The following is a 72,089-nucleotide window of genomic DNA, read 5'->3' as shown; positions in this document are numbered from 1 at the left end:
CATCTCATACAAGGGAGAATCTGGCCATCTCCCCTTGATGATCAGTAGTATGATTATTACCCCACTATCAACTTCCTTGGGATTACCATTTTGGACCAGGCACAAAAGTACTGTAGTTACAAGAACAGATGGTAATTCTCCAGTGGATTTCCAAAGCCTAGCCACCATTCATAAGGCATAAATCAGGAATGTGGTGGAATAAACTCCAATTTTCTGGATGTGCGTGAGGCTCCAACAACACTCATGAAGCTCAACACCATCCAGGAAAAAACAGTCCACTTAATTGGCACCCCACCACCACTGTGTACATCCATCATTCTCTTCACCACTGGAGAACAGTGGCAACAGTGTGGACTATGTACAAGGTGCACAGCAGGAGCTTGCCAAGGCTGTTTCAACAACACTTTCCAAATGTGCAAGCTTTGCCATTCGAAGGAATAAGGGCAGCAGGCACATGAGAACACCACTACCTTCAAGTCCCCCTTCCTAACAGCTCTGTGTATATACCCGCACCACATAGACTGCAGCAGTTCAAGAAGGTGGCAATTAGGGATGGGCAACAAATTCTGCCCTAGCCAGCGACAGTCACATGCCAAGAATGAAAAAGAAACACTGGCGGCCTGATTTATCACGATAGCTTAGACATTAGACAGCTTAAACTGATAGATTTTAGAATTTTTGATGGGAATAATTAGATCCCAAGACATGTAGGAGACTCAGAGTAAATGCGAAGTGATGCATTTTGGTAGAACTAACGTAGGGGGGAGCTATACGATAATTGGCAGAACCATAAAGGGTGTAGATACACAGAGGGACCTGGGTGTGCAAGTCCACAGATCCTTGAAGGTGATGTCACAGGTGGAGAAGGTAGTGAATAAGGCATATAGCATGCTTGCCTTTATAGGACAGGGCATAGAGTATAAAAGTTGGGGTCTGATGTTGCAGTTATATAGAACATTGGTTCGGCCGCATTTGGAATACTGCGTCCAGTTCTGGTCGCCACACTACCAGAAGGACATGGAGGCTTTAGAGAGAGTGCAGAAGAGGTTTACCAGGATGTTGCCTGGTATGGAAGGGCTTATTATGAGGAGAGATTGGGTAAACTGGGGTTGTTCTCAGTGGAAAGATGGAGGATGAGGGGTGACCTAATAGAGGTGTATAAAATTATGAAAGGCATAGATAGGGTGAACGGTGGGAAGCTTTTTCCCAGGTCGGTGGTGACGTTCACGAGGGGTCATAGGTTCAAGGTGAGGGGGGCGGGGGGGAGGTTTAACACGGATATCAGAAGGACGAATTTTACACAAAGGGTGGTGGATGCCTGGAATGCGCTGCCGGGCAAGATGGTGGAGGCGGACACACTGGGAACGTTTAAGACTTATCTAGATAGCCACATGAACGGAGTGGGAATGGAGGGATACAAAAGAATGGCCTAGTTTGGACCAGGGAGCGGCGCGGGCTTGGAGGGCCGAATGGCCTGTTCCTGTGCTGTATTGTTCTTTGTTCTTTGTTATTAATAACATTCACAAAAGAGATTTACATTATTGGAACCACATTATAAGCTGACATGAAGCTACATGCCTGCACTAAGTAACAATAACCAGAGTCAAAAGATTAAGACAACATTTGTTATAAAGCAAAGTTGATAAGTACTGGCATTATGCCTGGGAAAGGAATGTCATGTTCTCATTGCCAACATGGCCATGTTATTGAGAATTGACTACAGGCTCAGAAATGCTCTGATTATATTTCTTAATTCAAATTATAAGCACGAAATTCATTTTAAAAATGCACTCGTCAACACATTAAAAGACACATTTTATTTGAGTTTGACCTCTGAAATACTGCGAACAAAAGCTCCAGAAATGAAATACATGAGATATTTTCCTTCCTGCACCATGCAAGGCATTTTTAGGTGATGTGTTTTTCTTGTTAATTATTTATCAAATTAAACAGTCAATCTTTAAAATATGCTGCAGATGTCTGAACTGTTTGAAATTATCATAAAGGAACATAGCTGTGCTGCTATTTTCAACCTTCCCTCTGTGATCTCCCCTGTGTTATGTTTTAAAACTGGCTGATGACTGCAGGGAATGTTGGAAAACACTCTGAGTAAAATCTTTCTCACAGTGACAACACAGGTAACCGTTCCAATTTCATTTTAAATTTAGAAAGATGAACCTACATCACAAATGGAAACCAGTTCTGGAATTAGCAGCAAACATGATTTTTTGTCGAACTTACCTCAGTCAGAACTCTTCTGCCTTTCAAAATCTTCCCTGCAGCCCGTTGCTGGGGGTTAGAAGTTGCCACCCAAGTACTTCAAACAATAGCAGCTCTTCAGTCTCTCTCATCAAGTGATTTTCCTACATGTAAGTATTGATTATGGCTATCAGCCTGGTGCCCCATTGGAACCGCTCCATAAAACTCATGTAAAGATGTGGTTCTGTAAAAGGTATCTGCTAAAATGCTATGATTACAATGTGACATCTGGCTAGAGTGGGATAGTGGGGTGCATTCATAGGACAATTGATGACAAGGCGAAGCTTACTATTTTATTCTTGTACTTGACCTTGGTCAAGCTTCACTTCGACCAAAATTGAGCACAATATTCTATGAACATTGTGATGGGACTGTGCCTTTAAGAAATGTATTTTAATCATGTGTCTCTGCAGGATATTTTGTCGACACTGTGTTGTCTGTAGCCGGTGTCCTGCATTGTTACTGAGAGAGTATCATTGATATCATGTTGTTTTTAATCTGAATTAACACAGTGTTCTGTGGTTTTAATGGTGCTTTAGGATTGCTGAGTGGAACTTGTTTGAAGGTGATTGACAGGTCATGTCCTGTGGCTCGGGACAGCTATTTTTCACAGAGCATTCCAAGTTTTAGTTTTGCTTCTTAGTTGCTCCCAGGAGCTGGTGGAAGAAAGCAGTGACTCTGTCTCTCGCTCTCTCTCTCCAGAGGCTTTCTAAAGTTCCGAGACTGGGGAGCCTCAGAGATTTGATCCAACCTCCAAAGGACCAATTCTCGTCAGGTGTTACAAAGCTGAAGATCTGACATCACGTAAGCATACTTACTTTTTGTGCTAAGTCTGAAGAAGGGTGTATGTCTGTGAGATTTTGGCCTGGAACCTGGAACAGCAGAGATAGCCAGCTGTTAGGAGTTATACTATGTTGTGTTTAAGTCTTGTAATTGGTAAAGATTATGCTAAATCTTTTTGCAATAGTTTAACTGTATTCTTAAATAAACTTTGTTTGATAAAAGCTTCCTAGTGGGTCATTTGAATCATACCTGGAGTGAAACACCTTATGCCCTCCCATGCCAAAATCAAATGTAAAACTTAGGTTCCAGGCTAACTTCACAAAACACCTTAGAGTTTCTGGCCTGGGTCTTAACAATGTGGTGAATCATAGAATCCCTACAGTGCAGAAGAAGGCATTTGGCCCATTAAGCCTGCACCAACAAAAATCCCACCCAGGCCCTATCCCCCAAACCCCATGTATTTACCCTGCTAGTCCCCTGTCAAGAAGGGGCAAGGTAGCATGGCCAATCCACCCAAACTATACATCTTAGGACTGTGGGAAGAAGGCAGAGCACTCAGAGGAAACCCATGCAGACATGGGCCCTATTTTAACATTTTGATTCTAAATGCTGGACGGACTTGAAACTGGGGGTGTTTCAGATCCAACTTTTAGACCTGTTCTCAGGCACCCCTATACGCGCTCTGCCTGAAAAAAATATCAGCAATTCTGAATCGCGCTGCACAAGCCTGTGGGCGGGGCTTAAAGCGCCCAAAATCCTGCAGCTCCGATCGGCGCCTCTAACTGCGCATGTGCAGAAAAAAAATGATAGAATGTGGCTCCCCTGCCACATCACTCCTGGGTCGGATAATGCCTCCCCCTGCTCTCCACAGACATTGCCCCACACCCACACCATTACTGACCCCCTTATCCCCCCACCCCCTCCGCCACACAGACTGATCATGGACCCCTCCCCCTCTTCCCCCCCTCACCGATCTCAGGCAGAGTGGCATTGTCCCCCCCTTCCTCCTCACTGATCTCAGGCAGAGTGGCATGGACCCCCCTTCCCCCTCACTGATCTCAGGCAGAGTAGCAGTGCCCCCCCCCCCTTTCCCCTCATTGATCTCAGGCAGAGTGGCAGCGGAATCCCCTTCCCCCCACCTCACCGATCTCAAGCAGAGAGCCTTCAGATGCTCGGCACTTACCTCCTCACTAGCTGGAGCGCCCGAATCAGACTTTTGTGGAGCATGTCTGTTTCACGCCGAATCTGGATGGACGAACGTGGTGGTAAAGGGGGAAGTGTCGGTAAGGTTGGGTGTGCAGCCCATTAAGTCAATTTAAATGCATGCAAATACATTCAAATGGCTGTTGCGCCTGTTTCGGGCGTGGTCCTGATCGCAGCCAATTTCGGGCCTTGGTTAAGGGGGAACCAGCATGAAGGCAGGCGCGGATCGTGCTACTCACCTCACGCCCGACTTTACCAAGTTTGTGCGCCCGAAAACAGGCGCAACTTGATGGTAAAATCGGGCCTAGGGAGAACATGTAAACTCCACACAGACAGTCACTGAAAGCTGGTATTGAACCCCGGTCCCTGATGCTATGAGGCAGCAGTAATAACCACTGTTATCAGGAACTGAGAGACTGCTGTGTACTCTGTTTCACGGAGACATGGCTCACTCCTGCTTCACCGGACTCTACCCTTTAACCAGAGGAGTTCTTAATCCACCGAATGGACCATACAGTGGCCTCAGGCAAGGCTAGGGTAGGTGGGGTCTGCCTTCTAATCAACACCTCTTGGTACTGAGACGTAGGAACACTGGTGAATTTCTGCTCCCTAGACTTAGAATACCTGATGCTAAAATGCCTTCCCTTCTATCTTCTGCAGGAGTTCACCTCTGTTATCCTGACAGCAGTTTACATCCCACCCTATTCGGACGTGAGGACCATGCTGGAAGAAATATACACCACCACAAGTAGCCTTGAGGCGAAACATTCCGAGGCTTTGTTCATCGTGGCCGGGACTTCAATCAGATTAAGCTCAAGAGCGTCCTACCAAGATACCACCAACATATCTCCTGTTCCATCAGAAGCCCAAACATCCTAGAAGACTGCTACACAAATATTAAACATGTCCACCGCTCCATCACCTGCCCACACTTTGATAAATCAGACCACAAGGCTGTGTTCCTGCTCTGGGTTGACAAGCAAAAACCAAAGCGGGAGAATCCGTTAAAGAAGTGGTGCAATGTTGGTCTGAGGAATCGGATGATCTCCTTCAGGACAGCTTAGAGTCAATGAACTGGTCAATATTTGAAAACTCAGTGACCAACCTGAATGAGTACACCACTACAGTAACTGACTTCATTCCCCGATAAGGTCAACGCATTCTATGCCCATTTTGAGCAAGAGGTCAGCAAGAGCATGCCCTCTACCCCGGAAGTCTCGGACGAACCTGTATCCGAGGTCACCATCACAGATGTCAGAGCAGCCTTCTCAAAGCTCAACCCACAGAAAGCAACTGACCCGGATGGGGCACCCGGACATGCACTCAGATCCTGCATGGACCAGCTGGTGGGGGTATTTGCAGACCACAAGCTCTCTTTATACCAATCTGAAGTCCCTATCTGCTTCAAGACAACCATCATCCCGGTACCAAAGAAAAGGCAGGCAACGTGCCTTAACAACCATTATCTAGTGGCTCTGACATCCATCATTATGAAGTGCTTTGAAAGGTTAGTCATGGCACAAATCAATTCCAGCCTCCCTAATTGCCTGGACCTACTACAGTTCGCCTACTACTACAACAGATCCACAGCAGATGCCATCTCCCTGGCCTTACACTCAACCCTGGAACACTTAGACAACAAAGACACCAATGTCAGACTCCTATTTATTGACTACAGCTCAGCCTTCAACACCATTATTCCTACAAAACTCATCTTCAAACCCCATGGCCTGGGGCTCGGCTCCTCCCTCTGCAACTGGATGCTAGACTGGATTCTAACCCGCAGGCCACAATCCTCCACGATTATCCTCAACATCGGTGTCCTACAATGCTGTATCCTCAGCCCCTTACTATACTCCTTATACACCTCCGACCACCACACCTCCAATTCCCTGGCCACGAAACCTCTGACCTTCTCCCTCCCGGTCAGCCTCCAACCTATTCCTGGGATTGCAGTCCACCCAATTAACCTCCTGACTGAGCACCCCATTCTCCCCCTACCTTATTGGACAGACAGGCCTCTGGAATCAATCACTGACATTAGAGAGACACTATGAAGTTACTTGCCATGTGGGGGAATCCCAAATTGCCAGTTCCCATAGCTTTCTCCCTTGGGGGGATCAAGTAAGTAAAAATTCAGCCCAATACACCTGAAAGGTCCTGTCACTGGCATTAGCCCTGATAAAGGCCCAAAATATTTCACTTGTGCCATGTCATTCTGCATTTGATTATTTTATTACCCACTGCCTCCCACTCTATTGCAGAAGTCTGCATTCAACTTGTATTTAGATATTTTTCTCTGATGGTAAACTGCTCCACCTTTATGTAGTTTCAACCCGATACTTGATTAATGTGAGTCCACAATAGAAATTACATCACATAGAAACCTAGAAGATAGGAGCAGGAGGAGGCCATTCAGCCCTTCGAGCCTGCTCCGCCATTCATCACGATCATGGATGACTGTCCAACTCAATAGCCTAATCCTGCTTTCTCCCCATAACCTTTGATCCCATTCACCCCAAGTACTATATCCAGCCGCCTCTTGAATACATGCAATGTTTTAGCACCATTCAACAGAAATTGTCAATCTCACTCAAAATGCTGCAGGATGAATGGGTTGGAAACTGAAACATTCTTGCAGTATCCCCCAGCTAATAATAGGACAGAACATCCTTTGCGATTGCTGCATTCAGTTGCTGTTTGTACCTGTGCACCACCTTTTCATTACTTTGTGTAGCTGTAAGCTCAAATCTCTTTGACGAAAGTTGACGAAGGATGACGAAGGAAGGAACGGTTGACGAAGGAAGGGCCGTGGATGTCGTCTATATGGATTTCACTAAGGCATTTGACAAAGTCCTCATGGCAGGTTGGTTAAGAAGGTTAAGGCTCAAGGGATACAAGGAGAAGTGGCTAGATGGGTGGAGAACTGGCTTGGCCATAGGAGACAGAGGGTAGCGGTCGAAGGGTCTTTTTCCGGCTGGAGGTCTGTGACCAGTGGTGTTCCGCAGGGCTCTGTACTGGGACCTCTGCTATTTGTGATATATATAAATGATTTGGAAGAAGGTGTAACTAGTGTTATCAGCAAGTTTGCGGATGACACGAAGATGGCTGGACTTGTGGATAGCGATGAGCATTGTCGGACAATACAGCAGGATATAGATAGGCTGGAAAATTGGGCGGAGAAATGGCAGATGGAATTTAATCCAGATAAATGCGAAGTGATGCATTTTGGAAGAAATAATGTAGGGAGGAGTTATATAATAATTGGCAGAGCCATCAAGAGTATAGAAACACAGAGGGACCTAGGTGTGCAAGTCCACAAATCCTTGAAGATGGCAACACAGGTGGAGAAGGTGGTGAAGAAGGCATATGGTATGCTTGCCTTTATAGGACGGGGAATAGAGTATAAAAGCTGGAGTCTGATGATGCAGCTGTATAGAACGCTGGTTAGGCCACATTTGGAGTACTGCGTCCAGTTTTGGTCGCCGCACTACCAGAAGGACGTGGAGGCGTTAGAGAGAGTGCAGAGAAGGTTTACCAGGATGTTGCCTGGAATGGAGGGTCTTAGCTATGAGGAGAGATTGAGTAAACTGGGGTTGTTCTCCCTGGAAAGATGGAGAATGAGGGGAGATCTAATAGAGGTGTACAAAATTATGAAGGGGATAGATAGGGTGAACGGTGGGAAGCTTTTTCCCAGATCAGAAGTGACGATCACGAGGGGTCACGGGCTCAAGGTGAGAGGGGCGAAGTATAACTCAGATATTAGAGGGATGTTTTTTACACAGAGGGTGGTGGGGGCCTGGAATGCGCTGCCAAGTAGGGTGGTGGAGGCAGGCACGCTGACATCATTTAAGGCTTACCTGGATAGTCACATGAGCAGCCTGGGAATGGAGGGATACAAACAATTGGTCTAGTTGTACCAAGGAGCGGCACAGGCTTAGAGGGCCGAAGGGCCTGTTTTCCTGTGCTGTACTGTTCTTTGTTCTTTGCTCTTCTCCAGTCCCTTATCTGCTGTCATTGAAAAAATATTCTGATTTCTTCGATCCGAAGTCAATGATTTAGCATTGTATTCAATGGCCACAATATTAACGCAATATTGACACTTGGAGGCGATCTAAGTCCCAAGGGGAAACCTTGAGCCTGTACTAGCTTTTTGTGGGAATAGTGGCGGGGGCTGAAGATGCAGTGAAACTCGGAAGTCGCGGATCTTGCTGGCGACATCACGGCTTCCGATTTTCGCCACCCCTCGCCAGCACACAATGGATGTGAACCTGATTTCAAAACATTTGAATACATTAACTTGTTATTAAAGACTCCCTCGCACCATATATTGAGCCCGAGGTTTATGTTCAAACCTCACTGGCATGATGTTATGTTGGCGCGGTGTACAACAGGTTCACTGAGATGTAAAGCTGTCGTGACGTAAAGGTGAGTATAACCCCCCATTAGGGAGGGGAACATGGCCAGGCAGCAACCTGGCAATGTCCCTTGGCACTGTCTCCTGCACAGGTTGGCAGTAGCAGGTTGACACCTGGCAGTGCCAACCTGTGCTGGGGACAATGCTGGGGTGGACCCAATGCGAGCCTCATAGGGGTGGGAGGGGACGGGGTGGAGGGGAATCATTTATTTTTGGTGGTAGGGAGAGCGGACATGGGAGCTGGGGGTGGCGGAAATGGTTACTTGTGGGTGGGTTGGAGGAAAGGGGTCTGATGTTCGGGGAAAGCGGGGGCCAGCAGTGGCTGTTTGGGTGAGGGTTCGGGGGCAAGGGTCAGATATTCCGGGGTAATTGAGAGAGTGCCGGCATTGGCTATTTAGGTGGGTGGGGGGCCCTCATTGACTGTTTTGAGGGGGGAGAGATGCCAGCTCTGATGGCGGGAGGGAGGGACAGATGCTGGTTCTGATCACCAGGGCTAAATGCTGGCTCTGATCGCTGGGGTAGGGGGGTGTGGGGGTGCCCCTGAGGTTTCTGTCGTGGGGTAGGGGTTATTATTTTTTAGTCTGATTGGGGCACCCATTAAACATGGTGTCCCTATCTCAGTGCAGCTGGCCTTTGCTGGCATGTTTAGGCCCTGCCCCGCTACAGGATGGCATGAAACACACCCACCTATTTATCTTTGGCAGAGTGTCATAAAATCTGCATGGAAACATGTTGTTTTGCTTGCCAGAACCAATACTCAGCCATTATTTGGTAAGCTTTCACCCCAAGAGCGACATAACACTTCAGCTCCCTCGGATCTTGCGAACCATCCCTGCAAAGTAATCAAATTCCCCTGGTCATAACTGCAATCTGCTTCTTGTGTTTATGTGAAAAGGAAGTCCAAAATATGGGGTGTTAATTCATTATGAAGTGTGCAATCTTTGTTATTACATTGCAAAGGTTGATTGAATAACGCAATAATAAGACCCACTGTTAATGGCCATGCACTGAATCCCAACATGTCGAACAAGAAGATAACACTTCAAATTTTCCGCATGTTACCACGGTTATTTGTCTTTTCCCCAAGAAAACAATACTTTGGGTGAGTACACAAGGAAATGTGAATCACGTGATAATTAGATTCAAACTAGTATTTAAATCTCACTGTAAATCCCACCATTTTTATTGCTTGCTACTAAGACTGCACGAGCTTTAACCTTATAGATGTTGAACTTTGCATTTGCGGTCATTGTCTCCCAGTATCAGATTCAAAGATTTTGCAAATTTGCACAGTTGGGTTGGAACATATGTTGTAACTCAATCACTGCATTTAAATAATAAACTATGAAAAGATAACTCAAGCATGCTGTGAAAAATCACCTGGCTCCTCCAATTTGTCACAACATGATCTGACCCAGTTCTATGTTGAATAAATCCAGTCGTGCAGTCTTTCGCTGTCAAGCCTACAGCTGCGGTGGAGTTTGACATTGTTTGCGAATGTCGCAGTCTTTTGTCACAACTGCTGTTACTCTCTGTCATAAGGTCAAATGGCATTGAAAGTAACATGACATGGAATCAACAGCTAAGGTAACAGTTCTCAGGTATATTGCATTTTGAAAGGACATTATTTTTGCTGTTGTGATACACACAATCTATTATCAATCAAACATACCATTTGTCCTGCTTTTTCAATGAGATATGCTGTGTCACAAATGGTTCTTTTAAGAGCTGAGTGATCTCTGGGCGGCACGGTGGCACAGTGGTTACCACTGCTGCCTCACGGTGCTAGGGACCTGGGTTCAATTCCTGGCTTGGGTCACTGTCTGTGCAGAGTCTGCATGTTCTCCCCATGTCTGCATGGGTTTCCTCCCACAGTCTGAAAGATGTGCTGGTTAGGTGCATTGGCCATGTTAAATTCTCCCTCAGTGTACCCGAACAGGCACCGGAGTGTGGCTACTGGGGGATTTTCACAATAACTTCATTGCAGTGTTAATGTAAGCCTACTTGTAACACAAATAAATAGACTTTAAACTTCATCCAAGTACAGCTAGTGCAATATTATGTTGTAAATCTATTATTCCTGCAGGTGGTAAAGTAAAAACATCGTGACATTATTGTCATGATAGACCAGAGCCAAATACACTGGCTTCTTTCACAATTCACAATACAGACTTCCTTCAGTCGTAACATCCAGTAAATGGTGTTGAACAGAGATCAGACATTCGTACGCAGGACACATAGGTTAATGGGAAAAAAAACACAACAAAACTATGGGTGACTCAAGATTACACATTCTTGTAATCAGTTCAAGACAAGTTTTGACAGAGGCCCAAAAATACTCACACCAAGGAGAGGGAGTGGAAACTAATAAAACGCAAGAAAAAAGTTGAAATGTGGTAGGGGGATTACAATGCTGTTATAATATTTCAAGAAACAGTCAGTCAGCTGATGGGCAATACCTCGCCATCCTCCACCAGAATTTTTCTCTTTCTACTTATACTACCATTCCTCTGATCTTTCATCCCTCATCCAATAACATTGACATTTGCATTTGCATAGCATCTTTAACACAGTAAAATACCCCAAATTGCTGCACAGGTGGGTAATTATGAGATGCTATGGGCCAACAGCAGCAGTAGAATTGCACTCAATCTTTAACCTCATGGCCCAGCATATCCCCCACTCTACCATTACCACCAAGCCAGGGATCAACCCTGAAGAGTGGAGCAGGGTATGCCAGGAACAACGCCAGACATACCTAAAAATGAGGTGTCAACCTTGTAAAGCTACAACAAAAAACTACTTGTAAACAAAACAGTGGAAGTAGCAATAGAAAGAGATAGGTGATTGGCCAATCAACAGATCAAATCTAAGCCCCGCAGTTCTGCCACGCCCAGTTATAAATGGTGGTGGACAATTAAACAACTCACAGCAGGAGGAGATTCCATGAATATTTCCATCCTCAATGATGGAGAAGCCCAGCACATCAGTGCAAAAGATAAGGCCGAAGCATTCGCAACAATCTTCAGCCAGAAGTGCCAAGTGGATGTTCCACCTCGGCCTCCTCCAGTGGTCCCAGCATCACACTGGCCAGTCTTCAGCCAATTTGATTCACTCCAACCGAAGGCAAGAAACAGCTGAAAGCACTGGATATTGCAAAGACTATGGGACCTGACAACATTCGGGTGGGAGTAATAAAGACTTGCGCTCCAGAACTATCTGAGACCATAGCCAAACTGTCCCAGTATAATTATGACACTGACATCTAGCCGGCAATGTGGAAATTTGCCGTGATATATCCTGTACACAAGAAGCAAGACAAATCCAAGCTGGCCAATTACTGCCCTATCAGTCCACTCCTGATCATCAGCAAAGTGATGAAATGAGGCATCAACAGTGTTGTCAAGCAGCACTTGCTTAGCAATAACCTGCTGACTGACACTCCATTTAAATTCCTCCAGGGCCACTCAACTCCTGACCTCACTACAACCTCGGTCCAAACATGGACAAAAATGCTGAACTCAAGAGGTGAAGTGAGATGACAGTGCCCTTGACATCAAGGGTGCATTTGACCGAGTGTTGTATAAAAGAGCCCGAACAAAATTGGAGCCAATAGGAATCAGGGGGCAAACTCTTCACTGGTTGGAGTCATATTTAGTGCAAAGGAAGATGGTTATGGTTGTTGGAGGTCAATCATCTCAGCTCCAGGACATCACTGCAGGAGTTCCTCAGGGTGGTGTCCTGGGCTCAACTATCATAAGCTGCTTCATCAATGACCTTCCTTCCATCATAAGGTCAGAAGGGAGGATGATCACTGATGATTGCACAGCATTCAGTACCATTCATGACTCCTCAGACAACATTCAGGCTTGGGGCGATAAGTGGCAAGTAATTCATGCCATACAGGCGCTAGGCAAAGGCCATGTTCAACAAGAGAGAATCTAACCATCCCCTGTTGATAATTACTGACATTATCTTTACTGAATTCCCTACAATCAACATCCTGGGGGTTACCATTGATCAGAAGCTGAATTGGAAGTTCAAAGGGAATGGAGATTGAGATCCTGTTGGGAGGAGGCAAGAGTCCCAACACCATAAGGACTATTCAGGATTAATATGCTCCAATAGCTGGGATACTGCTGTTTTATTTGTCCGAAGGCCCTTAGCCAGCATCTTCCAAACCCATGACCACTTCCATCTGGAAGGACAAGAGGAGCAGATGCATGGGAACACCACCACCTGCAAGTTCCCCTTCAAGCCACTCGCCATCCTGACTTGGAAATATATCACCGTTCCTTCACAGTCGCTGGGTCAAAATCCTGGAATTCCCTCCCTAACAGCATTGTGGGTCAACCCACAGCACATGGACTGCAACGATTCAAGAAGGCAGCTCACCACCACCTTCTCAAGGGCAACTAGGGATGGGCAATAAATGCTGGCCAGCCAGCGACGCCCATGTCCCACAAATGAATTAATTTTAAAAATCTGGTAAAATGTCACAAGCCAGCAAAATCATCTGTCATTCCTCTGCCTGTCCTGTACCTGAAGCAATTTTCTCTTGGTGCATTAATTCTAACATTCAGAACCACAGAAGTAAGCAAATGTCAAATCTTGCATTGAAGAGGACATGAAATATAAGTTATAGTTCGTTTGAACTGCTGGCTGATCAAACAGCAGAGCAATTAGGCGCAGAAATATTCTCACTGTAATTGGAATCCCGTTTACACAGTCAGAAGGTAATCAAGGGCACAATCCAACTAAGTAAAATAAAGAACAATTCGCCTGGATTGACAAAACGATGATGTCTTTCAAATCTACCATTTGATTACTTGACACAAAACCACAGGCAAAGCATTTACGGGAATGGGTGTTGTACAAATGCCACAGTGCTGTAGTACTGAAAGCAATTAAGTACCTAAATACAAAGTTAGGCCAAAACCAGCACAGTGGTAGAAGCTGTAAAAACTAGGGAAAACATCAAGTGTTTTTTGTAAATTGGCTACCCACTGGTACCACCACTGCTTTGCTTCCTTCTTCAGCTGGGAAGACAGAACAACTTGGGCAGTACATTCCTTATATACACGCTCATCCTTTTCCACAATAAAAGCACTTTCTTTTCACAGATGAATGTTTTAGAGTTCCAAGCAATTTTCAATGTTAAACATTGCCTATTCTAGTCTCAATTGGACTATTTTCTTCAAAATCTGAAAGTAATTTAGAATGGTGCAATTACAGAACCTTAAGCACCCCTGGAAATCATAGATTCTACAGTGCAGAAGGAGGTCATTTGGCCCATCGGGTCTGCACCGACCACAATCCCACCCAGGCCCCATTCCTGTATTCCCTCATACTTACCCTGCTAATCCCTCTGACACTCGGGTTAATTTAGCATGGCCAATCAACCTAACCCACACATCTTTGGACCGTGGGAGGAAACCGGAGCACCCGGAGGAAACACGCGTAGACACGGGGAGAAGGTGCAAACTCCATACAGACAGTTGCCCAAATCTGGAATTGAACCCGGGTCCCTGGCACTGTGAGGTAGCAGTGCTGACCACTGTGCCACCGTGCCGTCCCTAAATAGTAGCCTATTCCTAAGGAAAGCAAGATATATTGGGCTACTGCACAGGGTAAATAACAGATCAACTGATAGACTACTGTGGATCAGAAAAATAACATTTTGGGTAGAATTTTCCTGTCCCCCCTGCCACGGGACTCGTAGCGGGCAGGATATGGACCTTGCAAAGGTCCGTTGACCTCAGGCGGGATTTTCCGGTTTTGGGCCGAGTGCGGCTGGAAAATCCCGCCCTTTGGGTTTAAATCACAGTCAAAACAGATACAAGCATTTCAACCACCATGAAATAAAAACTCAGCAGATCTGGCAGACTCTGTGAAGAGTGAAACAGTTAATGTTTCGAGTCCAATATGACTCTTCTTCAGAACTTCACTTCCCACAGATGCTGCCAGACCTGTTGAGTTTTAGCAGCATTTTCCGCTTTTATGACAGGTTTCCAGCATCTGCAGTATTTTGCCTCAATTTGCGAAAATCGACGTGAAACAAAGTTAGAACAGTCAAAGTTCATGAACAAACATTTCAGTAGTCAATTTCTTCCAGACACAGAAAGGTGCAAATTAATAAATACAACTTGCTGCTGTGCATGCAGAGAACAAATAACAGCAAACTGCACAACTGTACACTTTCTTATCAGTGAGAAGATGCAAAAGTGAAGCCAGGCTTGACGGACCAGCTGGTCTTTTCCTCCATTTTAATACCAAAATTTGAAGCAGCTTTAACTCCCTTGCACTTAGACCTCAACCATAGAGTCAGGAAGAGGTATTCTGAAACCAAAGCAAAACTGATACACCAGCACTACACTACATCCTCTAATATAATTGTAGCAGTGAGCCCCTTTAAGGGGCGAGGTTTTGGAAGGTAATGTCACTCATTCAGCCAATCAAGCTGAAGCGTGCAAATCCTGGGGCTGAGCGCGAGCTCTCCCAGGCAGTTTGGAGGTTAGAGTCGAAGTAATCGATAGTATCTTTCTCACTCTCTGCATGTAGTTATTCCTGTTAATAAACAGTTCTTTGTGAATGTGGGGCAATACTGTGGCACAGGGGCGGCACGGTGGCACAGTTGTTAGCACTGCTGCCTCACAGCACCAGGGACCTGGGTTCGATTCCGGCCTCGGGTCACTGTCTGTGTGGAGTTTGTACGTTCTCCCCGTGTCTGCGTGGGTTTCCACTGGATGCTCCGGTTTCCTCACACTGTCCAAAGATGTGCAGGTTAGGTTGATTGGCCATGCTAAATTGACCCTTAGAGTCAGAGGGATTAGCGGGATAAATATTGGGTTATGGGACTAAGGCCCAGGTAGGATTGTGGCCGGTGTAGGCTCAATGGGCCGAATGGCCTTCTCCTGCACAGTAGAGATTCTATGATTCTCTGATTTAGTTACTCCATTTAGTGGTTGCCACTCCTTCCAACATATTACAATAACAATGCTCACAGAACTTTCTTCAGCAGAAGAGTCATGTGAAAACATCACGTGACACAGGTTTTGCAATAAACGATATTAGTTTCCTTGACCCTAATGCAACATCACAACACAAATGTTGGCCGCAATTCTCCCCAAAATTTCTAAGTCCTGTGAAAACAGAAGTAATTCCCGCCGGGTTTTTTTAGGGTGATTTTCAGAATGAATTTCTGACACTCTGAGCACTGCAGAGTGCCCTAGTGTGATTCACTCTGAAAATCAGTGGGTGGAGCCTATTCCCGCCCGGGAAGCCGGCAGCATAGTGCTGAGCGGGCCACTGCACATGCGCCGATCTGTCAGAGCAGACATTGTCACATGCACAGTAACCCAGCATTGCTAGTGTCTCGATCACTAACCAGCATGATCACTGGCCAGTCCTCCAACCGCCCATCGCTGCCCTTCCAACTCCCCCCACCGCCCCTGTCAGTCCTGACTCCCCCCAGCCCCCAACCCAGATGGCCAGCCCAGATCACCTCCTCCCTCTCTCTGCCACTGATCCCTGTGCAAAGTGGCAGCAGGAGCCCCTCCACCCCACTGATCGCCCCCTGTAGGTTCCCCCCCCAATTGGTCCGCCCCCACTGGCCCTGCCCCCTTGGCCATGCCTGATGCTCAGTGGGCAGTGCTAAGGTGCCCCTTAGACATTGCTAGTTTACACTAGGGCAGAGCCAGGGGGCCAGGCTGACACTGCCAGGCTGGCACTACCCAAGGGGCACCCCTCCCCCTTACCCCCAACCTCCTGGGTGTCCTCAATGGCCTCTGTTTCCTCCAGCAGGGTCAGCCACCTGTTCCCCATTAGTGGGGAGCTGTAGTAAACCTAACTGAAGGGAACCACTCTTGGCCCGAGGCGGCGGGTGGTATGGGGTGCGGGGGGAACGGACAGGACATGCTAGTGGGTCCAGAGACTTCAGTCTTGGGCCTGCTAATTACATTCAAATCGTGATTTAAATATTGAAATCAGCTGTGCACTAATTTCCGACCCAGAGCTAATTACGCAAAAAAAACGTAGCCGTGGAGACCCGTGGAGGCCTGGGCAGCCAGTGGGAAGCCCGCGAAACAGCCTCCGCTGATGTCTCCCAGGCCATTCTGCTGCTAGAGCAGCATAGCAGGCTGGGAGAATCACCCCTGTTCTCTATTGTGTTCACTAGCTAACTCAGCTCCAAGCAGCAGACTGCAGTTTCAGGACCCCTGTCAAAAGAAAGAAGTTGCATTTGTATACACTTGTAATAACCTTAGGATGTCTTAAAGAACTCTATGGCTGATGAAATACTTTTGAAGGACAGTCCCCACTGTATCGTAGAAAACATGGCAGCCAATTTATCCAGGTCCCACAAAGAGCAAGGAAATAAACCCCAGATAGGGGTTGGTTAGTGACATTGCTTGAGGGATGAATATTGGCCAGGATTGCCTGGTAAGACTGATTTACTCTTCTTCAGAATAGTATCTTTTAATAGTAATAATTTACATCCACTTGAGAGGATGTTGATTTAACATCTCATCCAAAAAGACACTTGAGTGTCATTTTAGATATTTTGCTCCAACTGAGTCACAGTTGATACATATGTGTAAATGTGAATGTTTGTTTAGTTTGCAATCCAAGTCAAACAGTAATGGGCAGCATACTGATTATTGAGATAACCTGGGGAGAGATTAGATGCAATGGAAGTCTTATGGCTCAGTGGGTGGTGGCCCTGCCTCAAGCCAGAAGCTCCAGGTTCAAGTCTCGTGCTGGTCGTTTTGGCCATAGATAGATTGTTCATGATGTGTTTCAAACAAATTGATAATCAGCCTGACAATCCTACCAACACATTTATACCACAATTTGTATTGTTACAAGGTCTATTGTGATAACCCCCATGAGCTCCATGGGGAATTTCTAATAGATCACCATGTGGGGCTTGTTGAATACGAGTTCCCTTGGTAACAGGCAATGGTCTGCCCAGGTGGAACTCATCACCTGAGCCCTTTATAAGTAGGCACTGGGAAGGGCCTGCAGAACTATTGTCCTGGTTGACACTTTGTTATGTACGCCATGAGTCGTGGCTTTATTTTGTGTTTAACAATAAATACTATTTCTTTTCAGTCGGTCTTCCTGGGTTATTACAACTATGCTGCTTTATTTTTTAAAACATTATTTTTCAAATTTCAAATGATTGGAGGTTTTGCAATTTGAACTGAGATGGAGAAAACTACTTAAAAATTCTCGTGCACATTCCAAGATGAAGGTGAGAAAAAAATAAATGACTCCCGAGGGAGTGTGAAAAGAGAGAGACATTTTCTATAATCCAGAAACCCACTGAAACTCGTAACTGTTTCAGGAAGCGGCATTGAAAATGCAAAGTATTTTATATTGAAACAATGGCTGTCACAGACAGACACATCTAAAATGTCTTGGAAATACACAATGGGTGAAGTATTTCAAGGCAAGACTACCAGCCACTGGAAAGAGACACTAGCAGTGACAAGAAAGTCTTCCGCAGAGGAAATAAGCTGAGGTTGCTCTCTGTCCCTCTCTCTTTTTTGGGATAAGTGTGTGACCAAGTTTGAGAAATCAACTCTACCAAAAACCTACCACCATAACAAAATCTCATAATAACTGCAACATCATTTACATCTAACCCCATACAAGAAACCGGTTAATCCAAATCGGCCAGTGTTTAAAGTCTACACCTCAAAGACAATCAAAGGCCATTTACTTTTTTGTTATCCTCACAAAAAAGAAACTTAAACCTTTGTTGTGGCCAACTAAGGAGGTTGAATATTGCAGAGCCAGTTCACTCCTTCTGACTGATCATCACAGTGTAAAGCTGTGAAACAAAAGTTGCTTCAGTGATTGTGTAGGTTCAGCAGCACAGGCCAATTCTTCTTTCTCAGGGAGTCATGTCTAATATTTATCCCTAGCCAATGTTCCCGAAGAGATTACCAGGATGTTCTACTCATATAAAACATTCATAAAAATATCAAGTGAGGTTAAAGTTAAATGTGAAGCCTTGCAGCTGATTTTTAGGAGCAGAAATGGCTGAGGATGTTGAAGGATTGGACCCATTGTAGCTGTGGCACTGTGTTGCTCAGAAGGACAGAAAAAGGTCAAATGGTTTATCAGCACCTCTCTATGTAATGGTGGACCAGGGGAAGGTAATGTGAATTTAATGATGTTTAGTTAACTACATGCACTACGCAAAACATGTAGGATAAGCTTTAAAAATGTGAAACAACAGAAATAACAGGAGTGAAAATGTATTAACAAAGTCCATCAACAGCTAATAGATTCCAGTTGATTGATTGAAATTCCCAGCCCACATTTTCATCTCCTGGTGACTTTGCTTAATAGATAATGCAATTTGCAAGCACTCACGGAATTACATCATCCTTCCATGTTAAAAGCATTACGAAGGATCTCATCTCACAAGGGATGCTTTCAATGCCAAAGACAAAGATATGAGTTTCCAAATATGATATGACAAGAATTATTGTTAGCTATATATTACAAAGTGACAATGGGACCATTTGACTGCTGATACATGGTAAAGATTCTGTTCAATTATATTCCTCTTTTTTGAAGAATGAAGTAGATGTTTCATTCTGAAAGGGTTCTGCATCAAGGGTATGCAAGGTGAATTTGATTATTTTATTACCTACTGTTTCCCCCTCTGCTACGGAAGCCTGCATTCAACCTGTCTTTAGATATTGTTAAAGTCCAACAAATCACAGATGCATTTGTCTGTGGGACTGGGGTCTCAACACGACCTTTCTCTCCATTTTTTCTCTGATAATAAACCTTTCCGCCTTTGCGTAGCTTCAACCCGATACTTGATTAATGTGAGTCCACAATAGAAATTACGTCACCGTTCAACACAAATTGTCAATCTCACTCAAAATGTCGCAGGATGAATGGGTTGGAAACTGAAGCATTCTTGCAGTATCCCCCAGCTAATAACAAAGGACAGAACATCCTTTGCAATTGCTGCATTCAATTGCTGTTTGTATCTGTGCACCATCTTTTCATTACTTTGTGTAACTGGAAGCTCAAATCCCTTTGCTCTTCCACAGTCCCTTATCTCTCATCATTGAGAAAACATTCTGATCTCAACTTTTACGGATGCACCATAGAAAGCATTTTTTCCGGTTGCATCACAGCTTGGTATGTCTCCTGCTCTGCCCCAAGACCGCAAGAAACTATAAAGGGTCGTGAACGAAGCCCAGTCCCTCACACAAACCAGCCTCCCATCCATTGACTCTGTCTACATTTCCTGCTGCCTCAGGAGCAGAATCAAGGGATCCCAATATCACATCGGAAACCTGAAGGTAATTTCTGCACCTCTGTCACAGCCATTTCAACACAGCCAACTCATCGTCATTTTAGTTGTAGTTTTGGTGTGGATTGCACAGCAGAAAGTGTGATGAGAAGCACATGGCAGGATCTCAACTCCAGTATTTACAGAGCCAGTCCAAAGATGGAACTTGGAGGAATTTGGAAGGAAGAGAAGTAAGGTGTGAATCAATTCAGAATACTCAAAACCTGCTCTGCATTTTGAGGAGACTCTCATTTTTATTACAGCTGGGCTGTGTGAAACTGGAAAGATATTCTCTTCTGCATCTCTGGGGAAATGGAAACGTGCTGCTGCAACAGGGAAGGTTTGACTGGACCCATTGATGGGCTCTCCCATTGAGCTGCTTAACAGCCAATGAGACCTGTTGTCTGAGGTCAGCTGGGATTTTCCAACTGGCCTCCAGGTCCCCCCAGATGGTAGGGAACATTGGAGCTCACTGGAGGTTGCCTCCTGCTGGAAGTGGTGTGGTGGAGGGTTGGCCAGTGCTCCAAACAGACCTAGAGACCCTCCCTGCCCGGTAAGGTTCACCAGCCTTCATCTTTAATGTACTCAAACAGACCTTGAAATTCTAAACCAGTAGAGGTGTATGTGTCCCTTAACAAAACCCATGGGATCTTCCTGCCATCCATTTCAATGGAATGAAAGTCTGGTTGATACTGTTAGGGAGATGTGATCTTCCCTGTCAGACATTTGCCGGAATTATAACGTCCCGCCCACCATGGGAAACGGAATGGGAGAGAGGCAGACAATGGTAAGGTCCATTGACCTCGGGCAGGATGTTACAGTGTCGGGATGAGCGAGGCAGTAAAATCCCGTCCAATGTGCTGTTCAGGTGATGCTCGATGCCTAGGCTATAAAGTTGAAAGTCTATCTCAGGACTACAATACTGGGAGTATAAGGGTGTGTAATCACTCCTGATATTTAAGTCTACATTATAATTTAAACAAAACATGAAATTAGACTGAGCTTTAATGGAATCATTCACACATTAAAGACACAGATATCAATGATTGATTTAAATAATATAAATAATGGACTGCAGATATAATGTGCACATTCTCTCTCTACTATTTAGGTTCAGTAATTGAAACTTTGGACACTCCAAAATCATAATTGGAATTTATCCAAATGTTCAATATATCACATTATCACATTCCAGGAAATGGCTACAAGGCTCTAATTTAATGGGCTCTAATTCAATTCTCCTGTCTGAATGATGCTCAGTAACTTAGATGTGGGTCTCGTGGTTTAAAATATCGTCTAAACCTCTCAATTAAATGAAAGCCTGAAGATTCGTTCCTAATGATCCAGTATTGTGCCATTAAAGTCAGATTAGTTGGGCCTGGCTAAAATATTGTGACCCTCGTCTATTTATCATAAGGTTACAAGATTGTGACTGATGATCTTAATTTATCCATTTGAATTTATCCATCTAAAACAAAGCTATCACAATGCTTCCTCTTATGGAATATGGAGCAAGTGTCTTTTCTGTTTCCTGAATTTGTGTTCAATTGAAGGGATTGAACCAAAGAGGCAAAGAGGAAGTGAGCTCCCTCAGCTTTTTAGTCCTTTAACAATATTCCCCTGACCTGATTTGTGTTCACTTCTTTCACAAGATTGCGACAGCCACACTCCAAAGACTGAAGTCAATGTTGTTTGCAGTACATTTTGTGCAAGACCAAACATACCACTGGTGTGCTGAAAGAACTAATTACAAGTCTAGGTTTCATTCTTTGTTTGAACAGGCAGTCATGTGAGCTTAGCTCTGGGTCAATGATGCCGTTGGAAAGAGAGCATCGGTCCCCCGACAAGACCATTAAAAAAAATCAATGAGTTATTGATGGAAAAGAAGATTGTTTTGGGTTTTCAACAGATGGCAACTTCAAAGCTTTTATTTCCATTAATAAGCAGTTTTAATTATTGGTACTTTCTGCCTGTGCAACTGGTGTTTTCTGGCAACCGGCAATTGCCATACTTTTTATTTTATGTATTAGTGTCACAAGTAGGCTTACATTAACACTGCAATGAAGTTACTGTGAAAATCCCCTAATCACCGCACTCCAGTGCCTGTTTGGGTGCACTGAAGGAGAATTTAGCACGGCCAATGAAACCTAACCAGCACGTCTTTCGAACTGTGGGAGGAAACCGAAGCACCCGGAGGAAACCCACGCAGACACGGGGAGAACGTGCAGACTCCGCACTGAGAGTGACCCAAACTGGGAATCGAACCTGAGTCCCTGGTGCTATGAGGCAGCAGTGCTAACCACTGTGCCATATCACAGGCCTTAAAGAACTCCATCCAGCCACTGACTTAGCTTTACGACTTTAAATAAATAAATAATTAAATCCCCAGGAGGGGGGAAAGGTCATGAAACAGTCAGGATTGCTTGATATACTTTCATAAACATTGATTTAAAAAATCAGACACAGAAAAATGAAAAGCCCAGTGTGACACAGGAATCTAGATGTTAGATCTTCGCATACAATGTCCCGGGTGCTGATTAGGAAGTGCTGACATGAGCCTGGTGCGACCAACCAGGTTGTTGGGAAAATTAAAGCAGGGTTTTCCTAGGCATCTTCAACAAACTGGCTACAGACTAACATTCGCAAAAGCTTGGGAACAGACTGTCCTCTTTGGTTAGAAATGTACGTGGCTGGCAAGAGGAAATTGAGCAGAAACAATAAATTCATTAAAGTACAAATCAAATATGAGATGCCAATCACAGGTCACAGGGAAGTGGCTTCCATTTCACAACTACTGACGTTTTGTGGCTAGTTATTTTACTTGTAATGCTGACAGCTAACTTCTTCTATAATCTGGGTGAGCCCCACACAAAGTTATAGGTTCAAGCCCCACTTCAGAGACCTGAGCATATCATCTAAACTAGCACTTCAGTGCAGCATTTAAGAAATGCCATTCTTCAGATCATGAGGTTCTGTCTAACCTCTCATGAGGATGTAAAGGTTTGTAACATTATTTGAAGAAGAATATGATAGTTCCCCTGGTGTCTAAATTTGTCACTCAAGCAACGTTCCTAAAACTATTGGGCGGAATTTCCAGCCCTTTCCACCGCTGGCATCTTCTGGTTCCTCCGAAGGACCAGATATCCCCCCGTGATGGGTTCCCCAATATCATAATTAATCAGCGTGAAGGAACATTTATCTTTAGTAGTTCCAGAAATTATCCGGTTTCTTTTGGCTCCTTATTGTTACCTCCCCCAGGAGTCAGTGTAGTTGGAAAAGAGAGCATGGGTCTGCATTCTCTACAGGAAAGGGTGAATATTGATGGGCTGAATGGTCTATTCTTGCTTGCCGTGTATGTTTTGACCAAATTACTGAATGTGCGTGATTCTGTTTCTCCATCTGCAAATTTTTTAAATCCAAATAATTCAATTTAGATGAAATGGATGGGAAGAGAAGAATACCAGAGTAGCTTCGAATAAAACATGACAAATAACACTCAGATAGGAAAAAAAACATACTGACAACAGAAATGTCCTGCAGAAAATCTTATCTCAAGACTTTATGAATCAAAAAGGATTTGAACTTGATAGAATTTTTTAAGCATTGGTGCTAATATCATAGAAACCCTACATTACAGAAAGAGGCCATTCGGCCCATCGAGTCTGCACCGACCACAATCCCACCGAGGCCCTACCCCCATATATTTACCCACTAATCCCTCTAACCGACACATCTCAGGACACTAAGGGCAATTTTTAGCATGGCCAATCAACCTAACCCACATATCTTTGGACTGTGGGAGGAAACCGGAGCACCCGGAGGAAACCCACGCAGACACGAGGAGAATGTGCAAACTCCACACAGACAGTGACCCAAGCCGGGAATTGAACCCAGGTCCCTGGAGCTGTGAAGCAGCAGTGCTAATCACTGTGCTACCGTACCGCCGATAGGAAATATCTTAACATTAACTCTGTTTCTCTCTTCACAGTTGCTGCCAGACCTACTGCGTTTATCCATCATTTACTGTTTTTGTTATGGTACTAATATCTTGTCACGTACTAATAATCTTGCACCATGTCTGTATAGAAAGCATTCTTTCTGGTTGTATCACAGCTCTGTCCAAGACCAAAAGAAACTACAAAAGGTCGTTAACGAAGCTCAGTCCAACATTGAAACCAGCCTCCCATCCATTGACACTGTCTACACTTCCCTCAGAAAAGCAGCCAACATAATCAAAGACCCCATGCACCCTGGACATTCTCTCTGCCACCTTCTTCCATTGGAAAAAAGATACAAAAGTCTGAGGTCACGCAGCAATCGACTCAAGAACAGCTTCTTCCCTGCTGCCATCAGACTTTTGAATGGACCTACCTCGCAGGAAGTTGATCTTTCTCTCCACCCTAGCTATGACTGTAACACTACATTCTGCACCTTCTCCTTTCCTTCCCTATGTACGGTAAGGCTTTGTCTGTATAGCGTGCAAGAAACAATACCTTTCACTGTATATTAATACATGTGACAATAATAAATCAAATCATTTCAAAAAAGAATTGTATCCTAACTATCGTTCAATTGTTAAATGTTAAGCTAATTCATTTATTATCATTGAAATGTGTTGTTAAATAAAATTTGTTCTGAATAAAGCTTCCCAGTGTGTCAGTAGAATTGCGCCTGGAGTGAAACATCATATCCTTACATAAATACCAAAATAACAAATTATTGGGGCCTAGTCTGACTTTGTAACCTTTGTACCTTGGAGTTTCTGATATTGTAGCCTAACATAAGGAACAAGTCCGTTTCTATGGTAATGAGAATAATATATTTAAGATTCAATGATTTTGGAATATGTGACTTTCTTAAACAGAATAGTTACTTTAGAAATGTGTCCCTTACTGTGCCTTTCACAGTAAAATATGAAGTTTCTCAACATGATAAACTGAAATATGAAGTTTCTCAACATGATAAACTGAAAAGTGAAAAGTGAATCGTGTGGAGGACGGAGAAGATCTGCAGAGAGATTTGGACAGGTTGAGTGAGTGGGCGAGGATATGGCAAATGGAGTATAACGTTGATAAATGCGAGGTTATACACTTTGGAGGAAATAATAACAAATGGGATTACTATCTCAATGGAAACAAATTAAAACATGCTACCGTGCAAAGGGACCTGGGGGTCCTTGTGCATGAGACGCAAAAGCCCAGTCTGCAGGTACAACAGGTGATCAAGAAGGCAAATGGGATGTTGGCCTATATTGCGAGGGGGATAGAATATAAAAGCAGGGATGTCTTGATGCACCTGTACAGGGCATTGGTGAGGCCGCAGCTGGAATACTGTGTGCAGTATTGGTCCCCTTATATGAGGAAGGATATATTGGCATTGGAGGGAGTGCAGAGAAGGTTCACCAGGTTGATACCGGAGATGAGGGGTTTGGATTATGAGGAGAGGCTGAGGAGATTGGGTTTGTACTCGTTGGAGTTTAGAAGGATGAGGGGGGATCTTATGGAGACTTATAAGATAATGCGGGGGCTGGATAGGGTGGAGGCGGAGAGATTCATTCCACTTAGTAAGGAAGTTAAAACTAGAGGACACAGCCTCAAAATAAAGGGGGGTCGGTTTAAGACAGAGTTGAGGAGGAACTTCTTCTCCCAGAGGGTGGTGAATCTCTGGAATTCTCTGCCCACTGAGGTGGTGGAGGCTACCTCGCTGAATATGTTTAAAGCGCGGATGGATGGATTCCTGAGCGGTAAGGGAATTAAGGGTTATGGGGATCAGGCGGGTAAGTGGAACTGATCCACGTCAGATCAGCCATGATCTTATTGAATGGCGGGGCAGGCTCGAGGGGCTAGATGGCCTACTCCTGCTCCTATTTCTTATGTTCTTATGTTCTTATGAAAGATTTAGGGAAATAAAGGTCTCCCTGGGCCAGATTAATTTTATGTCATATATCGTTGGTGAGGGAAAAGAACAAAATAATAATTGGTAAAAAGAAGGTCACAGCACCAAGGATCTTTGTCTTGCACGCATCAGGACAAATGCAAGAAAGACAAATCTCCAACAATCACAGCAATTTATATTAAAGGAGAAAATGGTGCTGATCTTTTGTAACTTTTATTCCTTTTGTAACTTTTATTCCTTCTCATGTTCTAATGAAACATAATTAATTTTTATGTTCATCAGAATGTCTATTCATATTTCCTTTCACAGAATTGTTATGGAACAGAAGGAGGCCATTTGGCCCATTGTGTCTGCACCAGCTCTCTGAATGAGCGAAGAAACTAGTGCCATTCCCCCACCTTCTCCTCGTAACCTTGCACATTCTTCTCTTTCAGATAACAGTCTGATTCCATTTAGAATCATGAAGTTCAATCTGCCTCCACCACACTCGCAGGCAGCCTATTCTAGACCTTCACCACTCATAGAAACATAGAAACATAAAAAATAGGAACAGGAGGAGGCCATTCAGCCCTTTGAACCTGCTCCGCCATTCATCACGATCGTGGCTGATCATCCAACTCAATAGCCTAATCCTGCTTTTTCCCCATAACTTTTGATCCCATTTGCCTCAAGTGCTATATCTAATCACCTCTTGAATATATTCAATGTTTTGGCATCAACTACTTCCTGTGGTAATGAATTCCACAGGCTCACCCCTCTTTGGGTGAAGAAATGTCTCCTCATCTCCATCCTAAATGGTCTACCCTATATCCTCAGACTGTGACCCCTGGTTCTGGACACCCCCACCATCGGGAACATCCTTTCTGCATCTACCCTGTCTAGTCCTGTTAGAATTTTATAAGTCTCTATGAGAGCCCCCCTCATTAGTCAGAACTCCAGCTAAAACAATCCTAACCTATTCAATCTCTCCTCATACATCAGTCCCGCCATCCCTGGAATCAGCCTGGTAAACCTTCGCTGTACTTCCTCGAGAGCAAGAACTCGCTACATGAAAATATTTTTCCTCCTGTTGTTTTTGCTTCTCTTACCAATTACTTTAATTCTGTGCTCACTGGTTCTGGATCCTTTCAGGAGCGAGAACAATTTCTCTTTATCTAGTCTGTCCAGACTCCTCATGATTTTGAACACCTCTGTGTTATATATTTAAAAGGGTTGCAGGTTGCTTTAAGAACTGATCATATGATTTGATGGTGATGTCATTAGGGTATTGGTAGAGGGGGCTGTTTTACTCTCAGTTTGTGTACAGTACAGGCAAGACCTCCGAGAGTAAATATGTTGTTGTTAATTTGAATTTGTGTGTGCAAACCACAGCCTTTTATTTTTGTTAAAACTCATAACTCCTAACATAGTTGGGACGTTACAGAAAGAAAACTGGCGATGAGTTGGGATTTTGTTTCATTGAGAACGTTGAGAAAAGATCCGAAGCAAAAGAAAAAAATTGTGGATCCTCACACTTTGAATATTATAAGGCTGGGGAGCAGCAATGACAGGATTAAAGATTGAAGTGATAGTGCCAGGAAGACAAGTAAACAAAAGCTTTCTGTGTGAGTTTAAAAAAGGTTTTTTTTTCCAATTAGAGAGGGGCAGAGTGTGGCATATTTGAAAAGAGTGGATGCTTTCCTGTACAGCTGAGCTCATGCAAAGAAAAAAAAGTCAAGTCAATGGTCTCCAGAGTAAATAGAGGAGTATTGGGAAGACAATAAATAAAAAAATGTATACTGAGCAGTCTTGAGTTGCTTGTGTCTGCAAGAGAAATGGCGAGCTATTTAGGATCCATGGGGTCTCTCAATGATGAAAATGAATCATGCAGAGCATTTTCAGTACATTGTACAAGTGAATAAAATTACAAATGAGTGAGAATGGGTACCAGCCAGAGCTTTAGCAAAAACAGATCCCATTTCTTACACGGTTCAAACCGAAGATGAACTAGTTTGGCCACGTCATGTTGACCAATTGTCACCTTGAAATGATTTCTCAGAATCATCTCCAGAAATACCAACTTCTTTAGTCCCTGGTGTGGTCAATACTATTATGGAAGGCTTAATTGAATCTGAGTTGCCTGATGATTGTTATGATACTGAGTGAGAATGTTACCGAATTGGGGAAGAAGTGTCAACTGACGTCCCAAATCATACTTCTAGGGTCAAGGACAGCCAAATTCCAGAATGCCGTATACAACCAAAGAGGAATAGATAGAACATAGAACATTACAGCACAGTACAGGCCCTTCAGCCCTCGATGTTGCACCAACCAGTGAAACCAATCTAAAGCCCATCTAACCTACACTATTGCAATATCATCCATATGTTTATCCAATGACCATTTAAATGCCCTTAATGTTGGCGAGTCCACTACTGCTGCAGGCAGGGCATTCCACGCCCTTACCACTCTCTGAGTGAAGAATCTACCTCTGACATCTGTCCTATATCTATCACCCCTCAATTTAAAGCTATGTCCCCTCATGCTAGCTATCACCATTCGAGGAAAAAGGCTCTCACTATCCACCCTATCTAATTTTCTGATCATCTTGTATGCCTCTATTAAGTCACCTCTTAACCATCTTCTCTCTAACGAAAATAGCCTCAAGTCCCTCAGCCTTTCCTCATAAGACCTTCCCACCATACCAGGCAACATCCTAGTAAATCTCCTCTGCACTCTTTCCAATGCTTCCACATCCTTCCTATAATGCGGCGACCAGAACTGTACGCAATACTCCAAGTGCGGCTGCACCAGAGTTTTGTACAGCTGCAACATTGCCTGCTGGCTCCGAAACTCAATCCCTCTACCAATAAAAGCTAACACTCCATACGCCTTCTTAACAACTCTATCAACCTGAGTGCCAACTTTCAGGGATCTATGCACATGGACACCGAGAACTCTCTGCTCATCCACACTACCAAGTATCTTACCATTAACCCAGTACTCTGTAATCCTGTTACTCCTTCCAAAGTGAATCACCTCACACTTTTCTGCATTGAACTCCATTTGCCACCTCTCAGCCCAGCACTGCAGCTTATCTATGTCCCTCTGTAACCTACAACAACCTTCCGCACTGTCCACAACTCCACCGACTTTAGTGTCATCCGCAAATTTACTAACCCATCCTTCTACGCCCTCATCCAGGTCATTTATAAAAATGACAAACAGCAGTGGCCCCAAAACAGATACTTGCGGTACACCACTAGTAACTGAACTCCAGGATGAACATTTCCCATCAACCACCACCCTCTGTCTTCTTACAGCTAGCCAATTCCTGATCCAAACCGCTAAATCACCCTCAATCCCATGCCTCCGTATCTTCTGCAATAGCTTACCATGGGGAACCTTATCAAACGCTTTACTGAAATCCATATACACCACATCAACTGCTTTACCCTCATCCACCTCTTTGGTCACCTTCTCAAAGAACTCAATAAGGTTTGTGAGGCACGACCTACCCTTCACAAAACCGTGTTGACTATCCCTAATCAAATTATTCCTTTCTAGATGATTATAAATCCTATCTCTTATAATCCTTTCCAAAACTTTGCCCACAACAGAAGTAAGGCTCACTGGTCTATAATTACCAGGGTTGTCTCTACTCCCCTTCTTGAACAAGGGGATAACATTTGCTATCCTCCAGTCTTCTGGCACTATTCCTGTAGACAATGACGACATAAAGATCAAAGCCAAAGGCTCTGCAATCTCCTCCCTAGCCTCCCAGAGAATCCTGGGATAAATCCCATCCGGCCCAGGGGATTTATCTATTTTCACACTTTCCAGAATTGCTAACACCTCCTCCTTATTAACCTCAATCCTGTCTAGTCCAATAGCCTGTATCTCGGTATTCTCCTCAACAACATTGTCTTTTTCCTGTGTGAATACTGATGAAAAATATTCATTTAGCGCCTCTCCTATCTCTTCAGGCTCCACGCACAACTTCCCACTACTGTCCCACTACTGGGGCAGCACGGTAGCACAGTGGTTAGCACTGCTGCTTCACAGCTCCAGGGACCTGGTTTTGATTCCCGGCTTGGGTCACTGTCTGTGTGGAGTTTGCACATTCTCCTTGTGTCTGTGTGGGTTTCCTCCAGGTGCTCCAGTTTCCTCCCACAGTCTAAAGATGTGCGGGTTAGGTTGATTGGCCATGCTAAAATTGCCCCTTAGTGCCCTGAGATGCGTAGGTTAGAGGGATTAGTGGGTAAAAATGTGTAGGGATAAGGGGGTAGGGCCTGGGTGGGATTGTGGTCGGTGCAGACTCGATGGGCCAGATGGCCTCTTTCTGCACTGTAGGGCTTCTATGATTCTATGATTCTATGTCCTTGACTGGCCCTAACCTTACCCTAGTCATTCTTTTATTCCTGACATACCTATAGAAAGCTTTAGGGTTTTCCTTGATCCTACCTGCCAAAGACTTCTCATGTCCCCTCCTGGCTCTTCTTAACTCTCTCTTTAGGTCCTTCCTGGCTAACTTGTAACTCTCAAGCGCCCTAACTGAGCCTTCACATCTCATCTTTACATAAGTCTCCTTCTTCCTCTTCACAAGAGATTCAACTTCTTTAGTAAACCACAGTTCCCTCACTCGACCAGTTCCTCCCTGCCTGACAGGTACATACTTATTAAGGACACTCAGTAGCTGTTCCTTGAACAAGCTCCACATTTCAATTGTGCCCATCCCCTGCAGTTTCCTTCCCCAACCTATGCATCCTAAATCACGCCTAATCGCATCATAATTTCCTTTCCCCCAGCTATAAGACTTGCCCTTCTGTATATACCTATTCCTTTCCATCACTCAAGTAAACGTAACCGTATTGTGGTCACTATCACCAAAGTGCTCCCCTACCTCCAAACCTAACACCTGGTCTGGTTCATTACCCAGTACCAAATCCAATGTGGCCTCACCTCTTGTTGGCCTACCTACATACTGTGTCAGGAAACCCTCCTGCACACATTGGACAAAAACTGACCCATCTAAAGTACTCAAACTATAGCTTTTCCAGTCAATATTTGCAAAGTTAAAGTCCCCCATAACAACTACCCTATTACTTTCGCTCCTATCCAGAATCATCTTTGCAATCCTTTCTTCTACATCTCTGGAACTTTTCGGAGGCCTATAGAAAACTCCCAACAGGGTGACCTCTCCTTTCCTGTTTCTAACCTCAGCCCATACTACCTCAGTAGACGATTCCTCATCAAACGTCCTATCTGCCACCATAATACTGTCCTTGACTAACAATGCCACACCTCCACCTCTTTTACCACCTCCCCTGCTCTTACTGAAACATCTAAACCCCGGAACCTGCAACAACCATTCCTGTCCCTGCTCTATCCATGTCTCCGAAATGGCCACAACATCGAAGTCTCAGGTACCAACCCATGCTGCAAGTTCACTCACCTTATTCCGGATGCTCCTGGTGTTGAAGTAGACACACTTCAAACCACCTTCCTGCCTGCCAGTACACTCCTGCGACGCTGAAACCTTATCCATGACCTCACTACTCTCAACCTCCTGTACACTGGAGCTACAATTCAGGTTCCCATCCCCCTGCTGAATTAGTTTAAACCCTCCCAAAGAGCAAAAGCAAATTTCCCCCCCAGGAGACCACCCGGTTTGTAGAGGTCCCACCTACCCCAGAATGAGCCCCAATTGTCCAGGTATCTGAATCCCTCCCTCCTGCACCATCCCAGTAGCCACGTGTTCAATTGCTCTCTCTCCCTATTCCTCTCCTCACTATCACGTGGCACGGGTAACAAACCAGAGATAACAACTCTGTTTGTTCTAGCCCTAAGCTTCCACCCTAACTCCCTGAATTTCTGCCTTACATCCCCATCCCTTTTCCTCCCTATGTCTTGGGTGCCTATGTGAACCACAACTTGGGGCTGGTCCCCTCCCCCTTAAGGATCCTGAAAACACGATGCGAGGATTCATGGAACCTGGCACCAGGGAGGCAACACACCAACCGCGAGTCCCTCTCGTTCCCTCAGAATCTCCTATCTATCCCCCTAACTATGGAGTCCCCAATGACTAATGCTCTACTCCTCTCCCCCCTTCCCTTCTCAGCAACAAGGACAGACTCTGTGCCAGAGACCTGTACCCCATGGCTTACCCCTGTTAAGTCGTCCCCCCCCCCAACAGTATCCAAAATGGAATACTTGTTATACAGAGGAACAGGGGATCCGGGGATGTCTCCCTGATAGACTTGCTTATTGACTGTATGCAATGATTAATGATGCATAATACTGTGTCTAGAGTACTATTGATCTTATGTATAACATTGCAGTAATTTGTTATCTTGACCACAGGAGTAAAGTGGGAGGGATATTATATATTTAAAAGGGTTGCAAGAGCTGATCAGGTGATTTGATGGTGATGTCATTGGGGTGTTTGCAGAGACTGCTGTTTTGCTCTCAGTTTGTGGACAGTACAGGCAAAGACCTCCTGGAATAGATCTGTTGTTGCTAATTTCGATCTACATGTGCAAACCACAGCTTTTTTCTTTTCGTTAAGACCCAGAAGCCCGAACTCAGTTCGGACATGGCACTCTATCAAATCTTTTCGTGGCCTTCTTTAAGGAAAACTGTCCTTGTTTTGGGTGATATTTTAATACACAAACGTTATTGCTATTTTGTTTGGGCATTTTTCATTGTTCTCTTCTTTCATTCTAAAAATTATGGATCGATGTTTACCTTTCTCTCTGAAATGTGTCAGTTTTGTAACTTAAAATTGAATACAATTTACTGCACATGTGTGCCTTAAACCGTGCTTATTGATAAAGATCAAATGACTCACTTTTAATCATTTAAGTATAGGATTTTCATCTAATTTACTACTGCCTAGCTTAATTTGTTATTGGTTCTAAATAAGTGTGTGGGAGTGGAGAAACAGCACTGTATGACTCAGTGGTAAACAAATGTGACACATACTCATTACCTCTGAAAGTTGATCAGTAGGTTGCTTCCTTTGTTTTGATAATAGCTTTGTAAAATGAAGCTAACACAGTGCAACGCTAATTAGAATGAATGGTTAGCAAAAGTTGGACAATTCCAATGTTTGGCTGTTGGTGTAGTGGCAACATATGGCTGCTGTATTGGGCTCGGGGAGAGTGCTGTGGTTCTTCTACTTACAAAGGTAGAAGATTGATGCTCCCTTAGGTAAGTAATCCAACTTAACGTCATTTATCTGTCAAGAAATAATGGGGCGGCACAGTGGCAGAGTGGTTAGCGCTACTGCCTCACGTCGCCAGGGACCTGGGTTCGATTGCAGCCTTGGGGTGACTGTCTGTTTGGAGTTTGCACATTGTCCCCATGTCTGTGTGGGTTGATTGGCCATGCTAGGGTAAATACATGGGGTTAAATAGGGTAGTAGGGTAAATATGTGGGGTTACAGCTAACGGGCCTGGGTGGGATTGCTATCGATGCAGGCTCGATGGGCTGAGTAGCCTCCTTCTACACTGTATTGATTCTATGACTTTAAGAATTACAGATGGGCCACATTTTTACAGGTTGTCAGTGAGGTCCACTTGCCCTCTGCTAGATTCTTTCAATGGCCTGAGTCATGGGAAAGAGGTATCCAGAGTCTATGATCCAGGTCACCCTTCCTAAACCAACGACCCTTCTTCAGAAGAGCAAAGACACTGGGCTAGATTTTCTTCCTTGTGTCAGGGGAGCAGACTCAGGAGGTTTTCCAGCTCGACAAACACCCGACAATTAAAAATGTCCACCTGCAGCTCGCATTTTCATTTTGATTTGACTTGATTTATTATTGTCACATGTATTAATATACAGTGAAAGGTATTGTTCCTTGTGCGCTATACAGACAAAGCATACCGTTCATAGAGAAGGAAACGAAAGAGCGCAGAATGTACTGTTACAGTCATAGCTAGGGTGGAGAGAAAGATCAACTTAATTAAAGATAGGTCCATTCAAAAGTCTGACAGCAGCAGGGAAGAAGCTGTTCTTGAGACGGTTGGTAAGTGACCTCTGACTTTTGTATCTTTTTCCCGACGGAAGAAGGTGGAAGAGAGAATATCCAGAGTACGTGCGGTCCTTGATTATACTGGCTGCTTTGCCGAGACAGCGGGAAGTGTAGACAGAGTCAATGGATGGGAGGCTGGTTTGCGTGATGGATTGGGCTACATTCACAACCTTTTGTAATTCCTTGCAGTCTTGGGCAGAGCAGGAGCCATACCAAGCTGTGATACAACCAGAAAGAATGCTTTCAATGGTGCATCTGTAATAGTTGGTGAGAGTCGTAGCTGACATGCCAAATTTCCTTAATCTTCTGAGAAAGGGGAGGCGTTGGTGGTCTTTCTTAACTATAGTGTCAGCATGGGGGGACCAGGCCAGGTTGTTGGTGATCTGGACACCTTAAAACTTGAAAGTCTCGACCCTTTCTACTTCGTCCCCATTGATGTAGACAGGGGCATGTTCTCCTTTACGCTTCCTGAAGTCGATGACAATCTCCTTCATTTTGTTGACATTGAGGGAGAGATTATTGTCGCTGCACCAGTTCACCAGATTTTCAGGCAGTGGGTGGGGTACTGAAATAGGAGGAAGGGTAGGCGGTCCCGGAATGAGCGCAGAGACTGTCGGGTGCAGAGGTGTGCTGGGCGGAAGGCCTGCCTCTGCCCTCTGGCACTATGCTGATAACATTTTAAAAAAGAATAAAACAAGAAACAGCCTACCAGCACCCCCCTCCCCACCCCCCAGCCCGTCTATCCTTCACCATCCACCCCAACCACACCTGGACTTTAATGGCCAGTGGAACACTGTGTTAGACGGTGCAATTCACTGATGTACAATGTTTTCTTTGCCACGGAGGAAACCTGCGTAATCGGGAACTATAACAAGAAAACCTTGCATTTGGTGATAAAGTGGCAGACCAAATAAAAATAAATTGAAGTTATATAAAGCGACTCCTGGCATTCCTCAATTAATGCAACCATAAAGCAGGCAATAAAATGTTGGCAAAACATCCAGTTCCATGTACAAAATACACATCATTATGTTCAATTCCCGTAAAATGCTCACACACGTGTTCTCCGATCAAAAGAGGCAAAAGCATGCCAGCAATTCGTGGTAGCTGTTCCATTGCAGATAGGTTAACCCAAGTGATATCTTTCAAAAATGCTGAGTGAAACAGCTAATTTTGTTGCTATCTTCCTAAAGTATGACTGTGTCTGGTGTTGCTTCCCGCATTAGACACAACAGGAGTCATTGCCACCGGGAGAGACAGTTTATTTTAGGTTCCTTGACATTCCTGCAGGTATGAATGTCTTTAGCAAAGAGTCGTGCAAGAAGAACCAACTTAAACACTAGGATCTCTTTATTACAGGTGTGCACAGTCCACAGTCAAATCCTAGACGGAGTCTGCATGTTCTCCCCGTGTCTGCGTGGGTTTCCTCCGGGTGCTCCGGTTTCCTCCCACAGTCCGAACGACATGCTGGTCAGATGCGTTGGCCATGATAAATTCTCCCTCAGTGTACCCGAACAGGCGCCGGAATGTGGTGACTGGGGGATTTTCACAGTAACTTCATTGTAGCGTTAATGCAAGCCTTCTTATGACACTAATAAATAAACTAAACTCAAATCCAGGGATCACCTGACCCACACTCTTAAAGGGGCAGTATGCATCCCAAAACCCCAACATACATTATATACATATATCACAGCTGCTACATGTGCCTTGAGTCTGCATTACACCAGTCAATAAATTTCAAGAAATACTTCACTGATTGTAAGCTGCTTTGGGAGGTTTTGAGGTCATGAAATATGTAAGTACGTCCTTCCCCCTCCTCTATACTCAAACAGTTTATGATTGTAGGATACTTTCTAACTTTCTAATGTAAGAAAATGAATGGCAATGTCTGAAAAATTCTGCCATTCCCAATTATCCAACACAAGGACAGAAATGCGCACATTTTGCAGAACAGCAGTCATTGTGATAACAAAGTAAATCAGGCTAAACCTTTAATATGTATGCATGCGAGCATTTAGACAGGGAAATACAGAAATTACTATCAGAGATACCCAACTTCACAGGTTGTGCTGACACAGACCCTCGTGGTCAGACTCTGCACAGATATCTATGCAATAGTGGGAAGTTGAAATCGGTGAAATAGGTGTCAATAAAAAAACCTTCAAAAGTGGTCCAGATAGGTGGGACAGTAAGTTGCAATGAGGAAATAAGAACCCTACAAATGGATATAGATAGGTTCGGAGAGTGGGCCAAAAGATGGCAGATGGATAAGTGTGAGGTCATGCATTTTGGTCGGAAAAATGGGAAGGCGACTTATTATCTAAATGGGGAGAGATTTTGGGGGTGCTCCAGTGTACCCGAACACCCCGAGGGATCTGGATGTCCTCATTCATGAGTCACAGAAAACTAGCATGCAGGTACAGCAGATAATAAAGAAAGTGAATAGAATGTTGGCATTTATAGCTAAAGGAGTAGAATATAAAGGTAAGGAAGCACTGTTGGAACTATACAACCTGGTGTATTGTGCACAGTTTTGGTCCCCTTATTTGAAGTAAGATGTAGTGACATTGGAGGCAGTTCAGAGGAGGTTCACTAGATTGATTCCAGAGATGAGGGGTTTGTCGTATGAAGAGAGATTGAACAGTTTAGGTCTATACTCTCTGGAATTTAGAAGAATGAGAGGAGATCAAATTGAGGTATATAAGATGATAAAAGGTATGGATAAAGTAGATATGGAGTGGAAGCTTCCTCTTGTGAGGCATTTTAGGACGAGAGTTCATAGTCTTAGGATAACGGGTAGCAAATTTAAAACAGAATTGAGGAGAAACTACTTCTCCCAAAGGGTTGTGAATCTGTGGAATTCGCTACCCCAAAGTGTGGTGGATGCTGGGATAGTGAGTAAATTTAAGGAGGAGTTAGGCAGATTTTTAATTGGTAATGGATTGAAGGGTTATGGGGAGAAGGCAGGAAAATGGAGATGAGGAGCATATCAACCATGATCGAATGGCAGAGCAGACTCGATGGGCCGAATGGCCTAATTCTGCTCCTATATCTTATGAACTTATGACTTGTAAGATAAATCATTGCAAATTATTTATGACTAACAGAGAAAGAGCAAGGACTAGCTGGATTGCTCTTCAAGGAGCCAGCATCGACCTAATGTACCAAAAGCATCCGTCTGTGCTACTTTGTTCTGTGATTCTGTGATAATTGCCCTGCAGCTCACCACTACAGACAGCAGAAAACTTTAGGGATGGCGTATTCAGGAATAAATTATTTTTTAACAATGTGATAACTGATAATCATTCCCAAACAACTTCTCCGGCACTGCAAATTTAATTTTCCGAGCATAGAGTCTCATTTCTTCAGAAATTAATTAGTGATGGTGATGTTTTAGAAAACAAATCCCTTTTTGGATTCTCTCTTAATCCCATCTGCTTTCCAAATCTTTATTTTTGCACTGTGTATATTATTTAAATTTAAACTATCCTTCCTGTTTTGTACTTCTTGGTTTAGATTATGCATGATTCAGTGAGGATACTTCAATGTGATAAGGTGAAAGAACACAAGTGTTTCTTGCCTAGCTCATGCATGCCACTGATGTCCTGTGACATTGGACGAGGCGTAGGAGTGTGGAAGATTTCCGCTCAAAAACCCTCTTTATCTGTCAGCACTGTAAAACGTCCTTTGGCACTGACTGCAAAATATGAGCCAATTTCCTTTTCTGCATAGTCGAGAAACACAATAGACAATAACCACAAACCCAAAACTATGTCACGGGCAGAACTGATATCGGATGACAATAGGTTCAGAAACTACGCGAGTTTCTCCACTGAATCCTGACCATGTTTGATTAAATATTGATCCCCCTGAAAATACCTGGGGTCTGGTTTCACCAATATATGTTCAGTGGAGTAAATAATTCTCTCTAATGAAATCAGAGGAAGCTGACACAGTCAGAAATTTGACAATCAGAAAAAAAGTGCCATTAATCAAACTGCAAACTCCTGACAGATTTAACTTGCAATAATAAGTGCGATTTCTAAGAACTTTGGTCAAATTCTTGTATTCTTTGGCCTTTGTGTAACATTTTACTCAAACATTCCATGAGCTAAATAACTTTCTGGTGTCGAAGTTAAATTTCTTAATTTATAATATTTCTGTAAGACTAAATCGGGTATGTTTTTCTCAAAATATTATTATTATTTATTAGAATCACAAGTAGACTTACATTAGCACTGCAATGAAGTTACTGTGAAAATCCCCTAGTCGCTACACTCTGGCACCTGTTTGGGTACACTGAGGGAGAATTTAGCATGGCCAATGCACCTAACCAGCACGCCTTTCAGACTGTTGGGGGGGAAACAGGAGCACCCGGAGGAAACCCACGCAGACATGTGGAGAACATGCAGACTCTGTCTAGGATTTGTCTGTCAATCAGGCTTAGCCTCAAAATGGCAGAATTCAGCCCCCAGTTTTGATGTTTCGTGATTGATATTTTTATATTAATATTTATTGAGCTTGTGCATTAGACATGGATCACCACTGGCAATGAAATATTAGCAGATATCACTGCACTTGGAAGATGACCCTCTGTATATGGGTACCTTCTTACCACTGATTTACACATTTTACAGTTTTGGTACAACTTATCAAACAAATTGACCTCAAATGTGCATTCTATTCATATGACATCCATCTGCTTGTTCCATTGAATCCCTACAGTGCAGAAGGAGGCCATTCAGCCCATTGAGTCTGCACCGAAGAGCATCTTACCCAGGTCCAATTTCCATCCTATGGTAACCCTGCACATTTACCCCATTATTCTCCGAACCTACATATCTTTGGACAGTAAGTAGTCTCACAACACCAGGTTAATGTCCAACAGGTTTATTTGGTAGCACGAGCTTTCGGAGAGTTGCCCCTTCATCAGGCAACTCCACATCATACCTTTGGACACTAAAGGGCAATTTAGCATGGCTAATCCATCTAACTTACACAGCTTTGGAGTGTGGGAGGAAACCGGAGCACCCGGAGGAAGCCCACACAGATATGGGGAGAACGTGCAAAAATTCCACACAAACAATGACCCAAGTGTAGAATTGAACCCAGGTCCTTGGCACTATGAGGCAGCAGTGCTAACCACTGTGCCACCATGCTAACTCACATGCTGATTCTGAGCTAATGAAAAATCCAGCTTTTTTTGCAAGCCTTTTAAAAACAATTTTTAAACTTCATTAAATTTATTGAAGTTAGAGAGAGGCCTTTAGACCCAACCAGTACATGGTGATTGCCCCAAGCATCTGTCCCAATTCCCATGTGCTTGCTTTGCTCCCATGCCTCTTTGCTCCATTTTCCTTCAACCACATACTTACTCCATTCTTAAATGTTGGCACAGCCTCTGCTTCATTCACTAACTCGGGTACGGAATCATCACCTCTTACCAGATGAAGGAGGTCAGTTTCACTTTGAAATTGTCCCTTTACTCAATTACCCTGTTTACCTTTACTGGCACCATGGAGCAGCAACATGGAAACCAAGAGTAGATTGTTCAATATTTAAGATGTAATAAAGTTTACTTTGATCACATTGCTTGAAAAGCAACTTTTATAATCTTGGAGCCTTTGTAGTAATCACACCATCTGGAGCCAATGTAGTTCTCCGTCTTATACACTTCAGCTGCCGGAGCATTTCTTTAATGAATATCTTCTGCAGATTCTTTAGTAACCGGTTAGTCCAATTCATGAAAGGAATGTGCACAGCGGTGAAAGGTACTGTCACTCAGCAGGGTAAAAAGACAGGTTTTTTATCTCCCATATTTATCACATGATACACAGCCATGAGAATGTTAAAAGTCAGTCAAAAAATGTAGAAATGAGTAAAACAAGTTAGAGAGAAAACTTGAATAATCTTTCATCTCTAGATTTACAGATTTATTGAAATCTGTTTAAGTTACAACTGGGGTTGGAGCATGTGACATATTGAGGGGTTTAAATAATAGGATTAGAAACATAGAAACTAGAAGTAGGATTAAGCCATTCCGCCCTTCAAGCCTGCTCCGCCATTCATTTTGATCATGGCTGATCATTGAATTCAATATCCTGATCCCCCCTCCCCCCATATCCCTTGATCCCTTTAGAATCCCTGTATCGAATCATAGAATAGTTACAGCACTGTAGGAGGCCATTTGACCCATTGTGCCTGTGCTGGCTCTCAGAGAGTACCACACGTCTGCCTATCCCTGGAGCACTGCAAATTCTCTTTCTCAGATAATGATCCAACTCACTTTTGAATGCCGCATTGAAACTTGCCTCCAGCACAATCTGAGGCAGTGCATTCCGGATCCTAACCACTTTCTGAATGAAAAGATTTTTCCTCATATCACCATTGCCTCTTTGTCAATTACCTTAAATCGGTGTCCTCTGGTTCCCGATCCTCCTTTCCACCAATGGGAATAGTTTCTTCCTACCTACTCTGTCCAGACCTTCATCATTTTGAATATTTCTTACGAATCTCTTCTCAGCTTTCTCTGCTCCAAGGAAATCAATCCCACTTTCTCCAATCTATCTATGTAACTGAAGTTCCTCCTCCCTGGAGCTAGTCTCGTGAATTTTTTCTGCACTCTCTCGAAGGCCTTTACATCATTCCTAAAGCATGGTGCCTGGAACTGGACACAATATTCCAAATGAGGCCAAACCAGGTTTTCATGCAGGTTTAACATAACTTCCTTGCTTTTGTGCTCTATGTTCCTATTGATAAAGCTCAATGCACTGTATACTTTATTCACCACTCTCTCAAGCTGTCTCGCCACCCTCAATGATTTATGCACATACACACCTAAGTCCCTCTGCTTCTCTACCTCCTTTAGAATTGTCCCCTTTATTTTAAATTGGGCAGGATTTTCCACGGAACCTGCCGCAAAGGCCTTTGGCCAGCAGCCGGATCTTCTGGTCTCACCGTTGTCAACGAGATGTCCAGTTAAATGCACCCCATGTTGCTGGGAAACTCGCAGTGGGGGTGTAGCATTGGCAGGACCGGAAGGTTCCATCAGCTTAAATGGATGGAAAGTTCCGGCCATTGTTCCTTTCTTTTCTTCCAGCCAAATGAATCTTGTTGCACTTCTTTGCATTAAATTTCATCTGACATTTGTCTGCCAACATCTGTATGCCGTTTTGAAGCTTGATGCTATCCTCTGTATGGTTCATAATACTTCCAAGTTTGATTTGATCCACAAATTTTAAAAATGTGCCCTTTACAGCCAAGCTCCCAGTCATTAATATAAATCAGGAACAGCAGGGCTCCGAACACCGATCCCTGCTGAACTCCACAATAAACCTTCTCCAGTCTGAAAAGCAACCGTTCACCACTACACTTTGTTTCCTGTGACTCAGCCAATTTCTATTGAGAGAGAGACAGAAAGATACAGTCTTCTTCCACTAGCTCCTGGCAGCAGCTGAAACTAAAAACTTGGAATGCTCTGTACAAAAATAAAGCTGTCCCCAGGCATATCACCTGACCTGTCAATCTCCCCCAAATCAAGCTCCACTCAGTAATCCCCAAAGGACCATTAAAACACAGAACACAGCATTAGTCCAGATCAAAATCAGCATAATGTCCATTATATTGCTTCAATAACAATTAGAGGACACCGGCTGCAGACAACATGGTGCTGACAAAATCCTGCAAAGAAACATGATTAAAATACATTTCTTAAAGGCACAGTATCATCACAACATATTCATCTGGTATATCCTGCTGTTTCTACTCTGACCAGCATGTGGCACTGTTAGTAATCCTGAGCTAACTACCTTTGAGGTCCTACTTTACAACTTGCTTCCTAGCTCCCTATATTCTGCTTTTAGGACCTCATCCCTTTATTCTACCTATGTCGTTCATACCAATGCATACTATGACAACTGGCTGTTCACCCTCCCCCTTCAGACTGTCCTGCAGTCGCTCTGAGACATCCTTGACCTTCGCACCAGGGAGGCAACATACGATCCACAGAATTGTCTATCTGTATAGACATTTCCCCTGAGAATTGAATCCCTATGATTATCGCATTCCTATGTGTTTTGCTCCACCCCTGTGCAGCAGAGCCAACCATGATACTATGAATTTGGCTGCTGCTCCTATCCCCTGAGAGGCCATTTCCCACAACAGAATCCAAAACGGTACAATTGGCTGTTAATGCTTACATGCCTAGTTTGTCAAAGTGAGGCCATTATTTTTTCACACAGTTCGAGCAAATTAAGATTATATCTTAGATTTACAAGAAAATCAGGGCCGATCTTGTGTCATTTACATGCACTGACTGAAGGGTAGCAGGATCAATCCCACAGGCATGGAATAAGTGAACGAAGACTGGGAGATGGGAGTCCTTTTGAGAAAGTGCTATGCCAAGTGTTACTTTCAAAAGCACGACTCCAAAGTGTATGGAGACTTCTGAAAAGCACGTGATAACATTTCTCGTGAAAGGCTACCAGTTAAACACAAAGTAGTGAGCATTAAAGGTCAATGGAAATGGACAATAAGTGGGCTAAAGTATAGCAAACATAATGTGCTAGTAAGAGTTGTGGCAGGCTGCTGAGAGGTACTGAATGGGGTGACACAGAGGCCAGGGTTAAGACCTCTACTGTTTCTGATTTCTATTAGCTATTTGAAATCAGAAACCCAATGCAAACACATTCTTTTTATGGATAAGACCTCAGGAGGCAGTTCAGGAATTACACAAAGCACATAAATGGATGGAACAATGACATTGGATTTAATGTAATTGCTGCATTGGAAGAGAAAATAGACAACACACGCATCGCATAAATGGTGGCAAAACAGATTAGCATGAAGTCAAAAGCAATTGATTGGTTTTTGTAGATTTCCAACATTGGGGTATCAATAATTAACAAAGCAGATAGCAGCATACAATGAAACCAAATAAAGGGCACCCATTGCACTACACTTTCATGGTGCCCAATGGTACCCAGTTAGCCTTGTGGCCGGATCAAGTCAGATCACATGACCAGATCGCATAATCGCAGAGCCAGGCAGCGAACCAAGTACATTAAAAAAAATGGTGGCCTTTAATTTATTGCAGGGACATTTCTGATCACCAGACCTGGTGATAGATAATTATATTATCATTTTATTGTTATATTAACCTATTGTGCCAATTAATAATACAATACCTTGGACCTTGGTCTTAATCATAAATGACTGTGGCCTAACGTTTCAGACTACGTCTTGATTTAGTAAATTAATAAGGGAGAATAAGGTATTTCCACGCCTTAGTGCAGGGATATATACAAAAGATGCGGCAAAAAGAGGGATAAAAAAAACCCCATGCTTTAGCCTTCCAAGAACACACCACCTGGTAATGAAATGTTTCATCAATGAAATGTTCAGCTTAGCTCCAGTTAAATTAATTTGGACGTGTTTGAAAGCATGCCCCAAGGCGCTGCCTCCTGCTGCTGAGAACAATGCTGAGGGGAGGCCAGAGAATCTTGCCCGATGCTTCAAGTCACAATTTTTCATCAGAACTGGCAAGGTAAGTGGGGTGGTTTTGTCAGGGTCAGTGAGGTGAGGAGAGTAGGTGCGAGTGAGAAGCTGGAGGTGGGGGGAACAAATGGGGGCAGTTGAACAGTAGGAAACCCCTCACACTCAGTCATCCACCAGAGTTTACCCAGCTTGCCAGGTGGCTCGGGCACTCCTTCCGCTGCTGGTAAATTACCATCATCAGCAGGATTTTGCCTTTAAGAAGCCACCAATTAGACACTATAAGACCTCAACTGCCCCAAGGGCGGGCAAGATGTTCAACACCCACCCCACCACTGGTAAAACTGCAGCAGAGGCAACCAGGTGACCAGCACAACTCCCCATCTCCCAGCCTGTAAGAATCAGGAAAACTGCAGAGGGACCGACACTAATCCCTTCAGACATGGCACCTTACCCTACTGAGGCACCTCAAGAAGGATATAATAAGCTTACACCATTAGCAAAGTCTTGACATCTTTAAACAAAGATTCAGATGACTGGATTGAACTGCAGAAGTGCTGCAAGATAGGTTATCAAAGGTGTCTAAATTATGCTTGTTTGTTATATCTTAGTTGATTACACACTGTAAAGCGGGCTTGCATAAAGGTTACAAGAGAAGTCAGATAACAGTAATCAGATAAAGTGACCACTGACTAGGAGGCAAAGACACATCAGCACAATATGATGTGGAAAGTGTGCTGCATGTCTACTGTTCATCACATTAAATGGACCACAGAATAAATAGCTCATCGGCCAACAATGCAAAGTGCCCGGCAATATGAACATGCCATGCAGTTGGAAAGTACATGAGCTGATGACAGGGTGCGTCCAAGATGCAGCAACACAGTTCGGAAGCCGTTATGATCCAGTGCAAGACATTATTGCAAGAGAAAGAAAGATGAGAGCAGAAAACTATTTGAGTTGGAGCCAAAGAGCTGCTGCCTGAGAGCCAAGAGTTAGCCAGTCAGGTAACAAAAGTCTATTTGTTTCCCAAATGTGGAAAGACATGGGGCCAAGAAGATGGGTATGTTGGGTGACCAATGGCAGACATGAGGCAGGATGATTGGAGGTGGGGAGGAATGAGGTCATGCGCTGGAACATACAGGAACACGTTCCGAGTCAGTAACCCTGCTATTGGGTAAGGCCAACTTCCCATTAAACCTGCATGTGCAGTGGTGGGGAGAAAAGGTGCTGATACAAAACATGGGGACTGCGTTAGTGCCTTTTTGCATTTATTCTGATGTGATCACATTGTACAGAATATGTAATTAACCTGAGATCAGGCCTGCTTAAATACACTCATCATGAAGAGGACCTGGACATTTTATACTCAGACTGTTGACCTTGTGTTACAATTTTAGCCTTTTTTACGAGGCTGTAAAATTGCATCAAGAGCAGTAATAAATATAGCAAAACTTTCAGAGAGAAATGTAATAAGTAGGAAAATTCTGCCGCTGTCTCTGTGGTTATCACAATCTTATTGAAGAAAGCCTGCTGTTTTGGCCTCGATGTAATTTGTAGAATCAGATGACATCTTTCTTTAAACTATCTACACATCAATTTTCTTTCATCTAACCCTATGTTTAGAAAGCTTTTTCTTTCCATCACTGGCACTCGAATGTTGCTCTAGGTTTAGCCTAACTTTATGTGTGGGCTTCTCGCAAAAACAGTTTCAATGCATTAGTCAAAGCCCTGTGATTTCCGACAGGCTAATAATCACATTGCAGTTTAACCTGAGGACCTCTTGTCCTGTGGAAATAGATTAATGACAGTAATAAAGCAAAAACTCCAGCAGAGATCAAAACAGTCTCAGTCCGAGCTTCATAAATGCCATCTATACTTCCACAAAACATATTCAAGTATTATTATTGACTTTTACTGCATTGTAATAATAGTGAAATATCTGGCTGTATGTTCAATCTCAACATCACAGCAGCGATAACTTTTGGTGTATCACTCACCCTTCCTGACATTTGATTTTTAAAAATTCATTCATGGGACATGGCCGATGCTGGCTGGCCAGCATTTATTGCCCATTCTTAATTGCCCGAGGGCAGTTGAGAGTCAACCAGGATTCTATGCCTCTGGAGTCACATGTATGCCAAACCAGATAAGGAAGGCAAATTTCCTTCCTTAAAGGACGTCAGTGAACCAGATGGGTTTTTCTGACAATTGACAATGGTTTCGTGGTCATCAGTAGATTCTTAATTCCTGATATTATTTTATTGAATTCAAATTCCACCAGCTGCCGTGACGGGATGCAAACCGGGTCTCCATAACATTAGCTGAGTTTCTGAATTAATAGACTCGAGATAATACCACTAGGCCATTGCCTTCCCTATCATCTTAAGGACTTTATAAGGAGACTGGAAGGGTTGCAATAAAAATGCTTATGTGGCTGTGCTTGTTTGTATTCAGAAACCTAGGTAAACTCTGAGGCCACTCTGCACCTCAGGTTGTGCTGCCCCTGCCTAGAAGAGGTGCAGTTTGCCTGGATCATCTGCATGGCCTGGGAAGATTAGAATCTAGGTTGACCCTCTGTTGTGTTTTGGATCTTAAAACCAGGTGAATGTTATCAAGGATGAAAAGTTTCTGGCTACGGAGGGAGATCAATAGCCAAAGCAAGTGACTCAAATCTTCATGGAGAGAATTAATAATAAACCTGATTGTCTTCAGAATCTCTGAGGGCCTTCAATGGGGCTCTACAAGCCCCATTGGCTTGGAGCTCCGAAAGCTTGTGTGGCTTTTGCTACCAAATAAACCTGTTGGACTTTAACCTGGTGTTGTTAAACTTCTTACTGGCTCTACAACACGCCAAAGTTCCTACTTTTCCAAAGAATCTTTTATGCTGGGGTATCCAACAAACAAAGTTACAGCAACATGAGGTACAAGATGAAGAATGCCACTTTAATAAATATATATATTTACGGGAGCATTGCTGATGGGCCTACATTTATTGCTCGTCCCTAACTGCCCACCATTTCAAAGGAAATTTGAGAGACAACCACATTGCTATAGATCTGGAGTAACATGCAGGCCAGACCAGGTAAGGACAGAAGCTTTCCTTTCCTATAGGATATTAGTGAAGCAGTTGGGTTTTTACAATAATTGGCAATGGTTTCATGGTCATCATTAGACCATTAATTCCAGTTATTTATTGAAATCTAATTTAAGCATCCGCCATGTTGGGATACAAACCCAGGTCCTCAGACCTTGCCCTGGGTCTCTGGATTACTAGTTCAGTAATACCACTGTGCAACTAACTCCTCTTGCAGCCCATTTGCTTCTCGTGGCACAGAATGGGAGTGAAGAGCTGATTTAATGGCTGTCTTTATCCTATGCCCTGTAGCTGATGAATGCTGACTGCCTAGGCTCCAGAATATACATCCTTAAAATCAATAAATGGTGACTGGGTGACACAGAGCTTAATGTTTAAAAGCCTAAGGAAAGAAGGGGAAACTGAGGAAAGTAAAGAATTCTATGATAATGAGACTCTGGGAAACAGTGAATTAGTGTGGAAAACGATGCAATGTATGTTGGTTTGAACGAGGGAGGGAGGGAGTGGAGGGAGATTGAGTAGGAATAGTAATAGCAAGAGAGAACTATAGTAATAAAAACAGAAAATGCAGAATTGACTCAGCAGGTTTTAACAGCAACTGCAGAAGGAGGAACAGAATTAGTGTTACATGTTGGTGACTTCTCATTATAACTGGTAATGTAATAGGTTTGGGCAAGAGAAAGGGGTGTTAAGAATCCAGCTGGTGTTAAATGCTAAGGTATTCCAAATCCCAGAAGGGAAACTTGGAAAGCCGGTTCCTATTTTTTGCAGTTTGGTATAATGTGAGGGAAGGTGCGTATATTTGGGAAAAATGTTTGAGAATTGTTATTCTTCATGCTGACTGACATCCAGAAAATGCTGACAAAATGTTTCTTACAGCACTTCTGACTTGGATCGTTTTCGATGGTTGATAAATGATATTAAACTTCAAGGTCTGTCTGAGATGCTGAAAAGCTAATAGAATCTAATCCATTGCAGGGGAGTCCAGTCATAACCAAGACATGGAATTTAGCTTCAAATGTGAAACTGCCTCTGTTAATAGCAGGTACTTTCCCTTGCCAACTCTTCATGCACACAAGCAACTGCATTGAAAACTGACCAAATTCATTCACTTCGAACGCAGCCAGAAAGGAAGTTAGCCTTCTGTTCCATCAGTCCTGACTAAATCTGAACAGAAAGGCAATATTAAGTTTAGCCATCCTTTGATGTTCTCAAGTAATTAAGGTGGTCACGTGACTGCTCACTTGCTGGAGAATATCAAGATTCGGCCGCTAAGTCGCAACAGACAAGTCCCTCTGTTGAAAAGTTGAAAGCTGGAGGTGAAATTAGGAGTACATGTTTGTAACGGAAATAACTTATTTGGATAATTCAAATGCTTAACCACTTCAGTGGAGGACAGGAAACCAATGATGTTGCAGGCATTTAGGGATAAAATAAATGTAAGCTGCCTTTGGTAGACTATGTCAAGAATCATTCTCTTACATAATTTCAATGGGCAAATAAGTGGTTTTTTTCTGAAAGGCATTGCAGCAGAAATTGAAACATTGCTCAGATCCATCCCTGGCAATACAAGCTGAAATTTTAACAACATGTCTTATTTCTAACCCGAAGAAGCAATGATCTTTCTCCCTGCATTTTTTTGTGAATTCCTATGTTTTGAACAATCTGTTGCAACTGCAGGATGCAAATGTTTTTTTAGTTGCTTCTTCCTTATCATTATTTATGAAACAGCGATTTCCAGATACCCTGTAATCAGCACATTAATGAAAAGAAGCAAAGTATTTTAATAATATGTAGAAATGACACTAATTGTTAGGATAATAAAAAATGAATTTAATTAAAGTCAGATTACTCTCTTTATATCTCCTTCATGTCTCTATCTTTCCCCTTTCCTACTTCCATGGGCACCAGAGGATTAAGACCACAAGGCAATGAGTTTAACACTCGCTGGTTTGACAATATGGCTGCCTTTGTGGCACATCCTGAGATTAACTCTGATCTATGGATAGCCCTGTGATCTCAGCACCTGGACCAGAGGTGGACAGTGCGGCAGTGGCCATGGTGTCAGGTGGTACGGCTGGAGGTGCTGTTGCCATATTTAAATCAGCTTCCAGCACTCTCTGAAGATATCTGCTGTCTTGACTGGGGTCATGGCTTTGACTGGAGTTACAGCTTTGAACGGACTCACAGCTTTGACTGGAGTCACTGGGTGTGGCGTTATGGCCTTGCTCATCCCAAAACTGTAAAATCCCACCCGAGGTCAATGGACCTTTCCATGCTCTACCCCTCGCCCACTCCGATTCTCGTCACGGGTGGTAAGGTCAAATTCTGGCCACTATCTTGACTGGGGTCACTGCTTTGACTGGAGTCACGGGGGGATCTTACCAGAATTTGGCAATGTGTCGATTCCAGCGCGAGAAATTGAGTGAGTTGCGCCAATGGCTCTGGGGTAATTTCTGACTGAATCTTGAGGCTCATGGACAAAAGCTTTTATGGCCATGAAAATCATGCTGTGGTCTCCCTCTGAATCTCCCACCCTGACTCAACTTAACCACACAAATCACTGGGGAACTCCACATAAACAGCACCCTAACACTTGTTCAGGAGATACTCAGATGATGGCAGCCAGAAAGTCCACACCTCGTTTCTCAGAGGGAGTCCTGAGTAGACTGCTGGATGGAGTGCAACAGAGGTGGGATGCACTCTGCCCCCACTCTAGGAGAAGGCCTTCCACCAAAGTCACCACCTCCACCTGGGATGCAATGGCAGCTCTGGTGAGTGCAAGCAGTGCTGCACGAAGATGAATGATTTTCTTTGCTCAGCCAGGGTAAGTGAGTCTCATGCAGTCTTTTTCTCAACCCCCTCGCAGACCCCTCCCACCTTCAACTTCATCTTTCACACAACCACTTCGGCCTTTGCCAACACCTGTAAGGAGTCCATCCTCCCCCTCCCCCAAGCACCATGTCACCACCTACATACTGCCATGATCCTCACACTCCAGCTCCCACTCAAGTCCCATGCCTGCCACACCTCATAAATGTCAACATTTCCACCTTCACTCTCCCTATCTGTGTCATTGCAGGACAAACTCAACCACAACAAGTGTGAGCAAGCACACCCATCCGGAACCCTCAGAACCCTCAAGCAATTTGAGGAGAGAGCCATCAAGCTGGCCAGGTAGGAGGAAGAGCCCACCTTGCTGATAGTGAAGTGGGGGCAGCAGATAAATGTGAGAATCCTCAAGATACATAGTCATTCCTCACATCTCAAGTGAATAATCAATGTCACAAAAACAGAAAAGGCTGGAAAATCGTCTGACAAAGGATCATCCACAGTCAAAACATTAGCTCTATTCTCTCTCCGCAGTTGCTGTCAGGCCTGCTGAGATTTTCCAGCATTTTCCATTTTTGTTTCAGATTCCAGCATCTACAGTAATTTGTTTTTATTATAGAGTTATCAATGCTCCCTCCCTTATCTCCTAAATGCACTAATGCCATCTCCCATCTCTTGCAGCCAAAGCAGCAGAACAGCACCCCCTGGACCCACTGGTCACAGGCAGCTCTGAGGAAGACTTCTCAGACCCCATCACTGAAGATGCATCATAGCTGTCACTCACACCCAGCACAGATACTCACACCCCGGTGGGTTCACTCAGTCGACATCCCTGCTAAGTTGGTGAAGCCCATTTCCTTGTGCCTTGGCTCGCCCGGTCGCAGTCAAAGTTGATAAACATATCAGCCCTGGCATAAAGGGCATTTTTCGCCTCCCCTAATACATTTGTGAGCGGCAGACTGGGAGATGTCACAGATATCCCCTGTGCTGCCCTGGCACAAACTGCTAGCATAAAAGTTCAGGGCAGCTGTAAGTTTAGGGCCACAGGCATCAGGTGTGCTCCAGTTCCATGGGGTGCCAGCTAGTGCAGTGTGTGGCAGAGGTGGTCCACTGTCACTTGGGACAAACGCAGTCTTCTCCAGCACTAAAGCTCGTTCACCTGAAAGCAAAAACATCAACACCGGAAGATTCTTGGCTGCCACTGTGTCTGATGTTGCTCCTCTTTAGGGTGGCATGGTGGCACAGTGGTTAGTGCCAGGTACCCAGGTTCGATTCCCAGTTTGGGTCACTGTCTTTGCAGAGTCTGCACGTTCTCCCCATGACTGAGTTCCAGCATCCACAGTATTTTGCTTTTATGACATTGAACAGGTGAGTTGTGCCTGCTATCACTATCCTAACTTGCTTTGGGGTTCTCCACATCCTGAGCTGAGTACTGATCAGGCCTGAATTGAAAGATGCTTCTACTTTCTTGGGGCTTGGTGTTCCAAAGGGTTAACTTTGTCTCCAGATGCTGCAATTGGATCTAGCTCTGGATATTAAACTGACATGCTGGACTCCTCAAGGAATGGTCAGTTAGTCACTCTGGCAATAACATTCATCTTAATGAGACACAGTTTCATTGAACTGTGAACATTACAGTAGGATTATATTATAAAAATAAATCCTCTGTTTCTACCTGTGCTTGAGCTAAAAATATAATTTTGTTGAGGAGAATCGTTTCAATCCAAATTGAATACAATCCAACCCTAACCAATATCTGGAAGTGTATAAGGGGTTTGGGCCAGATCAAAGATATAAGAATTCTCCGACTGTTAACGTCCCACCGTCGCTGCCAGAGAGGACACAGAATTTGGCGTTCAGCCAAATCTCCATTCACTGCAGCAGGACCAGAGAATCCCGCTGGCATGAACGGCCGAAGAATCCCACCCTCACATACGTCATTTCTGAAAAAAAATTCCTGTTCGGAAAACAGATTCTGCTTTCAGATCACAAATCTCACCAAGTCAGAACTTGCTGTTCTTATATTTATCACCAAATATATTAAATTCAATAACTGAATATGTTAAATCAATCTCTTCAGGCAAAATCTTAGCTCTGGCTGATTCATTTTATTACTCCGATTAGTTTTGTTTCTCTATGGCTTAAACTGTTCTCTCTTGCCATGTTCCAATGTTTGACCCATAGACAGACGTCAGCAGAGTACAGGCAGCTTTTGCAATTTTAATAAAGCACACGTACCATTTTGCAGTTTTCCTACATCGGCTAATTACAGCTTGCATTTGAAAGGCAAAGGGGCTTTGCTAACAGGCTGAGTCGATAATTGTTGGAAGGATGCCGGCTTAATTTTAATCAGCAAGGACAGCATCTATGTAAGTTCAGCTAAATGATGGTGTAAATATTTATTAGCGAAGCCAGGGTAAAGTTCAGGGTTGAAAACAATCAAGTCAATCGGGCTAACCGCATACATAATACAATGGATGGCTGTTTGGATGTGTAGGCTTAGAATGAATATTGTGGCTTCTCGCCAAGGATAGCCAGATGGTGTCCTGTCTGAACATGTGTTGAAGAGTGTCCACTATTGATGCATGGGAAAAAGCACAATGATGAAAACTTCTGTTCAATTTTCTTTAACAGGTGGGGGTCTTAATCTTGCTTCTTTAGTGTTGTAAGTTTTCGAAGTGCACTTCGCCTTATCCCAGTGTATTGAGATGTCGTTCACAGCCTGCCTTTTCTCTCTGGAGCACTCACTTGTTTTGTCGGCAATCTGAGCAGACAACCGAGGGTCTGGAGGTTGCAAGTCATTGGACATCTGGAGATAATTCAGCAACTGGTCTCACTGAACTTGATGTTTGTATTTCATGTAAGTTGGGTGGGCAGTGGGAACAGCATCTGTTACACCCCTTCGTCTGTGCAGTTGGGGGAAGACCTGAGCCAGCTTTGTGATCAAGTTTCATTGACATAATTGGTAAGTTGCTGCTATAATTGTGCTGCCTACAGGCAGCTCGTCAGTTGGAAGGGTGGGAGATCAAGCTGGGCAGCTGCTGGTTAAAGGCAGATGCTGAAAGGGGAGGTACACTCTCCAATGGTGTCATGCAGAAAGAGATTTTCTGAAGAAGCAGTCGGCAAGACACTTATAGAGCAAATGGGCAGTAGGAAAGAGGCCCTCTTCCCCTTTAAGGGGAGGGACATGGCAAAGTGAGACCATGGCAAATGTGGTGGAGAAAGTCATTATTTCCAGAATCAAGCTGTAGCACTGTAAAGGTAAGGATCTCATTTGCACTCCTCTTATTCTCTGTACAACCCTACAATATCCTACAGTGGCCCCAGCACTATCAACACTCACCATGCCACTTCACCAATGACAAAGAGGCACTTTATTGCACCCCCTTCTGCTTACGTCCACACCGTCAAGCAATGCTATTACCCTCACAACTATTCCCCCCCACCCCACGTTGGCCACATTTGCTGCTTCTTCTTGTCATGCAGACTATGCGAAGTATTGCTTCAAACATCTTCAAGCCCTTCAAAGCAATGGACTAATCCACTTGCACTCTTCCTGCAGTAGAGGTTTGTATCCAAGATGTCAAAACATGAGGAAGTATTTTACCTGTATACATGCTCACACCAATGGATGAGGCAACCATCAACATTATAGGCAGAGGGAGATTAGGAGGCTGGAGATTGGTAGTGTTCGAGCACTGCCATTCTTTTTCTCTTTATATACAACTGGGCCAGTCTACTCTAACAGCTACTAAAATCAGGCTCCCTCAGATTTAATTTCCTCGAGGTTATGGACCATGAGCCTCTCAAGAGACTGAGCTACAATCTGCTTCCCACATTGAAGCCACTGGGATCAGAATGTAGCAGCAACAGGCTAACTCGGAGAACACTCCAGATAGGCTCTAGTGGGTCACAACATAGTGATAATTGGTTTGTTTGTTTATTAGTGTCACAAGTAGGCTTTCATTAACACTGCAATGAAGTTACTGTGAAAATCCCCTAGTCACCACACTCCGGCGCCTATTCGGGTTACACTGAGGGAGAATTTAGCATGGCCAATGCACCTAACCAGCACGTCTTTTGGACTGTGGGAGGAAACCAGAGTATCTGGAGGAAGCCCTCGCAGACACAGGGAGAATGTGCAGACTCCGCATAGACAGTGACCCAAGTCAGAAATCAAATCTGGGTCCCTGGTGCTGTGAGACAGCAGTGCTAACCACTGTGCCACCTTGATAGACATTTGCATAAAGGAAAGATTATACATTTTTGTTGAGTCGTTCATGCATTAAGAGCATCCCTCCCTTACCTGGTGACTCCACATTGTGAGTTGTTGTGGATGATTGTGATATTCGTGGGTAGATACAATTCATTTGCAGATGGAAAGACTGGGAGAAATGTTGGACATAACTGCTAACACAGAGGAATCAGTGCATTGAAAATTGGGTCAGTTCTACAATTACCTTGACCAGATCATAAGGTTAAAACGATCGAAGTGTTTCTCAAAAGATTGTATGATGCTCACTAATGGGGACTGTCTCTGCTGGGAAGAAAACAATTGGTGTAGAGAGCACAAAGTTGTCGGGACTCTGGCAATCATTTGGTGTTGACAAATTCAAATTCACACTTCTTCATTTAATGGGCGAATTCCTGATATGTCGCCTATTTATTTCCATTGCTCTTGTAGAAACATGTATGTTCCTTATATTTTGAAAGCATTAGAAGTTGGCAGAATTACATTTGTTTCTTGTCTATCATGTTGAGACATGAATCATTGTCATCCACTCTTTGAGTTTCTTCTTTCCTGCAACCTTAAAAGATGGCATGGCAGTTCCAAATCTCTCCAAATCAGATGCTGTCTTTATTGATACTTACATGTAGACATTGTTGGTAAGGCCAGCATTTATTGCCCTTCGGATGCAGTGACCCTCTACCTTGAATCACTAGTCTGTTTGGTGTAGGTCCATCACCTACAAATAGTGACAACAGTATTGACCTTCGACAAGATTCACTGCAGGAATTCATCAAGGTTCCTTAGGCAGCAAACCCACGACCATTATCATCCAGAAGGGCAAGGGCAGCTGATACCATGGAACACCACCACTTGGAAGTTCCCCTCCAAGTCACTCATCATCCTGACTTAGAAATGTATTGCCATTCCCTCACTGTTGCTGGGTCAAAATCCTAGGACTCCCTCCTCAATAGCACCATGGGTGTACCTACACCTCAGCTTCAAGAAGCCAGCTCACGACCAACTTCTCAAGGGCAAGTAGGAATGGGTTCTAAATGCTGGCCTAGCCAGTGACGTTCACATCCCTAAATGAATTTTAAAAAAACAATGCTGTGTGGGGGAAAGTCCCAGGGTTTTGATCCAAGGACAGTGAAAGAACAGTGATGTAGTCCAAGTCAGGATAGTGTGTGGCTTGGAGGGGAATTTGAGGGGATGGTGTTCCCATGAGTCTGCTGCCCTTGTTCTTCCAGATGGTAGAGGACATGGGTTTGGAAGATGTTGTTGAAGTTGGCGAGTTGTTGCAGTGCATATTGCAGATGGTACACACTACTGCCATTGTGCATTAGTAGTGGAAAGAAATGTTTAATGTAGTGCATGGGAAGTCAGTCAAGCAGTTACTTTATCCTGGCTGGTATTGAGCTCCTTAAATGTTGTTGGAACTGCAATCATCCAGGCAAGTGGGGAGTATTCCATCACACTCCTAACTTGTGTCTTGTAGATGGTGGACAGGCTTTAGGGAGTCAGGAAGTGAGTTACTCACCACAGAATTCACAGCTTCTGATTTGCTTTTACATTTATAAAGCTGGTCCAGTTAAATTTCTGATGAATAGTAACATTGAGGATGTTGATGGTAGGGGAGAATGTGGAGCAAAGGACTAACTCTAACAATAGCTACTGAGTATGTGCGCAAGGAGCTATGTCACTCACTGAGATTCGATGAATGAGAAGCACATAAGAGATTAGATGTTGCTAAGCCTGATGTTCTGGAACCTTCTATATAGTTACGTAAATAACAGAATTTTGAAGAAACGACTAATGCTTCCAGAAACTTCTCTTCCAGAGTAAGAAAACTAATATCTCCCAAGATAACGCAACAATAACAGATCATGGCATCAGATATTCACCCACAGAGAAACAGAACTAAACGGCAGGAAACTACCTGAAGAAGGTCCCAGCAGCAGCAGCAGAGAACAGTGGGTGATGGGCTCCAGGGTCAACACAGCAACCACACAAAATAAGGATTTGATTTGATTTATTATTGTCACATGTATCAGTTTATAGCGAAAAGTATTGTTTCCTGTGCCCCATACAGAAAAAGCATACTGTTCATAGAGAAGGCAACGAGAGGGTGCAGAATGTAGTGTTGCAGTTATAGCTAGGGCGTAGAGAAAGATCAGCTTAATATATGGTAGGTCCATTCAAAAGTCAGATGGCCACTGGGAAGAAACTGTTCTTGAGTTGGTTGGCACACTGGAAATCACAAAGGCCCAGTGACCAGCAATGCAAATAGCACAGGAAACCAACCTTGACCCAGGGTGAGCAATGACCCTTCTTCTCACAGAATCATTCCAAAACATAGAAGGTTCTAGACAGGCTGAGCAATGGCAAAACTGGAGAGGGCGTTTCACCTAGTATTGCAATGCTTCAAGTCTTGCAAACCTTCTGGGTTGGCCTCGAAGTCCCACAGTTATTGGGCAGGATTTTCCCATCCTTCCTGCTGGCAGGATCTCCAGGGAGTGGTGGCAGGTGGTGTGGGGGGGGGGGAGGGGGGTGATGAGGTGACAAGTTTCCCAATGACGGGATGGGCTAGCCACGTAAAATATGGTTTACATCGGTCTCCAGATACTTTTGCAGTATCCCACACTCTGCCTGATAACCTAAAAATTGAGGCTGGGTGAGAAAGGCCATTAAGTGGCCATTTAAGGGCCTTAATAGGATGGGCTTCCTCTTGGAGGCTGTGCTTGGCCAACCATAATATTGCGTCTGGGTTGGGGCGGGCAGGATCCTGGAAGGAATTCTGTCCGTGTTATTTTTCTGCTCCCCTGCTTCAGAACCCATCCAGAGGCAGGAAAGCATAAAACTCTGGCCATTAAATCCATAATTCTTAACTAAATCTGTATTATGCGCATCCAAAGGATAAATGTAATGGTTGTGATACGGGACATGGCTTATTGACATCTCTGTCACGCCACCTGTGAATTATTGTTCACAGAAAAATATCAGTAGCAATAAGAGAAAGAGATCTACAGATAGGAAGGTTAATATTTTAGACTCCCTGATAAAATATAAAACAAATCATCTGGCAATTCCTGCTTCCTCTGATGTCCAGTCTCTGTGAACTCATTCTCTGTGAACTCATTCCTGTCTCTTCCCATTTGATTGTTGTTACTGTGCTTATTTGAATGTCCTGGAACTGCATATGCAAAGTCTGCCATACCTTTTCCTTCTTTCTCTTCTCACCGAGTTGAAATCAACCCATGTTTCTTCTTTGGGAGAGGCCCCTCAGACTCTTAGCTGGCCAGCATTGGACAATCCCCATGATTTGAGATCCAGGTGGTGGAAAACCCACCCACCAAAATCAGAGGGGCAGCTGTCCATTGCCAGCAGCGCCACTGGGAGTGCTGGTTGCTGTAAATAATGCTCCAGGGCCTTCACCAGGTATTGTTGCTGGATCCTGGACACAGGTGAGTGAGGGCCAGATGGGGGCCAGGGGGAGGAGTTCATGGGCAGTAGGATTACAATCAGTGGCCCGTCCATGCTAGGCCACTGATAAACAATTTAATCCCTGAGCCACGTTAAATTACAGTGCTCTCCGAGATAATTGAGGCTAACTGACCCATTAATTAATCTAATTGATGTCCTGCCTTGGGAAGGCAAGTTTCCTGCTTGACCTCTTCCACTTCCCACTATTTGCAGGAGGTTTTCCAATTGCCTCTCCAGTGATTAAGTGGGCCTGGTCACCATGTTTCCCACTGCAATGGGCTGGATTAAATTTACCTCACAGGCCTACTATTTTACCTCATTGTTGATTGTATTCTTATCAACAGTGGTGACATCCTTCAAGAAAAGTCATAATCCTGGCTTTTAATAATAAAGTGACAACATATTGCAGTTTCATGCAAGTTTTATTGGCAATAAAATGAGAGAAACACTCATTCAGGTTCATGTTCTGAGTGGAAACCATACTGAGACTTCTAGAATAAGTCATGACTTGCAATAGGATATGATAATCATATCACTCCCAATTAAGCCTCACCTGTGGAGATTTTGATAGAACCAGACTGGTCTTCACATGTTTTTTTGGAATGTCTTTTAAATATGTAATTTAGAAATAATCAAATATGTAATTTTACAATAATCAGGAGTGCAGGCAGACATTAAGCTTTGTTTTTGAAGTACAAGTTTCATTGATTTCATTGAGATTCCTCCTTGAGAACTAAACAATGAAACTAGTGTTCTCCATTCAGTAACAAGCTAAGTGAACAAGCTAAGAGGTTTCACAACACCAGGTTAAAGTCCAACATGTTTATTTGGTATCATGAGCTTTCGGAGTGCGGCTCCTTCATCAGGACTCACCTGATGACGAAGCAGCTCGTGATACCAAATAAACCTGTTGGACTTTAACCTGGTGTTGTGAGACTTCTTACTGTGCCCACCCCAGTCCAATGCCGGCATCTCCACATCAAAGCTAAGTGAGGTGAGATACTGAAACTGGTGGCTCATGTTACTTAAAGAGAGCCCAGTCTTCTTAAAGTGGAAGTGCATTGTGGCTGCAAGATGTGATGAGTCATTTGAAAATTGAATCAGTGCTCTGCTACTTGGCTGAACATGTGAGACGGTGTACGCCAAGGCTTTCAGATACCACACTGGAGGTCTTGGTGGAAAAGGAGTGATACCCTGTATCCAGAGAGAGGCAGGAGTCACTCCAGACAGACGCTCAGGATGTAGTAGGAGCCAGGAATGGTGAAGTCAATTCCAGATTAGCTCCAAGATCATGAATACACTGCAGGAAGAATTTAACAACTAAACAAACAACTTAATTTTCAAATTACACATCTACACCAATAGCAATACCCAATTCCCTATACACCCAACACTCAACTACCGACTATTTCTATCAATCAGTGCTCCATTCTGTTATTCATACTCCTTACCCCACTTTCACACACTTAGCCCTATTGCAAGCCTCAGATGGACAACTCACAGCTTGCTGACACAGACAACTGACCAATTGAACCATATCAAGCAAACATATTGCATAACATTCACTGACACACTTTTTTACAGGTGAAGGTGATGCATAAAAACATGTTTGCATTGTTTAACACCAATAGGGGAGACAGTACTGCCATTATGGGAAGGATCATCACTGACTCCATGGCCACAGGCAGCACTGAAGCTATTGATGATGTGGGTATCACCATGCCATTTATATTAATGATTTGGATGAGAATTTAGGAGGTATGGTTAGTAAGTTTGCAGATGACACAAAGATTAATGGCATAGTGGACAGTGAAGAAAGTTATCTCGGATTGCAATGGGATCTTGATCAATTGGGCCAGTGGGCTGATGAATGGCAGATGGAGTTTAATGTAGATAAATGGGAGGTGGCGCATTTTGATAGATCGAACCAGGGCAGGACTTACTCAGTTAATGGTAGGGTGTTGGGAGAGTTATAGAACAAAAAGATTTAGGGGTACAAGTTCATAACTCCTTGAAAGTGGAGTCATAGGTGGACAGGGTGGTGAAGAAGATATTCGGCATGCTTGATTTCATTGGTTAGAACATTGAATATAGGAGTTGGGACGTGTTTTTGAAGTTGTACAAGACATTGGTAAGGCCACACTTGGAATACTGTGTGCAATTCTGGTCACCCTATTATAGAAAGGATATTATTAAACTAGAAAGAGTGCAGGAAAGATTTACGAGGATGCTACCAGGACTTGATGGTTTGAGTTAGAAGGAGAGGCTGGAGAGACTGGGACTTTTTTCCCTGGAGCGTAGGAGACTTAGGGGTGATCTTATAGAGGTCTATAAAATAATGAGGGGCATAGATCAGCTAGATAGTCAACATCTTTTCCCAAAGGTAAAGGAGTCTAAAACTAAAGGGCATAGGTTTAATGTGAGAGGGGAGAAATACAAAAGCGTCCAAAGGGGCAGTTTTTTCACACAGAGGGTGGTGAATGTCTGGAACAAGCTGCCAGAGGTAGTAGTAGAGCCGGGTACAATTTTGTCTTTTAAAAAGCGTTTAGACAGTTACATGGGTAAGATGGATATAGAGGGATGTGGGCCAAACGTGGGCAATTAGGACTAGCTTAGTGGTTAAAAAAAAGGGGCGGCATGGACAAGTTGGGCCGAAGGGCCTGTTTCCATGCTGTAAACCTCTATGACTCTATGCCAAATCTTCCTCCTCCTCTGCCCTTAATCTCTTCTAATGGAGCAGTTATTGATGATGTAAGCATTTACTTCTCACTATCTTCTCTCCCCTCACCACAACCCAGCCTGTGGTGATTTGTGGTGATTGTCCCTTTAAGGGCACCGCAGCAGAGTAACGGTCACCTGGCCTGGGGGCCTAATTGGGATGCAGAGTGGGTAAACAGCCCAGAGCATGGAGTCTTCTATTAGGCAGGAGATATGTTGGGCACTGGGTGCCGAAACTGCTCAGTTCTGCTAAATCAATATTTCTGAGTTTCTAATGAAAGTGCATCAATACACAGCCCATGTCCTTTTTTTTTCATTTCAAAAACCCAAGTCCTGCAAACTGTCATCAGTGGAAGAAGAAAGTGAAAATGAACAGGCTGCACTGGTTGATCACACACTAGCAGCCACTAGTTCAGATACTGACATCACATGTATTTTACAGGCTGGGTTAGAGAAGGGATCTGGTAAGTACACAGCACCAGGTGTGGATAGTTCAAGTGCTAACTTGCTAGAGGGCTAGTTTGGACACATTGGGGTCAATTCTCCGACTTCACCTCGCCCGTTAGAAGATTGTCCCAATCACAGAGAATAGAGTGAGGGCCTAAGAATCGGTTTCGTACCCGGCGCCAAACACTTTGTGATTTTCCTGGCCCCTTTCTAATGCCACGAACAGAAAGTAGCATTTAAATATGCATAGCCTGTTCAAATCCCAGCACACGGAATTCACCAGCCTTCGGGTGCAACACGGTAACGGCGAGAGTTGCTACTGGTCTCCACAAGCGGAAATCTGGCACAATGGTCATGCCGGAGGGCTCGAGGACTAGTGAAGCCCCTGGGTGGTCAGGTGCATGGCCAGGTAGTGCCCATTGGGTAGTGCCCAACTGGCATTACCCAGCTAGCACACCGGCGGTGCTTGGCAGTGGCCACCGGAGAGCTCAGTGATAGCCACCAGGCTGCCTGGTGATGATGCCAGTTGGGCACTGCTAGTGTGCCAGGTGCAGTGCCAAGGGGGTGGAGCCTGAGTGTGGGCCATGATGAGAGGGTTGCCGGGGCAAGGGATCTAATGGAGGGGTGTGTGCAGGGCTGGATCATGAAGGTGGTCATGATGGGGGGGCATGCCGGTGTTGATGAATGGGAGCAGGGGGTGTTCCCGATGTCACTGGCAGGAGGGAGGGAGTCTCCCAGTGCACTGTGAGATTGGGGTGCCCTTCTGAAATGGCGCCCGAGCGCTCTGAAGTTGAGCTCACCGGCATGTTTGCACCCCCGCACCCCCCACCACCCCCCCACCAGTACCGGCCTGAAACCCCCAACTCTTCAAACAAGTGGCTGAGTGTGGGAAGATTGCAGTGCGGAGCGAGCTTGCAAGGCTGGCATGGACCACTCCATTATTCTCACCATTATGACACTTGGAGATTTTTGTGGCAGATTCCACCCAATATCTTCTGCTGGGTGTGGAGGGGAGAGGATGGGGAGAGCTGTTGTGGGATTCTTCAGCTGTTTACGCCGCGGGATTCTCTTGTCCCACTGCGGTGATTGGAGGTTTGGCTGAATGCCAAACTTCTGTCCTCTCTGGCAGCGGCAGTGGGATGTGAATGGCTGGAGAATTCCGGTCGGGATTTCATATGAGGATTTTGATGAGTTGGCTGGAGAAGGGAGCCTGATGGGCGGCACAGTGGTTAGCACTGCTGCCTAACGACGCCAGGGACTCGGGTTCAATTCCAGCCTCGGGTTATTGTCTGTGTGGAGTTTGCATTTTCTCCCCGAGTCTGCGTGGGTTTCTTCCGGGTGCTCCGGTTTCCTCCCACACTCCAAAAATGTGTGGATTAGGTGGATTGGCCATGCTAAATTCCCCCTTAGTGTCAGGGGGACTAGCTGGGGTAAATGCATGGGGTTATGGGGATAGGGGCTGGGTGGGATTGTGGCCGGCGCAGACTTGATGGGCCGACTGGCCTCCTTCTGCACTGTAGGATTCTATGATTCTACTTCATTCAGCAGAAGCTAAAGATAAAAGGCAAGTTAAGGCAAAGGGACTTAAGGGAATTGGACGCACAATGTTATGTTTGAATTTATAAACTTGCATTGGAATGTTCATTTGGAATCTGCATTTTCAGGTGGTTTTAGTTTTGTATTAATGGAAAGAAAATGACATGATGATGTTCCGTGATGGAGGAAAGGTAAGGATTATGGCCCTAAGGAGTTGGTGAATGGGGAAGTGTGTTTAAGGTTACTGGGATTACTCATTAATCATTTCACCACTTACAGTGCAGGCAGAACAGGGCTGTGTAGCTTGTTAGTTTCCTTTCTCTTCCTCCACTTCCTGTTTGCACTTCTTCCTCTCTCCTGTCATCCTACACCTCTGCTTCTCACCTGCTGGGTCGTGGCATGGACAGCAGCCTCCTAATGGATTGGACAGCATGTAATATACTGCCACAACTCTTGACAACTGCTCAGACAAGTACAATACAGCCCCTCCAGGGTAGTCGAGATAGTGGTGGTAATGGTGTGCTTTATAAATGTATAAAATTCTGATAGCCAAGAATCATGGCCACACAGTCAATACCACTTATCCTCGAATTTCCAAAGGCTTTTCCAAGGGTTTTGTTGGATTGAGTGTGTTTTTTTTACACAATGCTGGCCATTAATCAATAGGATAGATCATGCAATTTGCAGAACTCAGTAAGTTTAGTGGTAGAGATAGATAGATAAATAGCCTTTCTTTTCTCTGAAGCACTGTAATATATGACGAAGGTACAATAAGAGTTGTTAAGTACAACCATGTACTGTTCCTTCATCCACAAACAAGAACATCACTATTTTTACAATTACTTAAAGTGCACATTGCAACTGTGTTTCTGCATCTCTTTAGGAATGCTGTTAGTCTCCAAGCAACCGCAACATCAATGTTCGCCAGCAGGGAATTAAAGCTTAAATTAAAACAAAGTCGTCTTGTGTCTTTTTACATTCTTATCTCAACTGAAGAAGGCTTGTTCATGACAACTGAATCTTTTCATTCTTTTTATGAAGAGAATGCACAATGACACATTTTGAGTTCCTTCACAGATGTCACATGATGACTTATGTTTGATTCAGGCCACTCCAGCTATCAGTTAATTACTGTCTGAATTAAATATTTGTGAGCACGATTTTAATCCCACATCTGGTGGTGCTCTGGTTTCCTCCCACAGTCTGAAAGACGTGCTGGTTAGGTGAATTGGCCATGCTAAATTCTCCCTCAGTCTACCCGAACAGGCGCCGGAGTGTGGCGATTTTCACAGTAACTTCATTGCAATGTTAATGTAAGACTACTTGTGACACTAGCAAATAAACTTTTTTAAAAACTAGAGCAAAGGAATACAGTTTAATGATCCAACATACAGGTCATGGATGTTACTGCAACCCATCAGAGTGTAACCTACAGGCCTTGAATGTCCTTGGAGAATATAGTTAGGGAGGAGGGGGGGGGGGGGGCGGTACAGGGTGGTGGTTGGAAATACCATGGGGCAAGACTTTTTCTGTCAGTGATGTAACCACAGATCCTAACGGAATTGGCGGGGTTAGAAGAGCTTGAAATTATATAGTGCCTTTCACAGTCACAGGGCATCCTGAAGAGCCATTGAAGTATTTTTGAAGTGTAGTTACTGTTGTAAATTTAGGAAACATTGCAGACAATTTGCACTTAGCAAGGTTCCACAAACAACAATGTGATAATGACCAGATAATCTGTTTATTTTAAAGAATGTTAGTTGAAGGATAAATGTCGACCATGACACAATGGGTTAACTCCCCTGATCCCCTTCACAAGAGTGCCATGGGATTTTGTATGTCCACCTTACACAGTCTTGGCTTAATGTCTCAACCAAGAGTTCTGCAAGAAAAGATTTTGAAGAGGTAACAGTAATTCCAGATACTGAGTCACTGTATGGCAGCCTCCTTGTCACAAGCATCGGTAGCTGCAAACAAAACCCTTGAAAGCACTTGGGGCGAATGGGATCAAAGATTATGGGGAGAAAGCAGGATTAGGCCATTGAGTTGGATGATCAGCCATGGTCGCGATGAATGGCGGAGCAGGCATAAAGGGCCAAATGACCTCCTCATGCTCCTACCTTCTATGTTGCTATGAAATACCATTGCAGAGTTCAGCGTTGCTCAGGTACTGGACTAGAGGTGAGGCAGAAGAGGATAATGAAAGTAGGTTTGCTGGATTGTGGCTGGAAGTGAACCCATTTTGAGAAGCAAGCAATGGTGTTGCTGAAGAGGAACTTCTAATTGATTGCCAACACGGAGAGATCAGTGAGTCTGTTGCCAAAATTTGTCGTTTACTGGACCCATTTGGGAGAAACTTGCTGAAAATGGATATCTCTAACTAGCACCTCTCTTTGGCTGGTACAGGGTAAGAGGTGATTTGCTTAAAACCTGTACGATCTGAGGGGTCTTGACAGAGTCAATGTGGAAAGGACATTTTCTCTTGTGGGTGAACCTAGTACTAGGGGCCACTGTTTAAAAATAAAGAGCCAAACATTTTGGACAGAGAGAAGGAGTAATTTTTCCTCTCAGAGGGTTGTAAATTTTTGGAATTCTCTTCCTGAAAAGGTGGTGGAAGAAGAATATTTTTAAAGCTTAGGCAGGTAGGTTCTTGATACACAAGGGGTGAATGGTTACTGGTGTTAGGGAGTCGTGGTTACAATCAGATCAGCCGTGATCTTACTGAATGACAGATCAGGCTCGAGGGACTGAATGTCCTACTCCTGCTCCTAGTTCATGTGTTCACATGTAGAATGAACATTTTCTTCTTTTGCGCAGTAGAATGTACACCTGAATATATTGGCATCAACATGTTTTCATCTTTTAGGTAGAAGACACCTGTGGGGGGCGGGGGGATGATTCTCCCCCCAAAATTCTAAGTGTCAAATTTGCGTGAAAACTGGAGTAAATCACGTTGGATTTTTTCAGTGGGACTTTAGAGAAGAATCTCCCACACTCTGTGCATTGCAGAGTGCACAAGCGTAAATCATGTAAAACTACAGTGGGCGGGGCCTATTCCCACAGAAGAGGCTGGCAGCATAGCGCTGAGCGAGCCACTGCACGTACGCCAATCTGTCAGTGCTGAGATCGGTGTATGTGCAGTGACCCCTGTCTGCCGGCTTCCCAATTGCTGGCCAGCTCGATTGCCCCCTCCCCTCTCAGCATGCCCAGGCCCAGCCTTGACCCCTCCGCAGCTCCGATCTCCCACCCCACAATTCCACACCCCCCACCCCCCCACACTGACAGTCCCGACCCTCCAGTAGGCTGCCCCCATCCCCCCACCCTAATGGCCAGCCCTGATCGCTGGCCTCCCTCCCTTCCCCCACCCATCCCAACTGCAGAGTGGCAGCAGGACCCCCACCCCCACCAATCACCCCCATCAGGCCCTGCCCCCTTGGCACTGCCTGATGCCTGGTGGGCAGTGCCAAGATGCCCCCTGAGAATTGGTACTTTGTCCCTTGGGTTCACAGGTATAGGTTGAGAGGCGGTGGAGGATTTAAAACTGAGATGAGGAGGAACTACTTCTCACAGAAGGTGGTGAATTTGTGGAACTCGCTGCTCCATAGCGGAGTGGAGTCTGAATCATTAAATGGTTTCAAGAAGGCAATTGGTATATTTCTGATTTTAAAAAACGGGTTAAAGGGATATGGGGAACAGGTGGGGAGGTGGATTTGAGACCAGGGAGAGATCAGCCATGACCTGGTTGAATAGCGGAGCAGGCTCGAAGGGCTGAATTTGCCTACTTCTGCTCCTAATTCCTATATTCCCATGTTTGTAAACTGCCAAGAAGAAGCTTTCAGACAATTGTAGAATATGGCTGCAGAACCAGGATTAAATTAGTATGAAGATATGTTAAAGCCTAGTGCCAAACCCAAAATGCAGTTTTTTTCATTGACGTTTTCAAAACGTGTCTGTATGTTATAGGGAAATGATGTATCAGTTCAGTTTGTGCTCTGCTGATGTGTTTGTCTTATCTGCCTAAAGACATTTAGTGTCTGGCAACATTGATAGATCTCTTCTGGATCACAGTGACTGGAAGAAGGTGATGGATGCATATATTAACACCCTTGCCATCGTATGACCTTTATTTTAATTTGTTCAGGAGATGTAGGTGTCACTGGCAGTACTGATAGGGATGGGAGTTTCAGAATTTTGACCCGGCGATTTTGAAGGATATATTTCCATCACAATGGTGTGATTTGGAGTGGAACTTGCGGGCGATAAGGTGTCCCCTTGTTTTGCTAGGTGGTAGAGGTCGCAGGTTCAGAAGTTGGAGCCTCCATGAATTGCTACATTGAATCTTGTAGATGACCATGCACCGGTGGAGGAAGAAGTGAATGTTTCAGATGTGGATGGGGTGCCGATAAAACAGTTGCTTTCTCTTGTTGAGCTTGTTTAATGATGTTGGAACTGCGCTCATTCAGGAGAGTGGGGGATATTCCCTCACACTCATGACTTCAGCCTTGTAGATGGTGGACAGGCTTTGGGAAGTCTGGAAGTTGCTCACTGTAGAATTCCCAGCCTCTGACCTACTGCAATATCTATGCGGCTGGTCTGTTAGGTTTTGTGTCAGTAGAGATTCCCAGGGTGTTGATGGTGTAGGATTCAATGACACTAATGTCACTGAATGTCAAGGGGAGAATATCAACTCCAAATGCAGCAAAGGTGCACTTATGTGATTATCCAAACAAATAAGAGCAGCACATCTCCCCTTCCTTGTGGTGATAATTCAATACTAGCAGCTTCTCACCATGTACCTCATCATTATCTCAGTGGGTTATTCGTCCACATTATTAAAGAACAGAGATTACTGTACCAATCTTACAACATCTTACAATGTGTGAAAAATAATAATTGCAATGAGAATGGAAAATATATTTTTAGATTCTAAGGGCTTAATACCCATCTATTTAAAAGGAACTCTGTTTAAGATTGTCAGTCAATTATATTTTTTAAAGCAGTATAATGTGGAAGGCGAACTTAGACAATTAGGAACCTCCCAGTCCTGTAAATTCAGAATTGTCACTAACTTTGCCCTATTTTCATCAAATTCTTACAGAAGAATAACTTTGTGATCTGGATTGTATTCTCCAGAGGGCGGACACTCTCATTTTTGCTACACCCTTTGGCTTTCCCAATTCTATGGTTGAGGTAAGAGCCATGGCAAAACCAACTCTGGATCCCAATGGGTTCCCAACCATTACAGGTTCGATTGTTTCAACGAGAACTATCAGTTTAAAATTCTACAGTGCCTCCACTTGTGGGAAGAGCAACACTGGAGGCCATCATTACAAGATAGCCATTAATAAACTCAATAAGAAATTCAGAAGAATTCTCTTCAAGCAGAGAATTGTGAGATTGTGGAACTCACTACCACAATGAGTGGTTGAGACAAATAGAATCGTAGAATTCCTACAGTGCAGAAGAAGGTCATTCAGGCCATCTTGTTTGTACTGATTCTCTGAAAGAGCATCTCACCCAGGCCCAACACTCCACCCTATCCCCGTAACTCCACGCATTTAGCATGACTAATCCACCTAACCTACACATCTTTGGACATTAAGGGGCAATTTAGCATGGCCAATCCACCTAATTTACACATCTTTAAACTGAGCACCCAGAGGAAACCCATGCAGACACAGAGAGAACGTGCAAACTCCACACAGTCACCCAAGGCCAGAATCAAACCCAGTCCCTGGCACTGTAAGGCAGCAGTGCTAACCACTGTGCCACTGTGCCACCCCAATTCAATCAATAATATGGATACCTTTAAGGGAAAGCTAGATAAGCATATGAGTGAGAAAGCTTATGCTCATCGGGTCAGATGAAGAAGGATGAGAGGAGGCTTGATCAGCGCAAATGCCAGTATGAATTGGTTGAGTTGAATGGCTTGTTTAAGTGCATTAACCTTAATGGTTAATAGAGATACATGGATCTCTATGGGCAGGATTTTCCATGCCCCCGCTGCATTTTCTGAAGATGCCTTTCTATGGCAGTGGGATCTTCTGGTCCCGCCACTGTCTATGGGGGTTCCCTGGCAGCAGGGGTTCATTGTCAGCAGGACTGGAAGATCCCGCCAGTGGGAAAGGCTGGAAAATTCTAGCCTACGTGTATAGAGGTGAAACTGCAGAAAATACACCATAACACACTCAGGCAATTACAACCATTAGTTTTAGATATACAAGGAACCAAGTAAGTATAGATCACTGAAAAACAGACAATACAGCTTTCATATTAAAACAACCCCAATAAAGAGTCTAACTTTGTGCTTCAACTGATGTAAGAGAAAGGTTCAGAGAAGCACGAATCCATTATTGAGAAAGCACTGTCGATTTTGCCTTATGTTGTGGTCACTTGATGATTGCACTGCAGCAATTTAACTCTCCATGGATACAGAGTGCAGGAAATTAAATCTGCACTCAATCATGTGTTCAGCCAAGGACTATTGCATTAGTAAATGTGACAATTTCTCTAATGTCATTCCAACCACGCAAGCAACGTTGGGACTTGGAATTATTTTGACTGCTTCAGATCAAATGTGTTTAAGAAGCGAGTCTGTGAGATTCACCAGCATCAACTGATTCACAAATAAACAACTAACCATTTCAGCGAATCTACTTCATAACTTAGAAAGATACTTGGCTCTACCTCATTACTGAAGTACATTTGTGCTATTTCCAGTTCATTTGGGTGGAATGTATATCCCAGCACAACGTCCAGCCAGCTTTGTGGTTTGATGCTGGAGCAAATGGAAAGTTTGTTCTAATGTCCAGTAAGGATCACCTTTGTCTTCCTTCCCAGCTCTGACAAAGGATCATCCTGACTCAAAACGTTAGCTCCATTCTCTCTCCACAGGTGCTGTCAGATCTGCTGAGATTTTCCAGCATTTCCTGGTTTTGTTTCAGATTCCAGCATCCACAGTATTTTGCCTTCATCTTTGTCTTGCCTCCCAGAAAGAAGCAATTAAGTGGACTTTATTTTGGTGTTGCATTGGAGGAATTAAAAACAAAACAGCCTATCGGTACATGATATATATGATATAGTTAAAGGTCAAGAGTTACATCTTGCTGGAAGTCTCTGAACAAGGTATAGGTGTGCATGGCATGCAGTGGAAGAATGGGGATTTTAAACTAATCTTTCAGAGAGCCACAATTAAATTGAAATGGATTGAATTGAATTAATTTGTTATTGTCACATGTATTGGGATACAGTGAAAAATATTGGGGGGATGATCGGTCACACCCCCGCCCCTCCCACCCCCGCCCAGGGGATGAGACGTCACACCCCCTCCCCCCCAGGGGATGAGACGTCACACCCCCTCCCCCCCCCTCCCCCCAGGGGATGAGACGTCACACCCCCTCCCCCCCTCCCCCCAGGGGATGAGACGTCACACCCCCTCTCCACCTCCCACCCCCCTCCCGTCCCGACCAGAGGATGACCTGGGTCAGAGAGCCGTTGCAGTCTCTGACCCCGCTCTTCGGAGGCTGCAGCGGCGACTTCAGACTTTTATTTTGCAGGTCGGTAACAGCGCGGATGCGGATCGGGCCAGAAGACGGTAAAGTGGGATTTGGCGGTAGAGATGGGCGCGCGGTTCATTAAGTCGATTTAAATGCATGCATTTAAATAGTCGGGCCGCCCGATTCGGGCGCGGGCCGGACCCGCGCCCGAATCGGGTGTCGGTAAAGCCGCGATCTGCTTGGAATTGGGTGCAGATCACGGTATAGGCCCGACGCCCAACTTTATCGCGAAAAAAAATTTTTGGTAAAATCAGGCCCATTGTTTCTTGTGCGCTATACAGACAAAACATACCATTTAGAGTACATTGGGGAGAAGGAAAAAGTACTCAATGAATGGAATGGACTCTTTCTATGTGACAAACGTTCTTTGAATTTATGAAATAACAAGATATGACTCTGAAGCAACTTGGGATAAAACTGGTGCAGGAAAGAAGCAGAGCCTTTGGATGCAATATTCAGTCAGGCAATGGACACTCACAGCATTTTAATGCCTCCGAGTTCTGTCACTGATCAGGCCTAAGATTTCTGCTGCCCACCTCACACGACAGGCCTTCTAGATACTTAGAAGGTTGGATAATAATTTAAATAAATTTAAAAATGTTAAACTGAAGTTAGCTCAACAAAAACCCTCATTCTTCAAGTACCAACTGGAACATCATGCCAGCCCACTTAAACCGTGAGTTTTATTAATTGCTCAGCAGAGGTGCTAACTTTGAGCTGCAATCAAACTGGACTACAAAAAGGTTAATTATACATAAATGCTCTGTAATTACTGTGGACTAGGCTCTGCGCTGAAAACCAAATGCTTCCTGCTAATTGACAAGGCTTCAAAGGGCACAATAATCCTTCCAGAATTATTGTTTCGGAATAATTATTTGTTTCTGCTGTCAACGGTATGCACCTTTGAGAGGGAAAATGCATCATAATGGATGATTATACTTCAAATGTAATGTTGCTTTAGGCAACCAAAGCAGGTTGTGCATCAAGAAGTGGAAAAGAAAAATGTAAATAACCACATTTTAATTTTCAGTGGAACATCCTGTGTTATGGAGACTGATGGTTATTGAAAGCTTTCAGTGAGTTCAAACATGTCATTGCTTGAAGCATCAATTCAGAGAAATCAAATGTAAAATAACAAGAAGGGCTCGGCATGATGACATTTTCTTCTTCTTAACAATGATGTGAGAATTTTTATCAGAAAAGTCGCTTTAGTTGCAAACTAATCAATACTTAAAAATTCTCCCATTTCACGATTCTGTCCTCTCCTTTGTGTTAACATTTTGGTTGAAAATCTTCCGTCTTTCCCACCATGGGAATCGTAGTGGACGCAACAGAAAATTTGGCGGACCAGTTAAAGGCCCATTGAATTCGGATGGGAATTTCCAGTCTTGGAGCGTACGCAGGCTGAGAATTCCGTCCATTATCTCATGGGGATGTAATCACATCTCAAATGCTGTGTGCAGTTTTGATCTCCTTATTTAAGGAAAGATGTAAATGCATTGGAGGCGATTCAGAGAAGGTTTACCCGATTAATATCTTGAATGACCGGGTTATCTTATGAGGATAGGTTGGAAAGGCTGCGCTTGCTTCCACTGGAGTTTAGATGAATGAGGGGTGAATTAAGTATATAAGATCCTGAACAGTATTGACAAGCTGTACATGAAAGGACGTTTCCTCTTGTGGGTCAGTCCAGAGCCAGGGAGCACTGTTTTAAAATTAAGGGTCACCCTTATATGATAGAGATGAGGAGAATTTTTACTCTCAGAGATTGGTAGAGGGATTGAGTTTCGGAGCCAGGAGGTCATACTGCAACTGTACAAAACTCTGGTGCGGCCGCACTTGGAGTATTGCGTACAGTTCTGGTCGCCGCAGTATAGGAAAGATGTGGAAGTGTTGGAAAGGGTGCAGAGGAGATTTACCAGGATGTTGCCTGGTATGGTGGGAAAATCGTATGAGGAAAGGCTGAGGGGCTTGAGGTTGTTTCCGTTAGAGAGAAGAAGGTTAAGAGGTGACTTAATAGAGTCATACAAGATGATCAGAGGATTAGATAGGGTGGACAGTGAGAGCCTTTTTCCTTGGATGGTGATAGCGAGCACGAGGGGACATACCTTTAAATTGCGGGGTGATAGATATAGGACAGATGTCAGAGGTAGCTTCTTTACTCAGAGAGTAGTAAGGGCATGGAATGCCCTGCCTGCAGCAGTAGTGGACTCGTCAACATTAAGAGCATTCAAATGGTTATTGGATAAACATATGGATGATATTGGAATAGTGTAGATTGGAGGGGCTTTAGATTGGTTTCACTGGTCGGCGCAACATCGAGGGCCGAAGGGCCTGTACTGCGCTGTAATGTTCTATGTTCTATGTTCAATGAGAGTTGTGCGACTTTGGAACTCTTCCTCAGAAGGCGGTAGAAGTGGGGTCACTGAATATTTTTCAGGCAGAGGTAGAGAGATCCTTGTTAGGCAAGGGAATCGAAGGTCATTGGAGGTAGATGGGAATGTGGAATTTGAAACAAAGACAGATCAGCCATGATCTTACAGAATGGATGAGTGGATTCAAAGGGCCGAATGGCCTATTTCTGCTCCTTATTTTATCTTTGCATGTTTGCATTTCCAGCATATGCAGTATTTTGCTTTTAAATTACACCTTCCTTTGTATGATCGACTGGTAACAAGACTTTGCAAAGCACCAAACTAATTATGTTTGGCTGATTAAAAAAATCTCCTGCTAATAAAAAGAAACATAATATGATCAATGTCAACTTATTAGGGATAGTAAGTAAACCATTTGGAAAATTTTG

Source organism: Mustelus asterias, chromosome 8 (assembly GCF_964213995.1).
Source record: "Mustelus asterias chromosome 8, sMusAst1.hap1.1, whole genome shotgun sequence".
NCBI classification, from domain to species: Eukaryota; Metazoa; Chordata; class Chondrichthyes; order Carcharhiniformes; family Triakidae; genus Mustelus; species Mustelus asterias.
The sequence above is the reverse complement of the archived record's forward strand: the minus strand, read 5'-3'. Positions refer to the sequence as shown.